This window comes from Melanostigma gelatinosum (genome assembly GCF_949748355.1).
Source record: "Melanostigma gelatinosum genome assembly, chromosome: 10".
In the NCBI taxonomy this organism is placed as follows: domain Eukaryota; kingdom Metazoa; phylum Chordata; class Actinopteri; order Perciformes; family Zoarcidae; genus Melanostigma; species Melanostigma gelatinosum.
This window is the reverse complement of record NC_136643.1, coordinates 24,133,200-24,204,899: the sequence shown is the minus strand read 5'-3', so window position 1 is coordinate 24,204,899 and position 71,700 is coordinate 24,133,200. Positions and strand designations below refer to the sequence as shown.

At 43.3% G+C, this 71,700-nt stretch overlaps 10 protein-coding genes across 10 annotated transcripts; all 10 read left to right on the top strand.

The window, feature by feature from the left end:
• Positions 1–2,173: 2,173 nt before the first annotated feature.
• Positions 2,174–3,491, top strand: LOC306783212 (trace amine-associated receptor 13c-like; the record flags this gene model as incomplete). Its single annotated transcript, XM_079276778.1, has 2 exons — positions 2,174–2,385; positions 2,675–3,491. 2 exons carry the CDS (start codon positions 2,174–2,176, stop codon positions 3,489–3,491), a joined length of 1,029 nt encoding a protein of 342 aa, XP_079132904.1.
• A 6,065-nt stretch (positions 3,492–9,556) lies between these two features.
• On the top strand, positions 9,557–19,254 carry LOC306783552 (trace amine-associated receptor 13c-like; the record flags this gene model as incomplete). Its single annotated transcript, XM_079277260.1, has 2 exons — positions 9,557–9,729; positions 18,438–19,254. The coding sequence occupies 2 exons, from the start codon at positions 9,557–9,559 to the stop codon at positions 19,252–19,254; spliced, it is 990 nt and encodes a 329-aa protein (XP_079133386.1).
• Positions 9,920–10,631, top strand: LOC306783044 (trace amine-associated receptor 3-like; the record flags this gene model as incomplete). The annotated part of the gene is made up of 2 exons (XM_079276577.1): positions 9,920–10,480; positions 10,590–10,631. The coding sequence occupies 2 exons, from the start codon at positions 9,920–9,922 to the stop codon at positions 10,629–10,631; spliced, it is 603 nt and encodes a 200-aa protein (XP_079132703.1).
• Positions 19,255–23,852: 4,598 nt separating the features above from the next.
• LOC306783643 (trace amine-associated receptor 13c-like) lies at positions 23,853–25,122 on the top strand (the record flags this gene model as incomplete). Its single annotated transcript, XM_079277357.1, has 2 exons — positions 23,853–24,064; positions 24,306–25,122. The coding sequence occupies 2 exons, from the start codon at positions 23,853–23,855 to the stop codon at positions 25,120–25,122; spliced, it is 1,029 nt and encodes a 342-aa protein (XP_079133483.1).
• A 6,063-nt stretch (positions 25,123–31,185) lies between these two features.
• Positions 31,186–32,444, top strand: LOC306783239 (trace amine-associated receptor 13c-like; the record flags this gene model as incomplete). Its single annotated transcript, XM_079276810.1, has 2 exons — positions 31,186–31,397; positions 31,628–32,444. 2 exons carry the CDS (start codon positions 31,186–31,188, stop codon positions 32,442–32,444), a joined length of 1,029 nt encoding a protein of 342 aa, XP_079132936.1.
• Positions 32,445–37,323: 4,879 nt separating this feature from the next.
• On the top strand, positions 37,324–38,593 carry LOC306783763 (trace amine-associated receptor 13c-like; the record flags this gene model as incomplete). The annotated part of the gene is made up of 2 exons (XM_079277562.1): positions 37,324–37,535; positions 37,777–38,593. 2 exons carry the CDS (start codon positions 37,324–37,326, stop codon positions 38,591–38,593), a joined length of 1,029 nt encoding a protein of 342 aa, XP_079133688.1.
• A 5,335-nt stretch (positions 38,594–43,928) lies between these two features.
• On the top strand, positions 43,929–45,178 carry LOC306783243 (trace amine-associated receptor 13c-like; the record flags this gene model as incomplete). Its single annotated transcript, XM_079276814.1, has 2 exons — positions 43,929–44,140; positions 44,362–45,178. The coding sequence occupies 2 exons, from the start codon at positions 43,929–43,931 to the stop codon at positions 45,176–45,178; spliced, it is 1,029 nt and encodes a 342-aa protein (XP_079132940.1).
• Positions 45,179–50,515: 5,337 nt separating this feature from the next.
• Positions 50,516–51,735, top strand: LOC306783283 (trace amine-associated receptor 13c-like; the record flags this gene model as incomplete). The annotated part of the gene is made up of 2 exons (XM_079276867.1): positions 50,516–50,727; positions 50,919–51,735. 2 exons carry the CDS (start codon positions 50,516–50,518, stop codon positions 51,733–51,735), a joined length of 1,029 nt encoding a protein of 342 aa, XP_079132993.1.
• Positions 51,736–56,929: 5,194 nt separating this feature from the next.
• LOC306783550 (trace amine-associated receptor 13c-like) lies at positions 56,930–57,614 on the top strand (the record flags this gene model as incomplete). The annotated part of the gene is made up of 2 exons (XM_079277258.1): positions 56,930–57,490; positions 57,600–57,614. 2 exons carry the CDS (start codon positions 56,930–56,932, stop codon positions 57,612–57,614), a joined length of 576 nt encoding a protein of 191 aa, XP_079133384.1.
• Positions 57,615–63,676: 6,062 nt separating this feature from the next.
• On the top strand, positions 63,677–64,902 carry LOC306782927 (trace amine-associated receptor 13c-like; the record flags this gene model as incomplete). The annotated part of the gene is made up of 2 exons (XM_079276423.1): positions 63,677–63,888; positions 64,086–64,902. 2 exons carry the CDS (start codon positions 63,677–63,679, stop codon positions 64,900–64,902), a joined length of 1,029 nt encoding a protein of 342 aa, XP_079132549.1.
• Between the last annotated feature and the right edge of the window lie 6,798 nt (positions 64,903–71,700).

Below are 71,700 nucleotides of genomic sequence, written 5' to 3'. Positions count from 1 at the left end.
CATCCCTCTTACTTCAACATCGTTATTAGCATGGTCTTTGTTCGTAAAATCTATTCTAAATAACTCTCTGTCCACTGGCTGTATTCCTTCCTGCTTCAAGCATGAAGAAGCGTTGACCCTCTGGATTTTAAATTTCTTATCAAAAGTCTTAGAAAAGGTTTTAAAATTGTAATAATGTTTCCCATCACATCACAGCACTAAAACTGCTCTCATTAAAGTAACAACTGATCTTTTACGCAAAGCTGATACTGGTGATTGTTCAATTTAATTCTGAATGTCAAATTTGATCTTTCTGTTAGAAAACAAATTAGAAAACTCATTCAATCATGTTTAAATCCGTTGAGGAGCACCTCTGACCTGTGGGTTTCCCAAAGGCTCCATCATTGACTCCTTGTTCTTACTTATCTATACATGCTGCCACTGAGACATAGCATACATGGATACAATATTCACTACCATTATTATGCAAATAACATGCAAATGTAGTCCCATATTAGGCAATGCTCCTAAGTTATTATCAGTGTTGTCAAGTGTTGCATGTCCAAAAAAAGTCCACTGCTGTTATAAAAAAAGAAAGAAAGAAATCTTGGTTCCTATCAACAAATGTTTAACCTGCAGCTTGAAACCTGAATGTCAAATTTGATCTTTCTGTTAGAAAACAAATTACAAAATTCATTCAATCATGTTTAAATCCATTGAGGAGCATTTCAAAAATCCGGTCTCTCCACTGTTGATCTGATCTTGAGAAGACTTGTATTTCATCCCGGTTAGATTATTAACATGCACTGTATTGAGGGTTAATCCTAAACTATCTCACGCCTTTAGCTACTCGACTGATAACTAACAGGTAAAAATATCACCCAAGCCCCGTTTTAGCCTCCCTGCACAGGTTACTAGCAGGATTTAAAATACATTTTAAATTTCACTTTTAAAGCAATTCCCGGTTCAGCTCCCAGTTAAATTGCTGAATTGCTACCACCCTATGAGCAGAGCACAGCCTAAGATCCACAGGCAAGGCTCTGCTGGCTGTACCTAAGTCCCTAAGTGAGCTTTTGCAATCATTGCCCCTCAACTATGGAAGTCCCTGCCTGAAGATCTGAGACTTTCAGAATCAGTGAGATGTTTTAAAAGAATTCCCAAAACGTATTCTTGAAACAATGTCAAACACGATTTCAGTGGGTGTTGGGCTTCACCCGGGTTGTGTCTTGTTAACCATTCTGTTCGTGATCTTCATGGATAGGATCTCAAGGTGCAGCCAGGGTTAAGAGAGTGTCCACTTTGTTGACCTTGCTTTTCTTCTCTTTGCAGATTATGTGGTTCTGTTGGCTCACATAGGTGTAGCATCTCGGGACACAGAACAAGAGGCCAGAATCACAGAAGGCACTACACAAGAAGACTGCCGGCAGGCTTTAAGGTTCAACAAAACCTCCAGACTCGGCTTGGAGAGGAGTCATTGGCAAAAACCAAGTTACACGAGAATCACACAAACTGGCAATGAGGGAGCAAACCCGTTCTCATTCCCAATTTCTCAAATATAGAAGCGTGGTCAGTATTCCTCAGCATCTGATACCAATGCACACTTTAGCATCATGTGACACCTGGTTTTCAACTACTACACACCACATCACTTCAGCCCTGATTTTCAACTTGTGCACAGTTTTTGGAGCTCCCCAACAAAAACCCAAGGTAAGAGGTAAATCTGTGTTGGCTCAGCACTTGCACACAGTGCTTCATTGCAAAGCGTGAACTGTTTAAAGATGTGAGCCGGGAGGCTCGCGAGGGCATTGCAGACTAATTTCACATATCTAGCATGCTAAGTGTTTAAAACAGGCTAATATTTGAACATGCGTTAAGCATGATTATGGCCATGTCACGTCGTTTTGGTGAGTCATGTAGTGTGAAAACCATAACGTCTAGACAACTGTCCTAAAAAGGAAACTTTGGCTGTGTTGTGATGTGCCTTGCTGTTCCCCGTTGCAGAGCATGATGGAACTTGTAATTGTTTCGAAAAAAAAGTTAAAAAGAGAAGGGGGAGGTGAAATACAGGGAAAAGCCCAATGAAGGTAGATGAAACAGTAATGGTGAAGTTTAGTCACTCCCACGAAGAGAAAGTTGTCACCAGAGTAAAAGAGCAAGGAGGGATCTGGAGGATGAAAAGAGATTATTCAGTTGTATGACGAGCACAGCAGCATCTTGTCTCCTCTTTCTGACAATGAACAGCTTTGAAGAAGCCGAACTTTGCTTTCCAGAACTCCTCAACTCCTCCTGCAGGAAGACCATGCGTCCTCACTCTGTATCTATGCTCACTTACATTTTACTCTCCTCCATCTCTCTGCTCACTGTGACTCTCAACCTGCTCGTCATCATCTCCATCTCCCACTTCAAGTATTCATGTTTTATCAATTTATAAAAGTGGTAACTGTACAGAAAGCAATGATTAATGGAACAAAACTAAATATCAGATCTCAGACTGTAAAGGAAATATGATTTTGTGTTTCAGTCAATGCTTTTATCTCTTAATATAATATATATATATATATATATATATATATATATATATATATATATATATATATATATATATATATATATATATATATATATATATATATATATATATAATTATAAATTTACTACCATTAATGATAAGCATGTTGTTCTCTTATTTCTTCAGGCAGCTCCACACACCTACAAACCTCCTCCTCCTCTCTCTGGCTGTCTCAGATTTCTTCGTGGGCTTCCTCGTGTTCTATCAAATTATGCTCATAGACGGCTGCTGGTCCTTCGGTGACCTCATGTGTATTCTGTATCAGTATCTAGAATACATCATTACTTCTGCATCAGTAGGAACCATGGTGCTCATATCAGTTGACCGATATGTGGCTATTTGTGATCCTCTACATTATCCCAACAAAGTCACACAAAACAGAGTTAAGATCTGTGTTTGTCTGTGTTGGATATGTTCTGTTTTGTTTGACAGTCTGCTGATGAAGGATAAACTGGAACAACCAGGCAGGTATAATTCCTGCTTTGGAGAGTGTGTCTATGTCATGAACTACATTGCTGGACTTGCAGATCTTTTTTTGACTTTTATTGGTCCTGTCACTGTCATCATAGTTCTGTATATGAGAGTATTTGTGGTGGCCGTGTCTCATGCTCGTGCCATGCGGTCTCATACTGCAGCTTTGACTCTCAAGTGTTCAGTCAGTGTAACTGCTAAAAAATCTGAATTGAAAGCAGCCAGGACTCTTGGTGTTGTTATTGTCGTCTTTCTAGTGTGCCTCTGCCCATATTATTGTGTTTCAATCACTGGCCAGGACACCTTAATCAATGCCTCATCTGCTACCTTTGTAACATGTATGTTCTACTTCAACTCCTGTCTTAACCCTGTGATCTATGCCTTTTTCTACCCCTGGTTTAGAAAATGCATCAGGCTCATTGTTACTCTTAAGATACTGCAGCCTGGCTCATGTGAGACCAACATGCTGTAGAGAAACACTGCATGGTGGCTGTAATAAGACAGAAAAATGTACTTGGTCATGGTGGTGAGCATTTAGTAACAGATGTAAAAGTCTTGGTACAGTGACCTCTGTATGAACACTATTACATGCAGATCATACATGTGTCTTTACATTGTGGACTGTTTCAATGCAACACTGAAATCTACTACTACTCTACTCCAGAAAATGTGTTTTCTGACTCCTGTAAGGCCAACATACAACAAATAAGTTAAAGAATCTTTGCACTGATATAGAAATACTGTTTTCTTGGATCCAACAGGTCTTTAGTTAAACTGCGTGACTTTAATGCATCTCTCTCTTTTCTCTTTGGAAAAAGGAGCCTGCAGCATCATGTCAAGGGGCCTTTTACAGATTTTACAAATGGTCTGCAAAAATGTTTTCATTGGTCGACCTTTTTATTGATTATCTCTTTCAGATAGTTGTGAAACTGTGTTCAGCACATGTACTTACTTTTCCTCAGTTTGGTTAGCCCATACAGTGTGTGAAGGAATAAAATCTGTTCTCTCGTATGCAAGTTTACAAAATCACTCCAATGTACCTTGACTCTGAAAATAACACTAAATATTTATCATTTTTGATCTGCCGCTGTTGGAGGACAACCAAAATGTGAGCCTGCCTCCCTCTCCCCCTTCCTCTGTCACAGAAACACACAGATACATTAACTCTGTCTCTCTTTCCCTGTCACACTCTAATCTGCACATCTTTTCATTACAAGTGGAGTTTTGGTCACCTTTGCTCTCCTTTGTCCTGCAGACCAGAAGGCTATCAACTTTGCCTTAGCTGACCTACCAAATTGTAACAGTCCTCGCTCTACACAAATATCAATCAGATTTCATATTATGTTTGTGTGGTTCTCAATAGAAGCTATTTCTGTATTTTATTTCATTGCTTACACAATAAACCCGAGCTCAAAGCTTTACACAGAAATACAGAGGTCCAAAAACTGAGCTTACAAGCGGGTTTGGGGGCATGCCCCGAGGAAAAAATGATTTCCCTAATCTAAATATGTGCATTTAAGATGTTTGAAAAGCATGAAGACATCTGAAAATAAATGTTGACAATGTTTTTAAACAATGTTGAAGTAAAAGCAAATGCACACGACTGTTTTCTCTCAATCTCTGTTTTCACTGCTGGTCCGTTCTCTGTCACTTTGCCAACATGTATACAAAGAATTTACGAAAATGACATACACCTTCTCTAGTTCATCTTTGTGCTTGAGTTTGCCTGAATTATAGAAATATGATAATAATAATATATTTTAATTGTATAGCGCTTTAAAAGGTACTCAAAGGCACTCTACATGGTAAAGACAGAAACAATAAAAGCAATAACAATATAAAAAGTCAGAGAGATTACATTATAACAGTAATAAACTGAACAAAAACAAACATAACTAGCATCACAGGTTAGAAGCAGATTTAAATAGATGCGTTTTAAGTGCAGTTTTGAAAGTGACGAGGGATGGATCATTTCTGAGGTGCTGGTGAAAAGAGTTCCAGAGGGAGGTGTATCAACGGAGGAGGCCCTGTCCCCCAAGGTCCGATACGTTGACAGAGTAGGGGGGGTAAGGAGATTGGCGTCAGTGGATCTGATGTTGCGGGTGGGAGTGCGTTGGTGCAGGAGGTCCGAAAGGTATGAAGGTGCTAGGTTGTGAAGGGCTGAGTCCTCTTTCTCCCTGTACCATGACATCATCTGCTCTGCCTTCCCAGACTACAGGCCCAAGTTGGACGACTACTTTTTGCTTATTCTTGACCTGGCCTTGTTGTTCTTTTTATACACATCATGTTATATTTGCATTCGAAGCTGCTGGTCACTTGCAGAAGTTCAATCAGGGAACATACTGGGGAACACCAGACCCTAAGTTAAATAGTTGGGTTTTCTCTTCCCCGAATTGTGAGCTTCGGGGCGCACCACCCCAGCTGGCCACCACATGCAACCTCACAGCCCCCTTGCCTTTTACCTCAGCTCCTAGTAAACAAAGCCCACCATTGACTGCAGCCTGACTCTAGTCCCCCCACCATGCATCAATCCTAAACCAGCCACCACCCAGCCAACCGAAGGCTGTTCCTCTACCAGGGCGGTAGGATGGTTTGTATAACTCAGACGACCTAGGATGCAACACCTCTAGCTGCTGATTCCTCCATATCCGCCACGGCACACCAACCTGTCCCCACAATCCAACCAAGAAAGTATCACAATACCCAATTAACGTTAATGCTCCTCAGACAAGGTTTCACCTCTGGCTTCCACCCAGGTTTGCAGGTTGATAGAATCCTTCTAGATATTTAAAAATTTGCAATCAGCCATCTCAGAGCCCAACACAGTCGATAAACCACCGGCCCAGGTAGTCCACGACACATTATTGATCGGTCAACTCACTCGCCCACCTTTCCCAATTTTCTTGATCAGTCCATTCGGCGTAGCTACTAGGAAATATTCAAGGAAGAGAGACTCATCATAGACCTCTCATTACCCCAGGGCTCCACCGTCCCAAGCATCAAAAGCCTAATTCCCAGCCCGGACCACTCCATGCACTACACAACAATCGATCACGCTACATCACTCATCTGCCTCACAGGTCAAAGAGCCTGGTAGCGTATGGTTGACATCACCAGCGCCTCCGTTGTCCTTCCCACCCGCCCTGACTACCGGTACCTAAAGTGACCAAATACATTGCATCGAGGTCTGTCGTGATTGCTTACATTGCATTAAGATGTAATGTGACCTCATACATTGCACAATGGTCTAACGTGACCTCATACAGTTCATCCGGAGGCTTTTCTCAAACCAACCCCTACACACTCTCCCTACCCACTGCCACTGCACTTGCGTGTTCGCATGGAGGGTGCGTCACATTAATTGCCATCCAAAACCAATTAGTGGGGAGAGAAATTGTGTTACATGACCCCCCACCAGCGATATATATATATATATATATATATCTAAATATATATAATGGGACTTTAGACCAAAGACTTGCTTTTCTTCTCCTTGCAGATGATGTGGTCCTGTTGGCTCAGATAGGAGGAACAGCTCAGGACAGAGAACAACAGGCCAGAAGCAAAGAAAGCACCTCACAAGAAGACTGCCGGCAGGCTTTAAGGACATACAGAACCTCCATACTCAGCTTGTTGGGCGTAGTCCTTGGTAAAACTGAGTTACAGGTGAGTCACAGAAGCAGGCAATGAGGGAGCAAACCTGTTCTCACTCCGAATTTGTCAAATACAGACGCTTTGTCAGTGTTCCTCAGCATCTGATACCAATGCACCCTTTAATAATAATAATAATAACTTTAATTTATATAGCGCCTTTCAGGGGACCCAAGGCCGCTTTACAAGAGTAACAGTTTAGACAAAAACAGTTTAGACAAACAGTCAGAAAAACAGAACAAGTAAACTAGGGGCCGAAAGCCTTGGCGAACAGATGGGACTTGAGGGCCCTTTTGAAGGCGTCCAGAGTGGAGATGTTGCGGATCACCGCAGGAAGAGAGTTCCAGAGGATGGGGGCTGCCACACTGAAAGCTCTGTCCCCGAAGGTTCGCAGTTTGGTGCGGGTGGTGGCAAGCAGGCCATAGTCTGAAGACCGCAGGTTCCGGGGAGGGGCATGTGGGCGGAGGAGGTCCGATAGGTACTGGGGGGCATGGGCATGGAGGGACTTGTAGGTGAGGAGGAGGATCTTGTATGAGATGCGGGACTTGACCGGGAGCCAGTGGAGGTTGATGAGGGTGGGGGTGATGTGCTGCCAGGGCTTTGTGTGCGTGAGAACCCTGGCGGCAGAGTTTTGTACATACTGGAGCCTGTCCAGGGTTTTGTTGGGTACCCCGAACAGGACACCATTGCAGTAGTCCAAGCGGGAGGTGACAAATGCATGGACCAGGGTTTCAGCAACAGACTCCGAGAGTGACGGTCGGAGTCTGGCAATGTTCCGGAGATGGAAAAAGGCAGTTTTGGTGACGGACTTGATGTGGGACTCGAAGGAAAGGGTGGAGTCCAGGATAACACCCAGGTTGCGGACTTCAGGAGATGGGGAGATGGAGCAGCCGTCAACCTCGAGGATGAAGTCACCAACCTTCTGGAGCAGCGCCTTGGGTGCCACAACCATGAGCTCTGTCTTCTTGGTGTTGAGTTTGAGGAGATTTGATGACATCCAGGTTTTTATTTCATGCAGGCAGTTGACAAGGGACTGAGGGGGGAACTGGGAGGATGGAGTAGTACTGAGATAGATTTGAGTGTCATCAGCATAGCAGTGGAAGTTCAGTCCGTGATGGCGGATGATCTTGCCGAGGGGGAGCATGTAGATGGTGAAGAGGAGGGGGCCAAGCACAGAGCCTTGGGGCACGCCATGATTGACTGGGGCTAGGGGGGAAATAGAGCCATTGATGGAAACAAACTGTTCCCTGTTATGGAGGTAGGATGAAAACCAGGAGAGGGCGGTGCCAGTGACCCCTAGAAGGTCAGATAGGCGGTTGAGGAGGATGGTATGGGAAACAGTGTCAAATGCTGCAGAGAGGTCCAGGAGGATGAGGATGCTGAGGCGGCCAGAGTCAGCAGCAATGAGGAGATCGTTGATGATCTTAATGAGGGCGGTCTCCGTGCTGTGTTGGAGTCTGAAGCCGGATTGGAGGGGCTCATAGAGCTCATGGTTGGACATGTGGAGATGGAGTTGGCCGGCGACTACTCTTTCCAGAGTCTTACTGAGGAAGGGGAGGTTGGAGGGGAGGTTTAGCTTCTGTATGAGAAGCACCAGGCTTTTAACTACGACCCAGTTCACACCACAAAGCTTCAGCCCTGATTTTCCACTCACGGACAGTTTTCGCAAATTCCCGACAAAAGACCGATGACTAGAAGGAATATCCATTTAAATGTCGGAGCAATTGGGGGCCTGTTGGTGCTGGCTGGAGACCACAGCATGTGGCCAACCGTAGATATGTAGGGGTTTCCTGACTAGTGATCAGAGACAACTATTGAGGTGGGCCAACAGGGAATCAGTGACAACTGGAGGGGCTTGAGTTCAAGTTAAACCTCTTTACTGGAAGAAGTTTCAAAAAATCCAAAGATCTATATTTTAGACAGATTCATGGGTTAATAGAAACCAGAAGCTGTACACTCCTTTCTTCTTGTCCTGGTCACAACTGTCCTAAAAAGGGAACTCTGGCTAGGTTGTGAAGTGAATTGCTGTCTCTCGATGCAGAGCATTATGAGAATTGTAATTGTTTTGAAGAAAGGAAAAAAGAGGAGGGGGAGATGAAATACATTGAAAAGGCCAATGAAGATAGATTAGTGAGTCAGGGAGAAGTTCTCCCAAGAGTAAAAGACCCTCGTTGAACACTTTATATGTATTTGACTTATTGCACATATCTAGCATGCTTAATATCTGGACCTGGCGGGGAGGCAGTTAGCTCAAACCAATGTGAGAGTGAGACGCGGGTTCATGAGAAACCTGACGGAGGGTCGCCTGTACCAAAAATAACTTTGTATTTGTTTGATTTGCAACAAAGACCAAAGTTGTTGTTGAACCTCAGGTGTTGGATGTCTACATGAACAAACATAACGCATAACACCGTGACTGATCACATGGTAAAGATGTGTTTAAAACAGGCTGATGTTTGAACATGTGTTCAAGCATGACGACGGCCATGTCATGTCATTCTCGTCAGTCATTTCGTGTGAAAACCACAACGACTTCTGTATCTCATCCAGCTTCATGGCATAAACTGTACACTCCCTTCTTCTTGTCCTGGTCACAACTGTCCTAAAAAGGCAACTTTGGCTGCGTTGTGATGTGCCTTGCTGTTCCCCGTTGCAAAGCATGATGGAACTTGTAATTATTTCGAAAAAACAGTAAAAAAGAGGAGGGGGAGGTGAAATACAGGGAAAAGCCCAATGAAGATAGATGAAACAGTGAGGGAGAAGTTTAGTCACTCCCACTCAGTAAGTTGTCACCAGAGTAAAAGAGCAAGGAGGGATGTGGAGGAAGAACAGAGATTATTCAGTTGTATGACGAGCAAAGCAGCATCTTGTCTCCTGTTTCTAACAATGAAAAGCCTTGAAGAAGTCGAACTTTGCTTTCCAGAACTCCTCAACTCCTCCTGCAGGAAGGCCGTGCGTCCTCACTCTGTATCTATACTGACTTACATTTTACTGTCCTCCATCTCTCTGCTCACTGTGACTCTCAACCTGCTCGTCATCATCTCCATCTCCCACTTCAAGTATTCATATGTTTTATCAATTTATAAAACTGGTAACTGTACAGAAAGCAATGATTAATGGAACAAAACTAAATATCAGATCTCAGACTGTAAAGGAAATATGTTTTTGTGTTTCAGTCAATGTTTTTATCTCTTAATATAATATATATATATATATATATATATATACATTATAAATTTACGACCATTAATGATAAGCATGTTGTTCTCTGATTTCTTCAGGCAGCTCCACACACCCACCAACCTCCTCCTCCTCTCTCTGGCTGTCTCAGATTTCTTTGTGGGCTTCCTCGTGTTCTATCAAATTGTGCTCATAGACGGCTGCTGGTCCTTCGGTGACTTCATGTGTATTCTGTATCAGTATCTAGGATACATCATTACTTCTGCCTCAATAGGAACCATGGTGCTCATATCAGTTGACCGATATGTGGCTATTTGTGATCCTCTACATTATCCCAACAAAGTCACACAAAACAGAGTTAAGATCTGTGTTGGTCTGTGTTGGATATGTTCTGTTTTGTTTGACAGTCTGCTGATGAAGGATAAACTGGAACAACCAGGCAGGTATAATTCCTGCTTTGGAGAGTGTGTCTATGTCATTAACTACATTGCTGGACTTGCAGATCTTTTTTTGACTTTTATTGGTCCTGTCACTGTCATCATAGTTCTGTATATGAGAGTATTTGTGGTGTCTGTGTCTCATGCTCGTGCCATGCGGTCTCATACTGCAGCTTTGACTCTCAAGCGTTCAGTCAGTGTAACTGCTAAAAAATCTGAATTGAAAGCAGCCAGGACTCTTGGTGTTGTTATTGTAGTGTTTCTAGTGTGCCTCTGCCCATATTTTTGTGTTTCACTCACAGGCCAGGACACCTTGCTCAATGGCTCAACTGCTGCCTTTGTAGCATGTCTGTTCTATTTCAACTCCTGTCTTAACCCTGTGATCTATGCCTTTTTCTACCCCTGGTTTAGAAAATGCATCAGGCTCATTGTTACTCTTAAGATACTGCAGCCTGGCTCATGTGAGACCAACATGCTGTAGAGAAACACTGCATGGTGGCTGTAATAAGACAGAAAAATGTACTTGGTCATGGTGGTGAGAATTTAGTAACAGATGTAAAAGTCCTGGTACAGTGACCTCTGTATGAACACTATTACATGCAGATCATACATGTGTCTTTACATTGTGGACTGTTTCAATGCAACACTGAAATCTACTACTACTCTACTCTAGAAAATGTGTTGCCTGACTCCTGTAAGGCCAACATACAACAAATAAGTTAAAGAATCTTTGCACGAATATAGAAATACTGTTTTCTTGGATCCAACAGGTCTTTAGTTAAACTGCGTGACTTTAATGCATCTCTCTCTTTTCTCTTTAGAAAAAGGAGCCTGCAGCATCATGTCAAGGGGCCTTTTACAGATTTTACAAATGGTCTGCAAAAATGTTTTAATTGGTCGACCTTTTTATTGATTATCTCTTTCAGATAGTTGTGAAACTGTGTTCAGCACATGTACTTACTTTTCCTCAGTTTGGTTAGCCCATACAGTGTGTGAAGGAATAAAATCTGTTCTCTCGTATGCAAGTTTACAAAATCACTCCAATGTACCTTGACTCTGAAAATAACACTAAATATTTATCATTTTTGATCTGCCGCTGTTGGAGGACAACCAAAATGTGAGCCTGCCTCCCTCTCCCCCTTCCTCTGTCACAGAAACACACAGATACATTAACTCTGTCTCTCTTTCCCTGTCACACTCTAATCTGCACATCTTTTCATTACAAGTGGAGTTTTGGTCACCTTTGCTCTCCTTTGTCCTGCAGACCAGAAGGCTATCAACTTTGCCTTAGCTGACCTACCAAATTGTAACAGTCCTCGCTCTACACAAATATCAATCAGATTTCATATTATGTTTGTGTGGTTCTCAATAGAAGCTATTTCTGTATTTTATTTCATTGGTTACACAATAAATCCGAGCTCAAAGCTTTACACAGCAATACAGAGGTCCAAAAACTGAGCTTACAAGCGGGTTTGGGGGCATGCCCCGAGGAAAAAAATGATTTCCCTGATCTAAATATGTGCATTTAAGATGTTTGAAAAACATGAAGAAATCTGAAAATAAATGTTGACAATGTTTTTAAAAAGTGTTGAAGTAAAAGAAAATGCACACGACTGTTTTCTCAATCTCTGTTTTCACTGCTGGTCTGTTTCTCTGTCACTTTGCCAACATGTATACAAAGAATTTACGAAAATGACATACACCTTCTCTAGTTCATCTTTGTGCTTGAGTTTGCCTGAATTATAGAAATATGATAATAATAATATATTTTAATTGTATAGCGCTTTAAAAGGTACTCAAAGGCACTCTACATGGTAAAGACAGAAACAATAAAAGCAATAACAATATAAAAAGTCAGAGAGATTACATTATAACAGTAATAAACTGAACAAAAACAAACATAACTAGCATCACAGGTTAGAAGCAGATTTAAATAGATGCGTTTTAAGTGCAGTTTTGAAAGTGACGAGGGATGGATCATTTCTGAGGTGCTGGTGAAAAGAGTTCCAGAGGGAGGTGTATCAACGGAGGAGGCCCTGTCCCCCAAGGTCCGATATGTTGACAGAGTAGGGGGGGTAAGGAGATTGGCGTCAGTGGATCTGATGTTGCGGGTGGGAGTGCGTTGGTGCAGGAGGTCCGAAAGGTATGAAGGTGCTAGGTTGTGAAGGGCTGAGTCCTCTTTCTCCCTGTACCATGACATCATCTGCTCTGCCTTCCCAGACTACAGGCCCAAGTTGGACGACTACTTTTTGCTGATTCTTGACCTGGCCTTGTTGTTCTTTTTAGACACATCATGTTAAATTTGCATTCTAAGCTGCTGGTCACTTGCAGCAGTTCAATCAGGGAACATACTGGGGAACACCAGACCCTAAGTTAAATAGTTGGGTTTTCTCTTCCCCGAATTGTGAGCTTCGGGGCGCACCACCCCATCTGGCCACCACATGCAACCTCACAGCCCCCTTGCCTTTTACCTCAGCTCCTAGTAAACAAAGCCCACCATTGACTACAGCCTGCCTCTAGTCCCCCCACCATGCATCAATCCTAAACCAGCCACCACCCAGCCAACCGAAGGCTGTTCCTCTACCAGGGCGGTAGGATGGTTTGTATAACTCAGACGACCTAGGATGCAACACCTCTAGCTGCTGATTCCTCCATATCTGCCACGGCACACCAACCTGTCCCCACAATCCAACCAAGAAAGTATCACAATACCCAATTAACGTTAATGCTCCTCAGACAAGGTTTCACCTCTGGCTTCCACCCAGGTTTGCAGGTTGATAGAATCCTTCTAGATATTTAAAAATTTGCAATCAGCCATCTCAGAGCCCAACACAGTTGATAAACCACCGGCCCAGGTAGTCCACGACGCATTATTGATCGGTCAACTCACTCGCCCACCTTTCCCAATTTTCTTAATCAGTCCATTCGGCGTAGCTACTAGGAAATATTCAAGGAAGAGAGACTCATCATAGACCTCTCATTACCCCAGGGCTCCACCGTCCCAAGCATCAAAAGCCTAATTCCCAGCCCGGACCACTCCATGCACTACACAACAATCGATCACGCTACATCACTCATCTGCTTCACAGGTCAAAGAGCCTGGTCGCCTATGATTGACATCACCAGCGCCTCCGTTGTCCTTCCCACCCGCCCTGACTACCGGTACCTCTCCGTTGTCCTTCCTCCGTTGAGTACTCTGCATAATCCGACCTTTCAAAGAGACGGCCCCCACTCAAGAGTCTCCACTCCTCCAGTTCCTACTAGTCATCGGACGTCAGCGGTCCATCATTTCTCTCCTCCATCCATCATTCCACGACCCTCTTTCCCCTCCTCCTTTGCCTACATCCCATCATCCCACAACACTACATCCCTTCATCCTACGACCCTCATCCTTTTTCATCCCTTACCCTTCATTCCACGACCCTCATCCCTTCATCCCCTACCCTACATCCCTTCATCCCATGACCCTCATCCTTTTTCATCCCTTACCCTTCCTCCCACAACCCTCATCCCTTCCTCCCTCAACCACCTTTCGCTCCGAAGTCCATCCCTCTTACTTCAACATCGTTATTAGCATGGTCTTTGTTTGTAAAATCTATTCTAAATAACTCTCTGTCCACTGGCTGTATTCCTTCCTGCTTCAAGCATGAAGAAGCGTTGACCCTCTGGATTTTAAATTTCTTATCAAAAGTCTTAGAAAAGGTTTTAAAATTGTAATAATGTTTCCCATCACGTCACAGCACTAAAACTGCTCTCATTAAAGTAACAACTGATCTTTTATGCAAAGCTGATACTGGTGATTGTTCAATTTAATTCTGAATGTCAAATTTGATCTTTCTGTTAGAAAACAAATTACAAAATTCATTCAATCATGTTTAAATCCGTTGAGGAGCATTTCAAAAATCTGGTCTCTCCACTGTTGACCTGAATTTGAGAAGACTTTTATTTCATCCCGGTTAGATTATTAACATGCACTGTATTGAGGGTTAATCCTAAACTATCTCACGCCTTTAGCTACTCGACTGATAACTAACAGGTAAAAATATCACCCAAGCCCCGTTTTAGCCTCCCTGCACAGGTTACTAGCAGGATTTAAAATACATTTTAAATTTCACTTTTAAAGCAATTCCCGGTTCAGCTCCCAGTTAAATTGCTGAATTGCTACCACCCTATGAGCAGAGCACAGCCTAAGATCCACAGGCAAGGCTCTGCTGGCTGTACCTAAGTCCCTAAGTGAGCTTTTGCAATCATTGCCCCTCAACTATGGAAGTCCCTGCCTGAAGATCTGAGACTTTCAGAATCAGTGAGATGTTTTAAAAGAATTCCCAAAACGTATTCTTGAAACAATGTCAAACACGATTTCAGTGGGTGTTGGGCTTCACCCGGGTTGTGTCTTGTTAACCATTCTGTTCGTGATCTTCATGGATAGGATCTCAAGGTGCAGCCAGGGTTAAGAGAGTGTCCACTTTGTTGACCTTGCTTTTCTTCTCTTTGCAGATTATGTGGTTCTGTTGGCTCACATAGGTGTAGCATCTCGGGACACAGAACAAGAGGCCAGAATCACAGAAGGCACTACACAAGAAGACTGCCGGCAGGCTTTAAGGTTCAACAAAACCTCCAGACTCGGCTTGGAGAGGAGAGTCATTGGCAAAACCAAGTTACACGAGAATCACACAAACTGGCAATGAGGGAGCAAACCCGTTCTCACTCCCAATTTCTCAAATATAGACGCTTGGTCAGTATTCCTCAGCATCTGATACCAATGCACACTTTAGCATCATGTGACACCTGGTTTTCAACTACTACACACCACATCACTTCAGCCCTGATTTTCAACTTGTGCACAGTTTTTGGAGCTCCCCAACAAAAACCCAAGGTAAGAGGTAAATCTGTGTTGGCTCAGCACTTGCACACAGTGCTTCATTGCAAAGCGTGAACTGTTTAAAGATGTGAGCCGGGAGGCTCGCGAGGGCATTGCAGACTAATTTCGCATATCTAGCATGCTAAGTGTTTAAAACAGGCTAATATTTGAACATGCGTTAAGCATGATTATGGCCATGTCACGTCGTTTTGGTGAGTCATGTAGTGTGAAAACCATAACGTCTAGACCAGTGATTTTCAACCGGTGTGCCGCGGCACACTAGTGTGCCGCGAGAGATCGTCAGGTGTGCCGTGGGAAATTTTCTAATATCACCTAATTAACCATTGTCGGGTGTCTGTGCTGTAATAAAGTGTCGCAGAAAATGTAATACTCTTCTATGGCAGTGGGTGGCAGCAGAGGGATTTAAATACCTGTAAAGACAATAGAGTTAGTGCTGCGCGACACGTGACAGTGACAGTTTGGGATCAAAGCAAGACGAGCAAGTGACAGTGATGAAAAAAAAAAAAAAAAAAAGGTGACAGTGATGGAGAAGTTTTTGAGAAGGGAAAATGCAAATGCCGAACAGGGCCCTGGACATAATTCTGACCCAGATGAAGGCCCAAGTATGAGTGGTCGACAAAAGAAAAAAGACAAGACGGTGAGCTCGAGGCAATACAGCGAAAGCTATCTTTCATTTGGATTTACGTTCACCGGGGATGCTACGGCACCGAGTCCGCTGTGCTTGGTGTGTGGTGAGAAGCTATCCAATAGCGCCATGGTGCCAAGCAAGCTTAAACGCCATCTCCAAACGAAACACCCTTCCGTTCAAAACAAGTCGATGGACTATTTTGTACGCTTACGTACAAACAATGAGAAACAGGCAACTGTTTTGAGAAAAACCACAAAGGTAAACGAGAGAGCCCTCAAAGCTAGCTACCTTGTTGCTGAACTCGTAGCTAAAACAAAAAAGTCCCACACCGTGGCAGAAACATTAATACTGCCAGCTTGTAAAGCCATTGTGAATGAGATGCTCGGCCCTGACGCGGCCAAAGAGATCGCTAAAGTGCCTCTCTCAGATAACACAATTGCCAGACGTATTGATGACATGTCTGCGGACATAGAAACTGTTGTTTTGGAAAAGATGCGCATCAGTAAGAAATTTGCCTTGCAACTTGATGAGTCGACGGATATTAGTGGACATTGTCAGCTCTTGGCCAACGTGCGTTTTGTGGATGGAGAAGCCATTAGAGAAAACTTCCTATTTTGCAAGGCACTGCCAGAAAAATCAACAGGAGATGAAATATTTCGGGTCACGTCGGAATATCTTGACAAAAGCGGGCTTACGTGGGAAAACTGCACAGGTGTCTGCACTGATGGAGCCGCAGCGATGGTCGGGCGCATCAAAGGCTTCGTAAGTAGGGTCAAAGAAAGAAACCCAGCTGTTACTGTTACGCACTGTTTTTTGCACCGTGAGGCCCTCGTTGCAAAGACCTTACCAGCAGATCTAGGTCCTGTGTTGGATGATGTTGTGCGCTTAGTGAACTTTGTGAAGACGCGACCTTTGAAATCTCGCTTATTTGCGTCTCTGTGTGAGGAAATGGGAGCGGAACATAAAGTGTTATTGCTCCACACGGAGGTCCGGTGGCTGTCGCGCGGCAAAGTGCTGGCCCGTGTGTATGAGCTCCGAGAGGAACTTAAAGTGTTTCTGACAGACGAGAGGCCCGATTTCTCAAAGCTGCTTGCAAGTGATCAGTGGTGTGCAAAGCTGGCATACCTGGCTGATATATTTCATCATCTGAATGAACTGAACACACGGATGCAAGGCCGAAATGAAAACCTGCTTACAAGCACTGACAAAATGAACGGATTCCGTTTAAAGGTGCAGCTCTGGCAACAACATGTGCAGCGTGGCAACCTTGAGATGTTCCCACTCACCGAGAAACTGCAGGATGGCAACACTGCTGCAATGTGCGAGGTGATTGGCAAACATTTGAAAACTCTGGAGGAGAAGTTGTCATTTTATTTCTCTTCAGCCTTCACAGAATGCCTTGACTGGGTTAGGGACCCATACAGCTCAGCATCCGTTGCTGGAAAGGACATGACTTTAAAGGAGCAAGAGGAACTCATTGAACTGAAACAAGATCGTGGTTTAAAGCTAAACTTTGCTGATCTTCCTTTGGACAGTTTTTGGTTAGCTGTTGCCAAGGAGTTCCCCATTCTGGCCAACAAAGCTATTTTGACATTGCTCCCGTTTTCAACCACATATCTGTGTGAGCTGAGCTTCTCAAGCTTGACAGCGATAAAAACTAAAAACAGAGAGAGACTGAGAGCTGTTGAGGAAGAGCTTCGTGTGTGTCTTTCTACCATTCCTGCCAGGATATCCATGTTGTGTTCATCGAAACAGGCCCAGGTTTCACACTAAGTGAGTACAAATACATTTAGAAACTATATTATTAACTATATGTATTATATGTACTGTGTTAGTGTCTTTTTGTGTCATTTTGGTTGGTGGTGTGCCCCAGGATTTTGTAAATGTAAAAAGTGTGCCGCGGCTCAAAAAAGGTTGAAAATCACTGGTCTAGACAACTGTCCTAAAAAGGAAACTTTGGCTGTGTTGTGATGTGCCTTGCTGTTCCCCGTTGCAAAGCATGATGGAACTTGTAATTGTTTCGAAAAAAAGTTAAAAAGAGAAGGGGGAGGTGAAATACAGGGAAAAGCCCAATGATGGTAGATGAAACAGTAATGGTGAAGTTTAGTCACTCCCACTCAGAAAGTTGTCACCAGAGTAAAAGAGCAAGGAGGGATGTGGAGGAAGAACAGAGATTATTCAGTTGTATGACGAGCAAAGCAGCATCTTGTCTCCTCTTTCTGACAATGAACAGCCTTGAAGAAGCCGAACTTTGCTTTCCAGAACTCCTCAACTCCTCCTGCAGGAAGACCATGCGTCCTCACTCTGTATCTATGTTCACTTACATTTTACTCTCCTCCATCTCTCTGCTCACTGTGACTCTCAACCTGCTCGTCATCATCTCCATCTCCCACTTCAAGTATTCATGTTTTATCAATTTATAAAAGTGGTAACTGTACAGAAAGCAATGATTAATGGAACAAAACTAAATATCAGATCTCAGACTGTAAAAGGAAATATGTTTTTGTGTTTCAGTCAATGCTTTTATCTCTTAATATAATATATATATATATATATATATATATATATATATAATTATATATATATAATTATACATTTACTACCATTAATGATAAGCATGTTGTTCTCTTATTTCTTCAGGCAGCTCCACACACCTACAAACCTCCTCCTCCTCTCTCTGGCTGTCTCAGATTTCTTTGTGGGCTTCCTCGTGTTCTATCAAATTATGCTCATAGACGGCTGCTGGTTGCTCGGTGACTTCATGTGTATTCTGTATCAGTATCTAGCATTCCTCATTACCTCTGCCTCAGTAGGAACCATGGTGCTCATATCAGTTGACCGATATGTGGCTATTTGTGAGCCTCTACATTATCCCAACAAAGTCACACAAAACAGAGTTAAGATCTGTGTTTGTCTGTGTTGGATATGTTCTGTTTTGTTTGACAGTCTGCTGCTGAAGGATAACCTGGAACAACCAGGCAGGTATAATTCCTGTTTTGGAGAGTGTGTCTATGTCATTAACTACATTGCTGGACTTGCAGATATTTTTGTGTCCTTTATCGGTCCTGTCACTGTCATCATAGTTCTGTATATGAGAGTATTTGTGGTGGCCGTGTCTCAGGCTCGTGCCATGCGGTCTCATACTGCAGCTTTGACTCTCAAGCGTTCAGTCAGTGTAACTGCTAAAAAATCTGAATTGAAAGCAGCCAGGACTCTTGGTGTTGTTATTTTCTTCTTTCTAGTCTGCCTCTGCCCATATTATTGTGTTTCACTCACAGGCCAGGACACCTTGCACAATGCCTCAACTGTTGCCTTTGTAATATGTCTGTTCTATTTCAACTCCTGTCTTAACCCTGTGATCTATGCCTTTTTCTACCCCTGGTTTAGAAAATGCATCAGGCTCATTGTTACTCTTAAGATACTGCAGCCTGGCTCATGTGAGACCAACATGCTGTAGAGAAACACTGCATGGTGGCTGTAATAAGACAGAAAAATGTACTTGGTCATGGTGGTGAGAATTTAGTAACAGATGTAAAAGTCTTGGTACAGTGACCTCTGTATGAACACTATTACATGCAGATCATACATGTGTCTTTACATTGTGTACTGTTTCAATGCAACACTGAAATCTACTACTACTCTACTCTAGAAAATGTGTTGCCTGACTCCTGTAAGGCCAACATACAACAAATAAGTTGAAGAATCTTTGCACTGATATAGAAATACTGTTTTCTTGGATCCAACAGGTCTTTAGTTATGCTGCGTGACTTTAATGCATCTCTCTCTTTTCTCTTTAGAAAAAGGAGCCTGCAGCATCATGTCAAGGGGCCTTTTACAGATTTTACAAATGGTCTGCAAAAATGTTTTAATTGGTCGACCTTTTTATTGATTATCTCTTTCAGATAGTTGTGAAACTGTGTTCAGCACATGTACTTACTTTTCCTCAGTTTGGTTAGCCCATACAGTGAGTGAAGGAATAAAATCTGTTCTCTCGTATGCAAGTTTACAAAATCACTCCAATGTACCTTGACTCTGAAAATAACACTAAATATTTATCATTTTTGATCTGCCGCTGTTGGAGGACAACCAAAATGTGAGCCTGGCTCCCTCTCCCCCTTCCTCTGTCACAGAAACACACAGATACATTAACTCTGTCTCTCTTTCCCTGTCACACTCTAATCTGCACATCTTTTCATTACAAGTGGAGTTTTGGTCACCTTTGCTCTCCTTTGTCCTGAAGACCAGAAGGCTATCAACTTTGCCTTAGCTGACCTACCAAATTGTAACAGTCCTCGCTCTACACAAATATCAATCAGATTTCATATTATGTTTGTGTGGTTCTCAATAGAAGCTATTTCTGTATTTTATTTCATTGGTTACACAATAAATCCGAGCTCAAAGCTTTACACAGAAATACAGAGGTCCAAAAACTGAGCTTACAAGCGGGTTTGGGGGCATGTCCCGAGGAAAAAAATGATTTCCCTGATCTAAATATGTGCATTTAAGATGTTTGAAAAGCATGAAGAAATCTGAAAATAAATGTTGACAATGTTTTTAAAAAGTGTTGAAGTAAAAGCAAATGCACACGACTGTTTTCTCTCAATCTCTGTTTTCACTGCTGGTCTGTTTCTCTGTCACTTTGCCAACATGTATACAAAGAATTTACGAAAATGACATACACCTTCTCTAGTTCATCTTTGTGCTTGAGTTTGCCTGAATTATAGAAATATGATAATAATAATATATTTTAATTGTATAGCGCTTTAAAAGGTACTCAAAGGCACTCTACATGGCAAAGACAGAAACAATAAAAGCAATAACAATATAAAATGTCAGAGAGATTACATTATAACAGTAATAAACTGAACAAAAACATACATAACTAGCATCACAGGTTAGAAGCAGATTTAAATAGATGAGTTTTAAGTGCAGTTTTGAAAGTGACGAGGGATGGATCATTTCTGAGGTGCTGGTGAAAAGAGTTCCAGAGGGAGGTGTATCAACGGAGGAGGCCCTGTCCCCCAAGGTCCGATACGTTGACAGAGTAGGGGGGGTAAGGAGATTAGCGTCAGTGGATCTGATGTTGTGGGTGGGAGTGCGTTGGTGCAGGAGGTCCGAAAGGTATGAAGGTGCTAGGTTGTGAAGGGCTGAGTCCTCTTTCTCCCTGTACCATGACATCATCTGTTCTGCCTTCCCAGACTACAGGCCCAAGTTGGACGACTACTTTTTGCTTATTCTTGACCTGGCCTTGTTGTTCTTTTTATACACATCATGTTATATTTGCATTCGAAGCTGCTGGTCACTTGCAGAAGTTCAATCAGGGAACATACTGGGGAACACCAGACCCTAAGTTAAATAGTTGGGTTTTCTCTTCCCCGAATTGTGAGCTTCGGGGCGCACCACCCCATCTGGCCACCACATGCAACCTCACAGCCCCCTTGCCTTTTACCTCATCTCCTAGTAAACAAAGCCCACCATTGACTGCAGCCTGCCTCTAGTCCCCCCACCATGCATCAATCCTAAACCAGCCACCACCCAGCCAACCGAAGACTGTTCCTCTACCAGGGCGGTAGGATGGTTTGTATAACTCAGACGACCTAGGATGCAACACCTCTAGCTGCTGATTCCTCCATATCCGCCACGGCACACCAACCTGTCCCCACAATCCAACCAAGAAAGTATCACAATACCCAATTAACGTTAATGCTCCTCAGACAAGGTTTCACCTCTGGCTTCCACCCAGGTTTGCAGGTTGATAGAATCCTTCTAGATATTTAAAAATTTGCAATCAGCCATCTCAGAGCCCAACACAGTCGATAAACCACCGGCCCAGGTAGTCCACGACACATTATTGATCGGTCAACTCACTCGCCCACCTTTCCCAATTTTCTTAATCAGTCCATTCGGCGTAGCTACTAGGAAATATTCAAGGAAGAGAGACTCATCATAGACCTCTCATTACCCCAGGGCTCCACCGTCCCAAGCATCAAAAGCCTAATTCCCAGCCCGGACCACTCCATGCACTACACAACAATCGATCACGCTACATCACTCATCTGCCTCACAGGTCAAAGAGCCTGGTAGCGTATGGTTGACATCACCAGCGCCTCCGTTGTCCTTCCCACCCGCCCTGACTACCGGTACCTAAAGTGACCAAATACATTGCATCGAGGTCTGTCGTGATTGCTTACATTGCATTAAGATGTAATGTGACCTCATACATTGCACAATGGTCTAACGTGACCTCATACAGTTCATCCGGAGGCTTTTCTCAAACCAACCCCTACACACTCTCCCTACCCACTGCCACTGCACTTGCGTGTTCGCATGGAGGGTGCGTCACATTAATTGCCATCCAAAACCAATTAGTGGGCAGAGAAATTGTGTTACATGACCCCCCACCAGCGATATATATATATATATATATATATATATATATATATATATATATATATATATATATAATGGGACTTTAGACCAAAGACTTGCTTTTCTTCTCCTTGCAGATGATGTGGTCCTGTTGGCTCAGATAGGAGGAACAGCTCAGGACAGAGAACAACAGGGCAGAAGCAAAGAAAGCACCTCACAAGAAGACTGCCGGCAGGCTTTAAGGACATACAGAACCTCCATACTCAGCTTGTTGGGCGTAGTCCTTGGCAAAACTGAGTTACAGGTGAGTCACAGAAGCAGGCAATGAGGGAGCAAACCTGTTCTCACTCCCAATTTGTCAAATACAGACGCTTTGTCAGTGTTCCTCAGCATCTGATACCAATGCACCCTTTAGCTTCTGTATGAGCAGCACCAGGCTTTTAACTACGACCCAGTTCACACCACAAAGCTTCAGCCCTGATTTTCCACTCACGGACAGTTTTCGCAAATTCCCGACAAAAGACAGATGACTGGAAGGAATATCCACTTAAATGTCGGCGCAATTGGGGGCCTGTTGGTGCTGGCTGGAGACCACAGCATGTGGCCAACCGTAGATATGTAGGGGTTTCCTGACCAGTGATTAGAGACAACTATTGAGGTGGGCCAACAGGGAATCAGTGACAACTGGAGGGGCTTGAGTTCAAGTTAAACCTCTTTACTGGAAGAAGTTTGAAAAAATCCAAAGATCTATATTTTAGACAGATTCATGGGTTAATAGAAACCAGAAGCTGTACACTCCTTTCTTCTTGTCCTGGTCACAACTGTCCTAAAAAGGGAACTCTGGCTAGGTTGTGAAGTGAATTGCTGTCTCTCGATGCAGAGCATTATGAGAATTGTAATTGTTTTGAAGAAAGGAAAAAAGAGGAGGGGGAGATGAAATACATTGAAAAGGCCAATGAAGATAGATTAGTGAGTAAGGGAGAAGTTCTCCCAAGAGTAAAAGACCCTCGTTGAACACTTTATATGTATTTGACTTATTGCACACATCTAGCATGCTTAATATCTGGACCTGGCGGGGAGGCAGTTAGCTCAAACCAATGTGAGAGTGAGACACGGGTTCATGAGAAACCTGACGGAGGGTCGCCTGTACCAAAAATAACTTTGTATTTGTTTGATTTGCAACAAAGACCAAAGTTGTTGTTGAACCTCAGGTGTTGGATGTCTACATGAACAAACATAACGCATAACACCGTGACTGATCACATGGTAAAGATGTGTTTAAAACAGGCTGATGTTTGAACATGTGTTCAAGCATGACGACGGCCATGTCATGTCATTCTCGTCAGTCATTTCGTGTGAAAACCACAACGACTTCTGTATCTCATCCAGCTTCATGGCATAAACTGTACACTCCCTTCCTATTGTCCTGGTCACAACTGTCCTAAAAAGGCAACTTTGGCTGCGTTGTGATGTGCCTTGCTGTTCCCCGTTGCAGAGCATGATGGAACTTGTAATTATTTCGAAAAAACAGTAAAAAAGAAGAGGGGGAGGTGAAATACAGGGAAAAGCCCAATGAAGATAGATGAAACAGTGAGGGAGAAGTTTAGTCACTCCCACTCAGAAAGTTGTCACCAGAGTAAAAGAGCAAGGAGGGATGTGGAGGAAGAACAGAGATTATTCAGTTGTATGACGAGCACAGCAGCATCTTGTCTCCTGTTTCTAACAATGAAAAGCCTTGAAGAAGCCGAACTTTGCTTTCCAGAACTCCTCAACTCCTCCTGCAGGAAGACCATGCGTCCTCACTCTGTATCTATACTCACTTACATTTTACTGTCCTCCATCTCTCTGCTCACTGTGACTCTCAACCTGCTCGTCATCATCTCCATCTCACACTTCAAGTATTCATGTTTAATCAATTTATAAAACTGGTAACTGTACAGAAAGCAATGATTAATGATACAAAACAAATATCAGATCTCAGACTGTACAGGAAATATGTTTTTGTGTTTCAGTCAATGCTTTTATCTCTTAATATAACATATATATATATATATATATATATATATATATATATATATATATATATAATGTAAATTGACTACCATTAATGATAAGCATGTTGTTCTCTTATTTCTTCAGGCAGCTCCACACACCCACCAACCTCCTCCTCCTCTCTCTGGCTGTCTCAGATTTCTTCGTGGGCTTCCTCGTGTTCTATCAAATTATGCTCATAGAAGGCTGCTGGTTGCTCGGTGACTTCATGTGTATTCTGTATCAGTATCTAGGATACATCATTCCCTCTGCCTCAATAGGAACCATGGTGCTCATATCAGTTGACCGATATGTGGCTATTTGTGATCCTCTACATTATCCCAACAAAGTCACACAAAACAGAGTTAAGATCTGTGTTTGTCTGTGTTGGATATGTTCTGTTTTCTTTGACAGTCTGCTGCTGAAGGATAACCTGGAACAACCAGGCAGGTATAATTCCTGCTTTGGAGAGTGCCTCGTTGTCATTAACTACATTGCTGGACTTGCAGATTTTTTTTTTACTTTTATTGGTCCTGTCACTGTCATCATAGTTCTGTATATGAGAGTATTTGTGGTGTCTGTGTCTCAGGCTCGTGCCATGCGGTCTCATACTGCAGCTTTCACTATCAAGTTATCAGTCAGTGTAACTGCTAACAAATCTGAATTGAAAGCAGCCAGGACTCTTGGTGTTGTTATTGTCGTCTTTCTAGTGTGCCTCTGCCCATATTTTTGTGTTTCACTCACAGGCCAGGACACCTTGCTCAATACCTCATCTGCTACCTTTGTAATATGTCTGTTCTACTTCAACTCCTGTCTTAACCCTGTGATCTATGCCTTTTTCTACCCCTGGTTTAGAAAATGCATCAGGCTCATTGTTACTCTTAAGATACTGCAGCCTGGCTCATGTGAGACCAACATGCTGTAGAGAAACACTGCATGGTGGCTGTAATAAGACAGAAAAATGTACTTGGTCATGGTGGTGAGCATTTAGTAACAGATGTAAAAGTCTTGGTACAGTGACCTCTGTATGAACACTATTACATGCAGATCATACATGTGTCTTTACATTGTGTACTGTTTCAATGCAACACTGAAATCTACGACTACTCTACTCTAGAAAATGTGTTGCCTGACTCCTGTAAGGCCAACATACAACAAATAAGTTGAAGAATCTTTGCACGAATATAGAAATACTGTTTTCTTGGATCCAACAGGTCTTTAGTTAAACTGCGTGACTTTAATGCATCTCTCTCTTTTCTCTTTAGAAAAAGGAGCCTGCAGCATCATGTCAAGGGCCCTTTCACAGATTTTACAAATGGTCTGCAAAAATGTTTTAATTGGTCGACCTTTTTATTGATTATCTCTTTCAGATAGTTGTGAAACTGTGTTCAGCACATGTACTTACTTTCCCTCAGTTTGGTCAGCCCATACAGTGAGTGAAGGAATAAAATCTGTTCTCTCGTATGCAAGTTTACAAAATCACTCCAATGTACCTTGACTCTGAAAATAACACTAAATATTTATCATTTTTGATCTGCCGCCGTTGGAGGACAACCAAAATGTGAGCCTGCCTCCCTCTCCCCCTTCCTCTGTCACAGAAACACACAGATACATTAACTCTGTCTCTCTTTCCCTGTCACACTCTAATCTGCACATCTTTTCATTACAAGTGGAGTTTTGGTCACCTTTGCTCTCCTTTGTCCTGCAGACCAGAAGGCTATCAACTTTGCCTTAGCTGACCTACCAAATTGTAACAGTCCTCGCTCTACACAAATATCAATCAGATTTCATATTATGTTTGTGTGGTTCTCAATAGAAGCTATTTCTGTATTTTATTTCATTGGTTACACAATAAACCCGAGCTCAAAGCTTTACACAGAAATACAGAGGTCCAAAAACTGAGCTTACAAGCGGGTTTGGGGGCATGTCCCGAGGAAAATAATTATTTCCCTGATCTAAATATGTGCATTTAAGATGTTTGAAAAGCATGGAGAAATCTGAAAATAAATGTTGACAATGTTTTTAAAAAGTGTTGAAGTAAAAGCAAATGCACACGACTGTTTTCTCTCAATCTCTGTTTTCACTGCTGGTCCGTTTCTCTGTCACTTTGCCAACATGTATACAAAGAATTTACGAAAATGACATACACCTTCTCTAGTTCATCTTTGTGCTTGAGTTTGCCTGAATTATAGAAATATGATAACAATGATATATTTTAATTGTATAGCGCTTTAAAAGGTACTCAAAGGTACTCAAAGGTACTCAAAGGTACTCAAACTACATGGTAAAGACAGAAACAATAAAAGCAATAACAATATAAAAAGTCAGAGAGATTACATTATAACAGTAATAAACTGAACAAAAACAAACATAACTAGCATCACAGGTTAGAAGCAGATTTAAATAGATGAGTTTTAAGTGCAGTTTTGAAAGTGACGAGGGATGGATCATTTCTGAGGTGCTGGTGAAAAGAGTTCCAGAGGGAGGTGTATCAACGGAGGAGGCCCTGTCCCCCAAGGTCCGATACGTTGACAGAGTAGGGGGGGTAAGGAGATTGGCGTCAGTGGATCTGATGTTGTGGGTGGGAGTGCGTTGGTGCAGGAGGTCCGAAAGGTATGAAGGTGCTAGGTTGTGAAGGGCTGAGTCCTCTTTCTCCCTGTACCATGACATCATCTGTTCTGCCTTCCCAGACTACAGGCCCAAGTTGGACGACTACTTTTTGCTTATTCTTGACCTGGCCTTGTTGTTCTTTTTATACACATCATGTTATATTTGCATTCGAAGCTGCTGGTCACTTGCAGAAGTTCAATCAGGGAACATACTGGGGAACACCAGACCCTAAGTTAAATAGTTGGGTTTTCTCTTCCCCGAATTGTGAGCTTCGGGGCGCGCCACCCCAGCTGGCCACCACATGCAACCTCACAGCCCCCTTGCCTTTTACCTCAGCTCCTAGTAAACAAAGCCCACCATTGACTGCAGCCTGCCTCTAGTCCCCCCACCATGCATCAATCCTAAACCAGCCACCACCCAGCCAACCGAAGGCTGTTCCTCTACCAGGGCGGTAGGATGGTTTGTATAACTCAGACGACCTAGGATGCAACACCTCTAGCTGCTGATTCCTCCATATCCGCCACGGCACACCAACCTGTCCCCACAATCCAACCAAGCACAACCTGTGAAAGTATCACAATACCCAATTAACGTTAATGCTCCTCAGACAAGGTTTCACCTTTGGCTTCCACCCAGGTTTGCAAGTTGATAGAATCCTCCTAGACATTTAAAAATTTGCAATCAGCCATCTCAGAGCCCAATACAGTCGATAAACCACCGGCCAAGTTAATCCACGACGCATTATTGATCGGTCAACTCACTCGCCCACCTTTCCCAATTTTCTTAATCAGTCCATTCGGTGTAGCTACTAGGAAATATTCAAGGAAGAGAGACTCATCATAGACCTCTCATTACCCCAGGGCTCCACCGTCCCAAGCATCAAAAGCCTAATTCCCAGCCCGGACCACTCCATGCACTACACAACAATCGATCACGCTACATCACTCATCTGCCTCACAGGTCAAAGAGCCTGGTAGCGTATGGTTGACATCACCAGCGCCTCCGTTGTCCTTCCCACCCGCCCTGACTACCGGTACCTAAAGTGACCAAATACATTGCATCGAGGTCTGTCGTTATTGCTTACATTGCATTAAGATGTAATGTGACCTCATACATTGCACAATGGTCTAACGTGACCTCATACAGTTCATCCGGAGGCTTTTCTCAAACCAACCCCTACACACTCTCCCTACCCACTGCCACTGCACTTGCGTGTTCGCATGGAGGGTGCGTCACATTAATTGCCATCCAAAACCAATTAGTGGGGAGAGAAATTGTGTTACATGACCCCCCACCAGCGATATATATATATATATATATATATCTAAATATATATAATGGGACTTTAGACCAAAGACTTGCTTTTCTTCTCCTTGCAGATGATGTGGTCCTGTTGGCTCAGATAGGAGGAACAGCTCAGGACAGAGAACAACAGGCCAGAAGCAAAGAAAGCACCTCACAAGAAGACTGCCGGCAGGCTTTAAGGACATACAGAACCTCCATACTCAGCTTGTTGGGCGTAGTCCTTGGCAAAACTGAGTTACAGGTGAGTCACAGAAGCAGGCAATGAGGGAGCAAACCTGTTCTCACTCCGAATTTGTCAAATACAGACGCTTTGTCAGTGTTCCTCAGCATCTGATACCAATGCACCCTTTAATAATAATAATAATAACTTTAATTTATATAGCGCCTTTCAGGGGACCCAAGGCCACTTTACAAGAGTAACAGTTTAGACAAAAACAGTTTAGACAAACAGTCAGAAAAACAGAACAAGTAAACTAGGGGCCGAAAGCCTTGGCGAACAGATGGGACTTGAGGGCCCTTTTGAAGGCGTCCAGAGTGGAGATGTTGCGGATCACCGCAGGAAGAGAGTTCCAGAGGATGGGGGCTGCCACACTGAAAGCTCTGTCCCCGAAGGTTCGCAGTTTGGTGCGGGTGGTGGCAAGCAGGCCATAGTCTGAAGACCGCAGGTTCCGGGGAGGGGCATGTGGGCGGAGGAGGTCCGATAGGTACTGGGGGGCATGGGCATGGAGGGACTTGTAGGTGAGGAGGAGGATCTTGTATGAGATGCGGGACTTGACCGGGAGCCAGTGGAGGTTGATGAGGGTGGGGGTGATGTGCTGCCAGGGCTTTGTGTGCGTGAGAACCCTGGCGGCAGAGTTTTGTACATACTGGAGCCTGTCCAGGGTTTTGTTGGGTACCCCGAACAGGACACCATTGCAGTAGTCCAAGCGGGAGGTGACAAATGCATGGACCAGGGTTTCAGCAACAGACTCCGAGAGTGACGGTCGGAGTCTGGCAATGTTCCGGAGATGGAAAAAGGCAGTTTTGGTGACGGACTTGATGTGGGACTCGAAGGAAAGGGTGGAGTCCAGGATAACACCCAGGTTGCGGACTTCAGGAGATGGGGAGATGGAGCAGCCGTCAACCTCGAGGATGAAGTCACCAACCTTCTGGAGCAGCGCCTTGGGTGCCACAACCATGAGCTCTGTCTTCTTGGTGTTGAGTTTGAGGAGATTTGATGACATCCAGGTTTTTATTTCATGCAGGCAGTTGACAAGGGACTGAGGGGGGAACTGGGAGGATGGAGTAGTACTGAGATAGATTTGAGTGTCATCAGCATAGCAGTGGAAGTTCAGTCCGTGATGGCGGATGATCTTGCCGAGGGGGAGCATGTAGATGGTGAAGAGGAGGGGGCCAAGCACAGAGCCTTGGGGCACGCCATGATTGACTGGGGCTAGGGGGGAAATAGAGCCATTGATGGAAACAAACTGTTCCCTGTTATGGAGGTAGGATGAAAACCAGGAGAGGGCGGTGCCAGTGACCCCTAGAAGGTCAGATAGGCGGTTGAGGAGGATGGTATGGGAAACAGTGTCAAATGCTGCAGAGAGGTCCAGGAGGATGAGGATGCTGAGGCGGCCAGAGTCAGCAGCAATGAGGAGATCGTTGATGATCTTAATGAGGGCGGTCTCCGTGCTGTGTTGGAGTCTGAAGCCGGATTGGAGGGGCTCATAGAGCTCATGGTTGGACATGTGGAGATGGAGTTGGCCGGCGACTACTCTTTCCAGAGTCTTACTGAGGAAGGGGAGGTTGGAGGGGAGGTTTAGCTTCTGTATGAGAAGCACCAGGCTTTTAACTACGACCCAGTTCACACCACAAAGCTTCAGCCCTGATTTTCCACTCACGGACAGTTTTCGCAAATTCCCGACAAAAGACCGATGACTAGAAGGAATATCCATTTAAATGTCGGAGCAATTGGGGGCCTGTTGGTGCTGGCTGGAGACCACAGCATGTGGCCAACCGTAGATATGTAGGGGTTTCCTGACTAGTGATCAGAGACAACTATTGAGGTGGGCCAACAGGGAATCAGTGACAACTGGAGGGGCTTGAGTTCAAGTTAAACCTCTTTACTGGAAGAAGTTTCAAAAAATCCAAAGATCTATATTTTAGACAGATTCATGGGTTAATAGAAACCAGAAGCTGTACACTCCTTTCTTCTTGTCCTGGTCACAACTGTCCTAAAAAGGGAACTCTGGCTAGGTTGTGAAGTGAATTGCTGTCTCTCGATGCAGAGCATTATGAGAATTGTAATTGTTTTGAAGAAAGGAAAAAAGAGGAGGGGGAGATGAAATACATTGAAAAGGCCAATGACGATAGATTAGTGAGTAAGGGAGAAGTTCTCCCAAGAGTAAAAGACCCTCGTTGAACACTTTATATGTATTTGACTTATTGCACATATCTAGCATGCTTAATATCTGGACCTGGCGGGGAGGCAGTTAGCTCAAACCAATGTGAGAGTGAGACGCGGGTTCATGAGAAACCTGACGGAGGGTCGCCTGTACCAAAAATAACTTTGTATTTGTTTGATTTGCAACAAAGACCAAAGTTGTTGTTGAACCTCAGGTGTTGGATGTCTACATGAACAAACATAACGCATAACACCGTGACTGATCACATGGTAAAGATGTGTTTAAAACAGGCTGATGTTTGAACATGTGTTCAAGCATGACGACGGCCATGTCATGTCATTCTCGTCAGTCATTTCGTGTGAAAACCACAACGACTTCTGTATCTCATCCAGCTTCATGGCATAAACTGTACACTCCCTTCTTCTTGTCCTGGTCACAACTGTCCTAAAAAGGCAACTTTGGCTGCGTTGTGATGTGCCTTGCTGTTCCCCGTTGCAAAGCATGATGGAACTTGTAATTATTTAGAAAAAACAGTAAAAAAGAGGAGGGGGAGGTGAAATACAGGGAAAAGCCCAATGAAGATAGATGAAACAGTGAGGGAGAAGTTTAGTCACTCCCACTCAGAAAGTTGTCACCAGAGTAAAAGAGCAAGGAGGGATGTGGAGGAAGAACAGAGATTATTCAGTTGTATGACGAGCAAAGCAGCATCTTGTCTCCTGTTTCTAACAATGAAAAGCCTTGAAGAAGTCGAACTTTGCTTTCCAGAACTCCTCAACTCCTCCTGCAGGAAGGCCGTGCGTCCTCACTCTGTATCTATACTGACTTACATTTTACTGTCCTCCATCTCTCTGCTCACTGTGACTCTCAACCTGCTCGTCATCATCTCCATCTCCCACTTCAAGTATTCATATGTTTTATCAATTTATAAAACTGGTAACTGTACAGAAAGCAATGATTAATGGAACAAAACTAAATATCAGATCTCAGACTGTAAAGGAAATATGTTTTTGTGTTTCAGTCAATGTTTTTATCTCTTAATATAATATATATATATATATATATATATATATATATATACATTATAAATTTACGACCATTAATGATAAGCATGTTGTTCTCTGATTTCTTCAGGCAGCTCCACACACCCACCAACCTCCTCCTCCTCTCTCTGGCTGTCTCAGATTTCTTTGTGGGCTTCCTCGTGTTCTATCAAATTGTGCTCATAGACGGCTGCTGGTCCTTCGGTGACTTCATGTGTATTCTGTATCAGTATCTAGGATACATCATTACTTCTGCCTCAATAGGAACCATGGTGCTCATATCAGTTGACCGATATGTGGCTATTTGTGATCCTCTACATTATCCCAACAAAGTCACACAAAACAGAGTTAAGATCTGTGTTTGTCTGTGTTGGATATGTTCTGTTTTCTTTGACAGTCTGCTGCTGAAGGATAACCTGGAACAACCAGGCAGGTATAATTCCTGCTTTGGAGAGTGCCTCGTTGTCATTAACTACATTGCTGGACTTGCAGATTTTTTTTTTACTTTTATTGGTCCTGTCACTGTCATCATAGTTCTGTATATGAGAGTATTTGTGGTGTCTGTGTCTCAGGCTCGTGCCATGCGGTCTCATACTGCAGCTTTCACTATCAAGTTATCAGTCAGTGTAACTGCTAACAAATCTGAATTGAAAGCAGCCAGGACTCTTGGTGTTGTTATTGTCGTCTTTCTAGTGTGCCTCTGCCCATATTATTGTGTTTCACTCACAGGCCAGGACACCTTGCTCAATACCTCATCTGCTACCTTTGTAATATGTCTGTTCTACTTCAACTCCTGTCTTAACCCTGTGATCTATGCCTTTTTCTACCCCTGGTTTAGAAAATGCATCAGGCTCATTGTTACTCTTAAGATACTGCAGCCTGGCTCATGTGAGACCAACATGCTGTAGAGAAACACTGCATGGTGGCTGTAATAAGACAGAAAAATGTACTTGGTCATGGTGGTGAGAATTTAGTAACAGATGTAAAAGTCTTGGTACAGTGACCTCTGTATGAACACTATTACATGCAGATCATACATGTGTCTTTACATTGTGTACTGTTTCAATGCAACACTGAAATCTACGACTACTCTACTCTAGAAAATGTGTTGCCTGACTCCTGTAAGGCCAACATACAACAAATAAGTTGAAGAATCTTTGCACGAATATAGAAATACTGTTTTCTTGGATCCAACAGGTCTTTAGTTAAACTGCGTGACTTTAATGCATCTCTCTCTTTTCTCTTTAGAAAAAGGAGCCTGCAGCATCATGTCAAGGGCCCTTTCACAGATTTTACAAATGGTCTGCAAAAATGTTTTAATTGGTCGACCTTTTTATTGATTATCTCTTTCAGATAGTTGTGAAACTGTGTTCAGCACATGTACTTACTTTCCCTCAGTTTGGTCAGCCCATACAGTGAGTGAAGGAATAAAATCTGTTCTCTCGTATGCAAGTTTACAAAATCACTCCAATGTACCTTGACTCTGAAAATAACACTAAATATTTATCATTTTTGATCTGCCGCCGTTGGACAACCAAAATGTGAGCCTGCCTCCCTCTCCCCCTTCCTCTGTCACAGAAACACACAGATACATTAACTCTGTCTCTCTTTCCCTGTCACACTCTAATCTGCACATCTTTTCATTACAAGTGGAGTTTTGGTCACCTTTGCTCTCCTTTGTCCTGCAGACCAGAAGGCTATCAACTTTGCCTTAGCTGACCTACCAAATTGTAACAGTCCTCGCTCTACACAAATCTCAATCAGATTTCATATTATGTTTGTGTGGTTCTCAATAGAAGCTATTTCTGTATTTTATTTCATTGGTTACACAATAAACCCGAGCTCAAAGCTTTACACAGAAATACAGAGGTCCAAAAACTGAGCTTACAAGCGGGTTTGGGGGCATGCCCCGAGGAAAAAAATGATTTCCCTGATCTAAATATGTGTATTTAAGATGTTTGAAAAGCATGGAGAAATCTGAAAATAAATGTTGACAATGTTTTTAAACAGTGTTGAAGTAAAAGCAAATGCACACGACTGTTTTCTCTCAATCTCTGTTTTCACTGCTGGTCCGTTCTCTGTCACTTTGCCAACATGTATACAAAGAATTTACGAAAATGACATACACCTTCTCTAGTTCATCTTTGTGCTTGAGTTTGCCTGAATTATAGAAATATGATAATAATAATATATTTTAATTGTATAGCGCTTTAAAAGGTACTCAAAGGCACTCTACATGGTAAAGACAGAAACAATAAAAGCAATAACAATATAAAAAGTCAGAGAGATTACATTATAACAGTAATAAACTGAACAAAAACATACATAACTAGCATCACAGGTTAGAAGCAGATTTAAATAGATGAGTTTTAAGTGCAGTTTTGAAAGTGATGAGGGATGGATCATTTCTGAGGTGCTGGTGAAAAGAGTTCCAGAGGGAGGTGTATCAACGGAGGAGGCCCTGTCCCCCAAGGTCCGATACGTTGACAGAGTAGGGGGGGTAAGGAGATTGGCGTCAGTGGATCTGATGTTGCGGGTGGGAGTGCGTTGGTGCAGGAGGTCCGAAAGGTATGAAGGTGCTAGGTTGTGAAGGGCTGAGTCCTCTTTCTCCCTGTACCATGACATCATCTGCTCTGCCTTCCCAGACTACAGGCCCAAGTTGGACGACTACTTTTTGCTTATTCTTGACCTGGCCTTGTTGTTCTTTTTATACACATCATGTTATATTTGCATTCGAAGCTGCTGGTCACTTGCAGAAGTTCAATCAGGGAACATACTGGGGAACACCAGACCCTAAGTTAAATAGTTGGGTTTTCTCTTCCCCGAATTGTGAGCTTCGGGGCGCGCCACCCCAGCTGGCCACCACATGCAACCTCACAGCCCCCTTGCCTTTTACCTCAGCTCCTAGTAAACAAAGCCCACCATTGACTGCAGCCTGCCTCTAGTCCCCCCACCATGCATCAATCCTAAACCAGCCACCACCCAGCCAACCGAAGGCTGTTCCTCTACCAGGGCGGTAGGATGGTTTGTATAACTCAGACGACCTAGGATGCAACACCTCTAGCTGCTGATTCCTCCATATCCGCCACGGCACACCAACCTGTCCCCACAATCCAACCAAGAAAGTATCACAATACCCAATTAACGTTAATGCTCCTCAGACAAGGTTTCACCTCTGGCTTCCACCCAGGTTTGCAGGTTGATAGAATCCTTCTAGATATTTAAAAATTTGCAATCAGCCATCTCAGAGCCCAACACAGTCGATAAACCACCGGCCCAGGTAATCCACGACACATTATTGATCAGTCAACTCACTCGCCCACCTTTCCCAATTTTCTTAATCAGTCCATTCGGCGTAGCTACTAGGAAATATTCAAGGAAGAGAGACTCATCATAGACCTCTCATTACCCCAGGGCTCCACCGTCCCAAGCATCAAAAGCCTAATTCCCAGCCCGGACCACTCCATGCACTACACAACAATCGATCACGCTACATCACTCATCTGCCTCACAGGTCAAAGAGCCTGGTCGCCTATGATTGACATCACCAGCGCCTCCGTTGTCCTTCCCACCCGCCCTGACTACCGGTACCTCTCCGTTGTCCTTCCTCCGTTGAGTACTCTGCATAATCCGACCTTTCAAAGAGACGGCCCCCACTCCAGAGTCTCCACTCCCCCAGTTCCCACTGGTCATCGGACAGTCAGCGGTCCATCATTTCTCTCCTCCATCCATCATTCCACGACCCTCTTCCCCTCCTCCTTTGCCTACATCCCATCATCCCACGACACTACATCCCTTCATCCTACGACCCTCATCCTTTTTCATCCCTTACCCTTCATTCCACGACCCTCATCCCTTCATCCCCTACCCTACATCCCTTCATCCCATGACCCTCATCCTTTTTCATCCCTTACCCTTCCTCCCACAACCCTCATCCCTTCCTCCCTCAACCACCTTTCACTCCGAAGTCCATCCCTCTTACTTCAACATCGTTATTAGCATGGTCTTTGTTTGTAAAATCTATTCTAAATAACTCTCTGTCCACTGGCTGTATTCCTTCCTGCTTCAAGCATGAAGAAGCGTTGACCCTCTGGATTTTAAATTTCTTATCAAAAGTCTTAGAAAAGGTTTTAAAATTGTAATAATGATTCCCATCACGTCACAGCACTAAAACTGCTCTCATTAAAGTAACAACTGATCTTTTACGCAAAGCTGATACTAGTAATTGTTCAATTTAATTCTGAATGTCAAATTTGATCTTTCTGTTAGAAAACAAATTACAAAATTCATTCAATCATGTTTAAATCCGTTGAGGAGCATTTCAAAAATCTGGTCTCTCCACTGTTGACCTGAATTTGAGAAGACTTTTATTTCATCCCGGTTAGATTATTAACATGCACTGTATTGAGGGTTAATCCTAAACTATCTCACCCCTTTAGCTACTCGACTGATAACTAACAGGTAAAAATATCACCCAAGCCCCGTTTTAGCCTCCCTGCACAGGTTACTAGCAGGATTTAAAATACATTTTAAGATTTCACTTTTAAAGCAATTCCCGGTTCAGCTCCCAGTTAAATTGTTGAATTGGTACCACCCTATGAGCAGAGCACAGCCTAAGATCCACAGGCAAGGCTCTGCTGGCTGTACCTAAGTCCCTAAGTGAGCTTTTGCAATCATTGCCCCTCAACTATGGAAGTCCCTGCCTGAAGATCTGAGACTTTCAGAATCAGTGAGATGTTTTAAAAGAATTCCCAAAACGTATTCTTGAAACAATGTCAAACACGATTTCAGTGGGTGTTGGGCTTCACCCGGGTTGTGTCTTGTTAACCATTCTGTTCGTGATCTTCATGGATAGGATCTCAAGGTGCAGCCAGGGTTAAGAGAGTGTCCACTTTGTTGACCTTGCTTTTCTTCTCTTTGCAGATTATGTGGTGCTGTTGGCTCACATAGGTGTAGCATCTCGGGACACAGAACAAGAGGCCAGAATCACAGAAGGCACTACACAAGAAGACTACCGGCAGGCTTTAAGGTTCAACAAAACCTCCAGACTCGGCTTGGAGAGGAGAGTCATTGGCAAAACCAAGTTACACGAGAATCACACAAACGGGCAATGAGGGAGCAAACCCGTTCTCACTCCCAATTTCTCAAATATAGACGCTTGGTCAGTATTCCTCAGCATCTGATACCAATGCAGACTTCAGCATCATGTGACACCTGGTTTTCAACTACTACACACCACATCACTTCAGCCCTGATTTTCAACTTGTGAACAGTTTTTGGAGCTCCCCAACAAAAACCCAAGGTAAGAGGTAAATCTGTGTTGGCTCAGCACTTGCACACAGTGCTTCATTGCAAAGCGTGAACTGTTTAAAGATGAGAGCCGGGAGGCTCGCCAGGGCATTGCAGACTAATTTCGCATATCTAGCATGCTAAGTGTTTAAAACAGGCTAATATTTGAACATGCGTTAAGCATGATTATGGCCATGTCACATCGTTTTGGTGAGTCATGTAGTGTGAAAACCATAACGTCTAGACAACTGTCCTAAAAAGGAAACTTTGGCTGTGTTGTGATGTGCCTTGCTGTTCCCCGTTGCAAAGCATGATGGAACTTGTAATTGTTTCGAAAAAAAAGTTAAAAAGAGAAGGGGGAGGTGAAATACAGGTAAATGCCCAATGAAGGTAGATGAAACAGTAATGGTGAAGTTTAGTCACTCCCACTCAGAAAGTTGTCACCAGAGTAAAAGAGCAAGGAGGGATGTGGAGGAAGAACAGAGATTATTCAGTTGTATGACGAGCACAGCAGCATCTTGTCTCCTGTTTCTGACAATGAACAGCTTTGATGAAGCTGAACTTTGCTTTCCAGAACTCCTCAACTCCTCCTGCAGGAAGACCATGCGTCCTCACTCTGTATCTATACTCACTTACATTTTACTGTCCTCCATCTCTCTGCTCACTGTGACTCTCAACCTGCTCGTCATCATCTCCATCTCCCATTTCAAGTATTCATGTTTTATCAATTTATAAAAGTGGTAACTGTACAGAAAGCAATGATTAATGGAACAAAACTAAATATCAGATCTCAGACTGTAAAGGAAATATGTTTTTCTGTTTCAGTCAATGCTTTTATCTCTTAATATAATATATATATATATATATATATATATATATATATATATATATATATATAATTATAAATGTACTACCATTAATGATAAGCATGTTGTTCTCTGATTTCTTCAGGCAGCTCCACACACCTACAAACCTCCTCCTCCTCTCTCTGGCTGTCTCCGATTTCTTCGTGGGCTTCCTCGTGTTCTATCAAATTATGCTCATAGACGGCTGCTGGTCCTTCGGTGACTTCATGTGTATTCTGTATCAGTATCTAGGATACATCATTACCTCTGCATCAGTAGGAACCATGGTGCTCATATCAGTTGACCGATATGTGGCTATTTGTGATCCTCTACATTATCCCAACAAAGTCACACAAAACAGAGTTAAGATCTGTGTTTGTCTGTGTTGGATATGTTCTGTTTTGTTTGACAGTCTGCTGATGAAGGATAAACTGGAACAACCAGGCAGGTATAATTCCTGCTTTGGAGAGTGTGTCTATGTCATTAACTACATTGCTGGACTTGCAGATTTTTTTTTGACCTTTATTGGTCCTGTCACTGTCATCATAGTTCTGTATATGAGAGTATTTGTGGTGTCTGTGTCTCAGGCTCGTGCCATGCGGTCTCATACTGCAGCTTTCACTCTCAAGTGTTCAGTCAGTGTAACTGCTAAAAAATCTGAATTGAAAGCAGCCAGGACTCTTGGTGTTGTTATTGTCGTCTTTCTAGTGTGCCTCTGCCCATATTTTTGTGTTTCACTCACAGGCCAGGACACCTTGCTCAATACCTCATCTGCTACCTTTGTAATCTGTCTGTTCTACTTCAACTCCTGTCTTAACCCTGTGATCTATGCCTTTTTCTACCCCTGGTTTAGAAAATGCATCAGGCTCATTGTTACTCTTAAGATACTGCAGCCTGGCTCATGTGAGACCAACATGCTGTAGAGAAACACTGCATGGTGGCTGTAATAAGACAGAAAAATGTACTTGGTCATGGTGGTGAGAATTTAGTAACAGATGTAAAAGTCTTGGTACAGTGACCTCTGTATGAACACTATTACATGCAGATCATACATGTGTCTTTACATTGTGGACTGTTTCAATGCAACACTGAAATCTACGACTACTCTACTCTAGAAAATGTGTTTTCTGACTCCTGTAAGGCCAACATACAACAAATAAGTTAAAGAATCTTTGCACGAATATAGAAATACTGTTTTCTTGGATCCAACAGGTCTTTAGTTAAACTGCGTGACTTTGATGCATCTCTCTCTTTTCTCTTTAGAAAAAGGAGCCTGCAGCATCATGTCAAGGGCCCTTTCACAGATTTTACAAATGGTCTGCAAAAATGTTTTAATTGGTCGACCTTTTTATTGATTATCTCTTTCAGATAGTTGTGAAACTGTGTTCAGCACATGTCCTTACTTTTATTCAGTTTGGTTAGCCCATACAGTGTGTGAAGGAATAAAATCTGTTCTCTCGTATGCAAGTTTACAAAATCACTCCAATGTACCTTGACTCTGAAAATAACACTAAATATTTATCATTTTTGATCTGCCGCTGTTGGAGGACAACCAAAATGTGAGCCTGCCTCCCTCTCCCCCTTCCTCTGTCACAGAAACACACAGATACATTAACTCTGTCTCTCTTTCCCTGTCACACTCTAATCTGCACATCTTTTCATTACAAGTGGAGTTTTGGTCACCTTTGCTCTCCTTTGTCCTGCAGACCAGAAGGCTATCAACTTTGCCTTAGCTGACCTACCAAATTGTAACAGTCCTCGCTCTACACAAATATCAATCAGATTTCATATTATGTTTGTGTGGTTCTCAATAGAAGCTATTTCTGTATTTTATTTCATTGCTTACACAATAAACCCGAGCTCAAAGCTTTACACAGAAATACAGAGGTCCAAAAACTGAGCTTACAAGCGGGTTTGGGGGCATGTCCCGAGGGAAAAAATGATTTCCCTGATCTAAATATGTGCATTTAAGATGTTTGAAAAGCATGAAGAAATCTGAAAATAAATGTTGACAATGTTTTTAAAAAGTGTTGAAGTAAAAGAAAATGCACACGACTGTTTTCTCTCAATCTCTGTTTTCACTGCTGGTCTGTTTCTCTGTCACTTTGCCAACATGTATACAAAGAATTTACGAAAATGACATACACCTTCTCTAGTTCATCTTTGTGCTTGAGTTTGCCTGAATTATAGAAATATGATAATAATAATATATTTTAATTGTATAGCGCTTTAAAAGGTACTCAAAGGTACTCAAAGGTACTCAAACTACATGGTAAAGACAGAAACAATAAAAGCAATAACAATATAAAAAGTCAGAGAGATTACATTATAACAGTAATAAACTGAACAAAAACATACATAACTAGCATCACAGGTTAGAAGCAGATTTAAATCGATGAGTTTTAAGTGCAGTTTTGAAAGTGACGAGGGATGGATCATTTCTGAGGTGCTGGTGAAAAGAGTTCCAGAGGGAGGTGTATCAACGGAGGAGGCCCTGTCCCCCAAGGTCCGATACGTTGACAGAGTAGGGGGGGTAAGGAGATTGGCGTCAGTGGATCTGATGTTGCGGGTGGGAGTGCGTTGGTGCAGGAGGTCCGAAAGGTATAAAGGTGCTAGGTTGTGAAGGGCTGAGTCCTCTTTCTCCCTGTACCATGACATCATCTGTTCTGCCTTCCCAGACTACAGGCCCAAGTTGGACGACTACTTTTTGCTGATTCTTGACCTGGCCTTGTTGTTCTTTTTATACACATCATGTTAAATTTGCATTCGCAGCTGCTGGTCACTTGCAGCAGTTCAATCAGGGAACATACTGGGGAACACCAGACCCTAAGTTAAATAGTTGGGTTTTCTCTTCCCCGAATTGTGAGCTTCGGGGCGCACCACCCCATCTGGCCACCACATGCAACCTCACAGCCCCCTTGCCTTTTACCTCAGTTCCTAGTAAACAAAGCCCACCATTGACTGCAGCCTGCCTCTAGTCCCCCCACCATGCATCAATCCTAAACCAGCCACCACCCAGCCAACCGAAGGCTGTTCCTCTACCAGGGCGGTAGGATGGTTTGTATAACTCAGACGACCTAGGATGCAACACCTCTAGCTGCTGATTCCTCCATATCCGCCACGGCACACCAACCTGTCCCCACAATCCAACCAAGCACAACCCGTGAAAGTATCACAATACCCAATTAACGTTAATGCTCCTCAGACAAGGTTTCACCTTTGGCTTCCACCGAGGTTTGCAAGTTGATAGAATCCTTCTAGACATTTAAAAATTTGCAATCAGCCATCTCAGAGCCCAACACAGTCGATAAACCACCGGCCCAGGTAATCCACGACGCATTATTGATCGGTCAACTCACTCGCCCACCTTTCCCAATTTTCTTGATCAGTCCATTCGGCGTAGCTACTAGGAAATATTCAAGGAAGAGAGACTCATCATAGACCTCTCATTACCCCAGGGCTCCACCGTCCCAAGCATCAAAAGCCTAATTCCCAGCCCGGACCACTCCATGCACTACACAACAATCGATCACGCTACATCACTCATCTGCCTCACAGGTCAAAGAGCCTGGTAGCCTATGATTGACATCACCAGCGCCTCCGTTGTCCTTCCCACCCGCCCTGACTACCGGTACCTCTCCGTTGTCCTTCCTCCGTTGAGTACTCTGCATAATCCGAGCTTTCAAAGAGACGGCCCCCACTCAAGAGTCTCCACTCCTCCAGTTCCCACTAGTCATCGGACGTCAGCGGTCCATCATTTCTCTTCTCCATCCATCATTCCACGACCCTCTTTCCCCTCCTCCTTTGCCTACATCCCATCATCCCACGACACTACATCCCTTCATCCTACGACCCTCATCCTTTTTCATCCCTTACCCTTCATTCCACGACCCTCATCCCTTCATCCCCTACCCTACATCCCTTCATCCCACGACCCCTATCGCTTCATCCCACAACCCTCATCCCTTCCTCCCTCAACCACCTTTCGCTCCGAAGTCCATCCCTCTTACTTCAACATCGTTATTAGCATGGTCTTTGTTCGTAAAATCTATTCTAAATAACTCTCTGTCCACTGGCTGTATTCCTTCCTGCTTCAAGCATGAAGAAGCGTTGACCCTCTGGATTTTAAATTTCTTATCAAAAATCTTAGAAAAGGTTTTAAAATTGTAATAATGTTTCCCATCACGTCACAGCACTAAAACTGCTCTCATTAAAGTAACAACTGATCTTTTACCCAAAGTTGATACTGGTGATTGTTCAATTTAATTCTTCTAGATTTGATCTCTGCATTTAGCACTATTGATCACTCTATTCTATTACATCACCTTGAAAACTGGGTTGGCATCAGGGTCACTGCTTTTGACTCTTTTAAGTCTTATTTATCAAGGAGAAGTTTCTCACTTGTCATGGATGATACCTCCTCTTCTGTCGCACCTCTGACCTGTGGGCTTCCCAAAGGCTCCATCATTGACTCCTTGTTCTTACTGATCTATACATGCTGCCACTGAGACATAGCATACATGGATACAATATTCACTACCATTATTATGCAAATAACATGCAAATGTATGTCCCATATTAGGCAATGCTCCTAAGTTATTATCAGTGTTGTCAAGTGTTGCATGTCCAAAAAAAGTCCACTGCTGTTATAAAAAAAGAAAGAAAGAAATCTTGGTTCCTATCAACAAATGTTTAACCTGCAGCTTGAAACCTGAATGTCAAATTTGATCTTTCTGTTAGAAAACAAATTACAAAATTCATTCAATCATGTTTAAATCCGTTGAGGAGCATTTCAAAAATCCGGTCTCTCCACTGTTGACCTGATCTTGAGAAGACTTGTATTTCATCGCGGTTAGATTATTAACATGCACTGTATTGAGGGTTAATCCTAAACTATCTCACGCCTTTAGCTACTCGACTTATAACTAACAGGTAAAAATATCACCCAAGCCCCGTTTTAGCCTCCCTGCACAGGTTACTAGCAGGATTTAAAATACATTTTAAGATTTCACTTTTAAAGCAATTCCCGGTTCAGCTCCCAGTTAAATTGCTGAATTGCTACCACCCTATGAGCAGAGCACAGCCTAAGATCCACAGGCAAGGCTCTGCTGGCTGTACCTAAGTCCCTAAGTGAGCTTTTGCAATCATTGCCCCTCAACTATGGAAGTCCCTGCCTGAAGATCTGAGACTTTCAGAATCAGTGAGATGTTTTAAAAGAATTCCCAAAACGTATTCTTGAAACAATGTCAAACACGATTTCAGTGGGTGTTGGGCTTCACCCGGGTTGTGTCTTGTTAACCATTCTGTTCGTGATCTTCATGGATAGGATCTCAAGGTGCAGCCAGGGTTAAGAGAGTGTCCACTTTGTTGACCTTGCTTTTCTTCTCTTTGCAGATTATGTGGTTCTGTTGGCTCACATAGGTGTAGCATCTCAGGACACAGAACAAGAGGCCAGAATCACAGAAGGCACTACACAAGAAGACTGCCGGCAGGCTTTAAGGTTCAACAAAACCTCCAGACTCGGCTTGGAGAGGAGTCATTGGCAAAACCAAGTTACACGAGAATCACACAAACGGGCAATGAGGGAGCAAACCCGTTCTCACTCCCAATTTCTCAAATATAGACGCTTGGTCAGTATTCCTCAGCATCTGATACCAATGCAGACTTCAGCATCATGTGACACCTGGTTTTCAACTACTACACACCACATCACTTCAGCCCTGATTTTCAACATGTGCACAGTTTTTGGAGCCCCCCAACAAAAACCCAAGGTAAGAGGTAAATCTGTGTTGGCTCAGCACTTGCACACAGTGCTTCATTGCAAAGCGTGAACTGTTTAAAGATGTGAGCCGGGAGGCTCGCGAGGGCATTGCAGACTAATTTCACATATCTAGCATGCTAAGTGTTTAAAACAGGCTAATATTTGAACATGCGTTAAGCATGATTATGGCCATGTCACATCGTTTTGGTGAGTCATGTAGTGTGAAAACCATAACGTCTAGACAACTGTCCTAAAAAGGAAACTTTGGCTGTGTTGTGATGTGCCTTGCTGTTCCCCGTTGCAGAGCATGATGGAACTTGTAATTGTTTCGAAAAAAAAGTAATAAAGAGAAGGGGGAGGTGAAATACAGGGAATAGACCAATGAAGGTAGATGAAACAGTAATGGTGAAGTTTAGTCACTCCCACTAAGAGAAAGTTGTCACCAGAGTAAAAGAGCAAGGAGGGATCTGGAGGAAGAACAGAGAAGAATCAGTTGTATGACGAGCAAAGCAGCATCTTGTCTCCTGTTTCTGACAATGAACAGCTTTGATGAAGCTGAACTTTGCTTTCCAGAACTCCTCAACTCCTCCTGCAGGAAGACCATGCGTCCTCACTCTGTATCTATACTCACTTACATTTTACTGTCCTCCATCTCTCTGCTCACTGTGACTCTCAACCTGCTCGTCATCATCTCCATCTCACACTTCAAGTATTCATATGTTTTATCAATTAATAAAACTGGTAAATGTACAGAAAGAAATTATTAATGATATAGAACAAAACTAAATATCAGATCTCAGACTGTACAGGAAATATGTTTTTGTGTTTCAGACAATGCTTTTATCTCTTAATATAATATATATATATATACATATATAATGTAAATTGACTACCATTAATGATAAGCATGTTGTTCTCTTATTTCTTCAGGCAGCTCCACACACCCACCAACCTCCTCCTCCTCTCTCTAGCTGTCTCAGATTTCTTCGTGGGCTTCCTCATGTTCTATGAAATTATGCTCATAGACGGCTGCTGGTTGCTCGGTGACTTCATGTGTATTCTGTATCAGTATCTAGCATTCCTCATTACCTCTGCCTCAATAGGAACCATGGTGCTCATATCAGTTGACCGATATGTGGCTATTTGTGATCCTCTACATTATCCCAACAAAGTCACACAAAACAGAGTTAAGATCTGTGTTTGTCTGTGTTGGATATGTTCTGTTTTCCTTCACAGTCTGCTGCAGAAGGATAATCTGGAACAACCAGGCAGGTATAATTCCTGCTTTGGAGAGTGTGTCATTGTCATTAACTACATTGCTGGACTTGCAGATATTTTTTTGTCCTTTATTGGTCCTGTCACTGTCATCATAGTTCTGTATATGAGAGTATTTGTGGTGTCTGTGTCTCATGCTCGTGCCATGCGGTCTCATACTGCAGCTTTCACTATCAAGTTATCAGTCAGTGTAACTGCTAAAAAATCTGAATTGAAAGCAGCCAGGACTCTTGGTGTTGTTATTGTCGTCTTTCTAGTGTGCCTCTGCCCATCTTTTTGTCTTTCACTCACAGGCCAGGACACCTTAATCAATGCCTCATCTGCTACCTTTGTAACATGTCTGTTCTATTTCAACTCCTGTCTTAACCCTGTGATCTATGCCTTTTTCTACCCCTGGTTTAGAAAATGCATCAGGCTCATTGTTACTCTTAAGATACTGCAGCCTGGCTCATGTGAGACCAACATGCTGTAGAGAAACACTGCATGGTGGCTGAAATAAGACAGAAAAATGTACTTGGTCATGGTGGTGAAAATTTAGTAACAGATGTAAAAGTCTTGGTACAGTGACCTCTGTATAAACACTATTACATGCAGATCATACATGTGTCTTTACATTGTGGACTGTTTCAATGCAACACTGAAATCTACGACTACTCTACTCTAGAAAATGTGTTTTCTGACTCCTGTAAGGCCAACATACAACAAATAAGTTGAAGAATCTTTGCACGAATATAGAAATACTGTTTTCTTGGATCCAACAGGTCTTTAGTTAAACTGCGTGACTTTAATGCATCTCTCTCTTTTCTCTTTAGAAAAAGGAGCCTGCAGCATCATGTCAAGGGGCCTTTTACAGATTTTACAAATGGTCTGCAAAAATGTTTTCATTGGTCGACCTTTTTATTGATTATCTCTTTCAGATAGTTGTGAAACTGTGTTCAGCACATGTACTTACTTTTATTCAGTTTGGTTAGCCCATACAGTGTGTGAAGGAATAAAATCTGTTCTCTCGTATGCAAGTTTACAAAATCACTCCAATGTACCGTGACTCTGAAAATAACACTAAATATTTATCATTTTTCATCTGCCGCTGTTGGAGGACAACCAAAATGTGAGCCTGCCTCCCTCTCCCCCTTCCTCTGTCACAGAAACACACAGATACATTAACTCTGTCTCTCTTTCCCTGTCACACTCTAATCTGCACATCTTTTCATTACAAGTGGAGTTTTGGTCACCTTTGCTCTCCTTTGTCCTGCAGACCAGAAGGCTATCAACTTTGCCTTAGCTGACCTACCAAATTGTAACAGTCCTCGCTCTACACAAATATCAATCAGATTTCATATTATGTTTGTGTGGTTCTCAATAGAAGCTATTTCTGTATTTTATTTCATTGCTTACACAATAAACCCGAGCTCAAAGCTTTACACAGAAATACAGAGGTCCAAAAACTGAGCTTACAAGCGGGTTTGGGGGCATGTCCCGAGGGAAAAAATGATTTCCCTGATCTAAATATGTGCATTTAAGATGTTTGAAAAGCATGAAGAAATCTGAAAATAAATGTTGACAATGTTTTTAAAAAGTGTTGAAGTAAAAGAAAATGCACACGACTGTTTTCTCTCAATCTCTGTTTTCACTGCTGGTCTGTTTCTCTGTCACTTTGCCAACATGTATACAAAGAATTTACGAAAATGACATACACCTTCTCTAGTTCATCTTTGTGCTTGAGTTTGCCTGAATTATAGAAATATGATAATAATAATATATTTTAATTGTATAGCGCTTTAAAAGGTACTCAAAGGTACTCAAAGGTACTCAAACTACATGGTAAAGACAGAAACAATAAAAGCAATAACAATATAAAAAGTCAGAGAGATTACATTATAACAGTAATAAACTGAACAAAAACATACATAACTAGCATCACAGGTTAGAAGCAGATTTAAATCGATGAGTTTTAAGTGCAGTTTTGAAAGTGACGAGGGATGGATCATTTCTGAGGTGCTGGTGAAAAGAGTTCCAGAGGGAGGTGTATCAACGGAGGAGGCCCTGTCCCCCAAGGTCCGATACGTTGACAGAGTAGGGGGGGTAAGGAGATTGGCGTCAGTGGATCTGATGTTGCGGGTGGGAGTGCGTTGGTGCAGGAGGTCCGAAAGGTATAAAGGTGCTAGGTTGTGAAGGGCTGAGTCCTCTTTCTCCCTGTACCATGACATCATCTGTTCTGCCTTCCCAGACTACAGGCCCAAGTTGGACGACTACTTTTTGCTGATTCTTGACCTGGCCTTGTTGTTCTTTTTATACACATCATGTTAAATTTGCATTCGCAGCTGCTGGTCACTTGCAGCAGTTCAATCAGGGAACATACTGGGGAACACCAGACCCTAAGTTAAATAGTTGGGTTTTCTCTTCCCCGAATTGTGAGCTTCGGGGCGCACCACCCCATCTGGCCACCACATGCAACCTCACAGCCCCCTTGCCTTTTACCTCAGTTCCTAGTAAACAAAGCCCACCATTGACTGCAGCCTGCCTCTAGTCCCCCCACCATGCATCAATCCTAAACCAGCCACCACCCAGCCAACCGAAGGCTGTTCCTCTACCAGGGCGGTAGGATGGTTTGTATAACTCAGACGACCTAGGATGCAACACCTCTAGCTGCTGATTCCTCCATATCCGCCACGGCACACCAACCTGTCCCCACAATCCAACCAAGCACAACCCGTGAAAGTATCACAATACCCAATTAACGTTAATGCTCCTCAGACAAGGTTTCACCTTTGGCTTCCACCGAGGTTTGCAAGTTGATAGAATCCTTCTAGACATTTAAAAATTTGCAATCAGCCATCTCAGAGCCCAACACAGTCGATAAACCACCGGCCCAGGTAATCCACGACGCATTATTGATCGGTCAACTCACTCGCCCACCTTTCCCAATTTTCTTGATCAGTCCATTCGGCGTAGCTACTAGGAAATATTCAAGGAAGAGAGACTCATCATAGACCTCTCATTACCCCAGGGCTCCACCGTCCCAAGCATCAAAAGCCTAATTCCCAGCCCGGACCACTCCATGCACTACACAACAATCGATCACGCTACATCACTCATCTGCCTCACAGGTCAAAGAGCCTGGTAGCCTATGATTGACATCACCAGCGCCTCCGTTGTCCTTCCCACCCGCCCTGACTACCGGTACCTCTCCGTTGTCCTTCCTCCGTTGAGTACTCTGCATAATCCGAGCTTTCAAAGAGACGGCCCCCACTCAAGAGTCTCCACTCCTCCAGTTCCCACTAGTCATCGGACGTCAGCGGTCCATCATTTCTCTTCTCCATCCATCATTCCACGACCCTCTTTCCCCTCCTCCTTTGCCTACATCCCATCATCCCACGACACTACATCCCTTCATCCTACGACCCTCATCCTTTTTCATCCCTTACCCTTCATTCCACGACCCTCATCCCTTCATCCCCTACCCTACATCCCTTCATCCCACGACCCCTATCGCTTCATCCCACAACCCTCATCCCTTCCTCCCTCAACCACCTTTCGCTCCGAAGTCCATCCCTCTTACTTCAACATCGTTATTAGCATGGTCTTTGTTCGTAAAATCTATTCTAAATAACTCTCTGTCCACTGGCTGTATTCCTTCCTGCTTCAAGCATGAAGAAGCGTTGACCCTCTGGATTTTAAATTTCTTATCAAAAATCTTAGAAAAGGTTTTAAAATTGTAATAATGTTTCCCATCACGTCACAGCACTAAAACTGCTCTCATTAAAGTAACAACTGATCTTTTACCCAAAGTTGATACTGGTGATTGTTCAATTTAATTCTTCTAGATTTGATCTCTGCATTTAGCACTATTGATCACTCTATTCTATTACATCACCTTGAAAACTGGGTTGGCATCAGGGTCACTGCTTTTGACTCTTTTAAGTCTTATTTATCAAGGAGAAGTTTCTCACTTGTCATGGATGATACCTCCTCTTCTGTCGCACCTCTGACCTGTGGGCTTCCCAAAGGCTCCATCATTGACTCCTTGTTCTTACTGATCTATACATGCTGCCACTGAGACATAGCATACATGGATACAATATTCACTACCATTATTATGCAAATAACATGCAAATGTATGTCCCATATTAGGCAATGCTCCTAAGTTATTATCAGTGTTGTCAAGTGTTGCATGTCCAAAAAAAGTCCACTGCTGTTATAAAAAAAGAAAGAAAGAAATCTTGGTTCCTATCAACAAATGTTTAACCTGCAGCTTGAAACCTGAATGTCAAATTTGATCTTTCTGTTAGAAAACAAATTACAAAATTCATTCAATCATGTTTAAATCCGTTGAGGAGCATTTCAAAAATCCGGTCTCTCCACTGTTGACCTGATCTTGAGAAGACTTGTATTTCATCGCGGTTAGATTATTAACATGCACTGTATTGAGGGTTAATCCTAAACTATCTCACGCCTTTAGCTACTCGACTTATAACTAACAGGTAAAAATATCACCCAAGCCCCGTTTTAGCCTCCCTGCACAGGTTACTAGCAGGATTTAAAATACATTTTAAGATTTCACTTTTAAAGCAATTCCCGGTTCAGCTCCCAGTTAAATTGCTGAATTGCTACCACCCTATGAGCAGAGCACAGCCTAAGATCCACAGGCAAGGCTCTGCTGGCTGTACCTAAGTCCCTAAGTGAGCTTTTGCAATCATTGCCCCTCAACTATGGAAGTCCCTGCCTGAAGATCTGAGACTTTCAGAATCAGTGAGATGTTTTAAAAGAATTCCCAAAACGTATTCTTGAAACAATGTCAAACACGATTTCAGTGGGTGTTGGGCTTCACCCGGGTTGTGTCTTGTTAACCATTCTGTTCGTGATCTTCATGGATAGGATCTCAAGGTGCAGCCAGGGTTAAGAGAGTGTCCACTTTGTTGACCTTGCTTTTCTTCTCTTTGCAGATTATGTGGTTCTGTTGGCTCACATAGGTGTAGCATCTCGGGACACAGAACAAGAGGCCAGAATCACAGAAGGCACTACACAAGAAGACTGCCGGCAGGCTTTAAGGTTCAACAAAACCTCCAGACTCGGCTTGGAGAGGAGAGTCATTGGCAAAACCAAGTTACACGAGAATCACACAAACTGGCAATGAGGGAGCAAACCCGTTCTCACTCCCAATTTCTCAAATATAGAAGCGTTGTCAGTAGTCCTCAGCATCTGATACCAATGCACACTTTAGCATCATGTGACACCTGGTTTTCAACTACTACACACCACATCACTTCAGCCCTGATTTTCAACTTGTGCACAGTTTTTGGAGCTCCCCAACAAAAACCCAAGGTAAGAGGTAAATATGTGTTGGCTCAGCACTTGCACACAATGCTTCATTGCAAAGCATGAACTGTTTAAAGATGTGAGCCGGGAGGCTCGCGAGGGCATTGCAGACTAATTTCACATATCTAGCATGCTAAGTGTTTAAAACAGGCTAATATTTGAACATGCGTTAAGCATGATTATGGCCATGTCACGTCGTTTTGGTGAGTCATGTAGTGTGAAAACCATAACGTCTAGACAACTGTCCTAAAAAGGAAACTTTGGCTGTGTTGTGATGTGCCTTGCTGTTCCCCGTTGCAGAGCATGATGGAACTTGTAATTGTTTCGAAAAAAAAGTTAAAAAGAGAAGGGGGAGGTGAAATACAGGGGAAAGCCCAATGAAGGTAGATGAAACAGTAAGGGAGAAGTTTAGTCACTCCCACAAAGAGAAAGTTGTCACCAGAGTAAAAGAGCAAGGAGGGATGTGGAGGAAGAACAGAGATGAATCAGTTGTATGACGAGCAAAGCAGCATCTTGTCTCCTCTTTCTGACAATGAACAGCCTTGAAGAAGCCGAACTTTGCTTTCCAGAACTCCTCAACTCCTCCTGCAGGAAGACCATGCGTCCTCACTCTGTATCTATACTCACTTACATTTTACTCTCCTCCATCTCTCTGCTCACTGTGACTCTCAACCTGCTCGTCATCATCTCCATCTCCCACTTCAAGTATTCATGTTTTATCAGTTTATAAAAGTGGTAACTGTACAAGAAATGGTTAATGGTAGAGAACAAAACAAAATATCAGATCTCAGACTCTAAAGGAAATGTTTTTCTGATTCAGTCAATGATTTTATGTCTTAATATAACATAGATTGACTACCAATAATGATAAGCATGTTGTTCTCTTATTTCTTCAGGCAGCTCCACACACCCACCAACCTCCTCCTCCTCTCTCTGGCTGTGTCAGATTTCTTCGTGGGCTTCCTCATGTTCTTTCAAATTGTGCTCATAGACGGCTGCTGGTTGCTCGGTGACCTCATGTGTATTCTGTATTGTGTTCTGGACCATATTATTACCTCTGCCTCAATAGGAACCATGGTGCTCATATCAGGTGACCGATATGTGGCTGTTTGTGATCCTCTACATTATCCCAACAAAGTCACACAAAAAAGAGTTAAGATCTGTGTTGGTCTGTGTTGGATATGTTCTGCTTTCATTCAGACTCTGCTGCTGAAGGATAATGTGGAACAACCAGGCAGGTATAATTCCTGCTTTGGAGAGTGTGTCGTTGTCATTAACTACATTGCTGGACTTGCAGATATTTTTTTGTCCTTTATCGGTCCTGTCACTGTCATCATAGTTCTGTATATGAGAGTATTTGTGGTGGCCGTGTCTCAGGCTCGTGCCATGCGGTCTCATACTGCAGCTTTCACTCTCAAGTTATCAGTCAGTGTAACTGCTAAAAAATCTGAATTGAAAGCAGCCAGGACTCTTGGTGTTGTTATTGTCGTCTTTCTAGTGTGCCTCTGCCCATATTTTTGTGTTTCACTCACAGGCCAGGACACCTTAATCAATGCCTCATCTGCTACCTTTGTAATATGTCTGTTCTACTTCAACTCCTGTCTTAACCCTGTGATCTATGCCTTTTTCTACCCCTGGTTTAGAAAATGCATCAGGCTCATTGTTACTCTTAAGATACTGCAGCCTGGCTCATGTGAGACCAACATGCTGTAGAGAAACACTGCATGGTGGCTGTAATAAGACAGAAAAATGTACTTGGTCATGGTGGTGAGAATTTAGTAACAGATGTAAAAGTCTTGGTACAGTGACCTCTGTATGAACACTATTACATGCAGATCATACATGTGTCTTTACATTGTGTACTGTTTCAATGCAACACTGAAATCTACGACTCCTCTACTCTAGAAAATGTGTTGCCTGACTCCTGTAAGGCCAACATACAACAAATAAGTTGAAGAATCTTTGCACGAATATAGAAATACTGTTTTCTTGGATCCAACAGGTCTTTAGTTAAACTGCGTGACTTTAATGCATCTCTCTCTTTTCTCTTTAGAAAAAGGAGCCTGCAGCATCATGTCAAGGGCCCTTTCACAGATTTTACAAATGGTCTGCAAAAATGTTTTAATTGGTCGACCTTTTTATTGATTATCTCTTTCAGATAGTTGTGAAACTGTGTTCAGCACATGTACTTACTTTTCCTCAGTTTGGTTAGCCCATACAGTGAGTGAAGGAATAAAATCTGTTCTCTCGTATGCAAGTTTACAAAATCACTCCAATGTACCTTGACTCTGAAAATAACACTAAATATTTATCATTTTTGATCTGCCTCCGTTGGACAACCAAAATGTGAGCCTGCCTCCCTCTCCCCCTTCCTCTGTCACAGAAACACACAGATACATTAACTCTGTCTCTCTTTCCCTGTCACACTCTAATCTGCACATCTTTTCATTACAAGTGGAGTTTTGGTCACCTTTGCTCTCCTTTGTCCTGCAGACCAGAAGGCTATCAACTTTGCCTTAGCTGACCTACCAAATTGTAACAGTCCTCGCTCTACACAAATATCAATCAGATTTCATATTATGTTTGTGTGGTTCTCAATAGAAGCTATTTCTGTATTTTATTTCATTGCTTACACAATAAACCCGAGCTCAAAGCTTTACACAGAAATACAGAGGTCCAAAAACTGAGCTTACAAGCGGGTTTGGGGGCATGCCCCGAGGAAAAAAATGATTTCCCTGATCTAAATATGTGCATTTAAGATGTTTGAAAAGCATGAAGAAATCTGAAAATAAATGTTGACAATGTTTTTAAAAAGTGTTGAAGTAAAAGCAAATGTACACGACTGTTTTCTCTCAATCTCTGTTTTCACTGCTGGTCCGTTTCTCTGTCACTTTGCCAACATGTATACAAAGAATTTACGAAAATGATATACGCCTTCTCTATTTCATCTTTGTGCTTGAGTTTGCCTGAATTATAGAAATATGATAATAATAATATATTTTAATTGTATAGCGCTTTAAAAGGTACTCAAAGGCACTCTACATGGTAAAGACAGAAACAATAAAAGCAATAACAATATAAAATGTCAGTGAGATTACATTATAACAGTAATAAACTGAACAAAAACATACATAACTAGCATCACAGGTTAGAAGCAGATTTAAATAGATGAGTTTTAAGTGCAGTTTTGAAAGTGACGAGGGATGGATCATTTCTGAGGTGCTGGTGAAAAGAGTTCCAGAGGGAGGTGTATCAACGGAGGAGGCCCTGTCCCCCAAGGTCCGATACGTTGACAGAGTAGGGGGGGTAAGGAGATTGGCGTCAGTGGATCTGATGTTGCGGGTGGGAGTGCGTTGGTGCAGGAGGTCCGAAAGGTATGAAGGTGCTAGGTTGTGAAGGGCTGAGTCCTCTTTCTCCCTGTACCATGACATCATCTGCTCTGCCTTCCCAGACTACAGGCCCAAGTTGGACGACTACTTTTTGCTGATTCTTGACCTGGCCTTGTTGTTCTTTTTATACACATCATGTTAAATTTGCATTCGAAGCTGCTGGTCACTTTCAGAAGTTCAATCAGGGAACATACTGGGGAACACCAGACCCTAAGTTAAATAGTTGGGTTTTCTCTTCCCCGAATTGTGAGCTTCGGGGCGCACCACCCCATCTGGCCACCACATGCAACCTCACAGCCCCCTTGCCTTTTACCTCAGCTCCTAGTAAACAAAGCCCACCATTGACTGCAGCCTGCCTCTAGTCCCCCCACCATGCATCAATCCTAAACCAGCCACCACCCAGCCAACCGAAGGCTGTTCCTCTACCAGGGCGGTAGGATGGTTTGTATAACTCAGACGACCTAGGATGCAACACCTCTAGCTGCTGATTCCTCCATATCCGCCACGGCACACCAACCTGTCCCCACAATCCAACCAAGCACAACCCGTGAAAGTATCACAATACCCAATTAACGTTAATGCTCCTCAGACAAGGTTTCACCTTTGGCTTCCACCCAGGTTTGCAAGTTGATAGAATCCTCCTAGACATTTAAAAATTTGCAATCAGCCACCTCAGAGCCCAATACAGTCGATAAACCACCGGCCCAGGTAATCCACGACGCATTATTGATCGGTCAACTCACTCGCCCACCTTTCCCACCTTTCTTAATCAGTCCATTCGGCGTAGCTACTAGGAAATATTCAAGGAAGAGAGACTCATCATAGACCTCTCATTACCCCAGGGCTCCACCGTCCTAAGCATCAAAAGCCTAATTCCCAGCCCGGACCACTCCATGCACTACACAACAATCGATCACGCTACATCACTCATCTGCCTCACAGGTCAAAGAGCCTGGTCGCCTATGATTGACATCACCAGCGCCTCCGTTGTCCTTCCCACCCGCCCTGACTACCGGTACCTCTCCGTTGTTCTTCCTCCGTTGAGTACTCTGCATAATCCGAGCTTTCAAAGAGACGGCCCCCAAAGAGTCTCCACTCCTCCAGTTCCCACTAGTCATCGGACGTCAGCGGTCCATCATTTCTCTCCTCCATCCATCATTCCACGACCCTCTTTCCCCTCCTCCTTTGCCTACATCCCATCATCCCACGACACTACATCCCTTCAACCTACGACCCTCATCCTTTTTCATCCCTTACCCTTCATTCCACGACCCTCATCCCTTCATCCCACGACCCTCATCCCTTCCTCCCTCAACCACCTTTCGCTCCGAAGTCCATCCCTCTTACTTCAACATCGTTATTAGCATGGTCTTTGTTCGTAAAATCTATTCTAAATAACTCTCTGTCCACTGGCTGTATTCCTTCCTGCTTCAAGCATGAAGAAGCGTTGACCCTCTGGATTTTAAATTTCTTATCAAAAGTCTTAGAAAAGGTTTTAAAATTGTAATAATGTTTCCCATCACGTCACAGCACTAAAACTGCTCTCATTAAAGTAACAACTGATCTTTTACGCAAAGCTGATACTAGTAATTGTTCAATTTAATTCTGAATGTCAAATTTGATCTTTCTGTTAGAAAACAAATTACAAAATTCATTCAATCATGTTTAAATCCGTTGAGGAGCATTTCAAAAATCTGGTCTCTCCACTGTTGACCTGAATTTGAGAAGACTTGTATTTCATCCCGGTTAGATTATTAACATGCACTGTATTGAGGGTTAATCCTAAACTATCTCACGCCTTTAGCTACTCGACTTATAACTAACAGGTAAAAATATCACCCAAGCCCCGTTTTAGCCTCCCTGCACATGTTACTAGCAGGATTTAAAATACATTTTAAGATTTCACTTTTAAAGCAATTCCCGGTCCAGCTCCCAGTTAAATTGTTGAATTGCTACCACCCTATGAGCAGAGCACAGCCTAAGATCCACAGGCAAGGCTCTGCTGGCTGTACCTAAGTCCCTAAGTGAGCTTTTGCAATCATTGCCCCTCAACTATGGAAGTCCCTGCCTGAAGATCTGAGACTTTCAGAATCAGTGAGATGTTTTAAAAGAATTCCCAAAACTTATTCTTGAAACAATGTCAAACACGATTTCAGTGGGTGTTGGGCTTCACCCGGGTTGTGTCTTGTTAACCATTCTGTTCGTGATCTTCATGGATAGGATCTCAAGGTGCAGCCAGGGTTAAGAGAGTGTCCACTTTGTTGACCTTGCTTTTCTTCTCTTTGCAGATTATGTGGTTCTGTTGGCTCACATAGGTGTAGCATCTCGGGACACAGAACAAGAGGCCAGAATCACAGAAGGCACTACACAAGAAGACTGCCGGCAGGCTTTAAGGTTCAACAAAACCTCCAGACTCGGCTTGGAGAGGAGTCATTGGCAAAACCAAGTTACACGAGAATCACACAAACGGGCAATGAGGGAGCAAACCCGTTCTCACTCCCAATTTCTCAAATATAGACGCTTGGTCAGTATTCCTCAGCATCTGATACCAATGCACACTTTAGCATCATGTGACACCTGGTTTTCAACTACTACACACCACATCACTTCAGCCCTGATTTTCAACTTGTGCACAGTTTTTGGAGCTCCCCAACAAAAACCCAAGGTAAGAGGTAAATCTGTGTTGGCTCAGCACTTGCACACAATGCTTCATTGCAAAGCGTGAACTGTTTAAAGATGTGAGCCGGGAGGCTCGCCAGGGCATTGCAGACTAATTTCGCATATCTAGCATGCTAAGTGTTTCAAACAGGCTAATATTTGAACATGCGTTAAGCATGATTACGGCCATGTCACGTCATTTTGGTGAGTCATGTAGTGTGAAAACCATAACGTCTAGACAACTGTCCTAAAAAGGAAACTTTGGCTGTGTTGTGATGTGCCTTGCTGTTCCCCGTTGCAAAGCATGATGGAACTTGTAATTGTTTCGAAAAAAAAGTTAAAAAGAGAAGGGGGAGGTGAAATACAGGTAAATGCCCAATGAAGGTAGATGAAACAGTAAGGGGAAGTTTAGTCACTCCCACAAAGAGAAAGTTGTCACCAGAGTAAAAGAGCAAGGAGGGATGTGGAGGAAGAACAGAGAAGAATCAGTTGTATGACGAGCACAGCAGCATCTTGTCTCCTGTTTCTGACAATGAACAGCTTTGATGAAGCTGAACTTTGCTTTCCAGAACTCCTCAACTCCTCCTGCAGGAAGACCATGCGTCCTCACTCTGTATCTATACTCACTTACATTTTACTGTCCTCCATCTCTCTGCTCACTGTGACTCTCAACCTGCTCGTCATCATCTCCATCTCCCACTTCAAGTATTCATGTTTTATCAATTTATAAAAGTGGTAACTGTACAAGAAATGGTTAATGGTAGAGAACAAAACAAAATATCAGATCTCAGACTCTAAAGGAAATGTTTTTCTGATTCAGTCAATGATTTTATCTCTTAATATAAGATTGACTACCAATAATGATAAGCATGTTGTTCTCTTATCTCTTCAGGCAGCTCCACACACCGACCAACCTCCTCCTCCTCTCTCTAGCTGTGTCAGATTTCTTCGTGGGCTTCCTCATGTTCTTTCAAATTGTGCTCATAGACGGCTGCTGGTTGCTCGGTGACTTCATGTGTATTTTGTATTATGTTCTGGACTATATTATTACCTCTGCCTCAATAGGAACCATGGTGCTAATATCAGTTGACCGATATGTGGCTATTTGTGATCCTCTACATTATCCCAACAAAGTCACACAAAAAAGAGTTAAGATCTGTGTTTGTCTGTGTTGGATATGTTCTGCTTTCTTTCAGATTCTGCTGCTGAAGGATAATCTGGAACAACCAGGCAGGTATAATTCCTGTTTTGGAGAGTGTGTCATTGTCATTAACTACATTGCTGGACTTGCAGATATTTTTGTGTCCTTTATTGGTCCTGTCACTGTCATCATAGTTCTGTACATGAAAGTATTTGTGGTGGCCGTGTCTCATGCTCGTGCCATGCGGTCTCATATTGCAGCTTTTCCTCTCGAGTGTTCAGTCAGTGTAACTGCTAACAAATCTGAATTGAAAGCAGCCAGGGCTCTTGGTGTTGTTATTTTCTTCTTTCTAGTGTGCCTCTGCCCATATTTTTGTGTTTCAATCACAGGCCAGGACTCCTTAATCAATGCCTCAACTGCTGCCTTTGTAATGTGTCTTTTCTATTTCAACTCCTGTCTTAACCCTGTGATCTATGCCTTTTTCTACCCCTGGTTTAGAAAATATATTAAGGTCATTGTTACTCTTAAGATACTGCAGCCTGGCTCATGTGAGACCAACATGCTGTAGAGCAGGGGTCTCAAACTCCCGGCCCGCCACGTCATTTTATGTGGCCCGCGAATCCGCCAGCACAAAGAAAGAAAATAAAAATAAATTTTTTTTTTTTTTTTTTAAGTTAGACTTGATCATAAAAATATCCCCATCGTCGAAATTATGAGATAGAAAGTCGAAGTTATGAGATAGAAAGTCATAACTATGATAGAAAGTCATAATTCCGAGATAGAAAGTCAAAACTATGATAGAAAGACATAATGATGAGATACTTAAACACAGAAGCAGCTCTTTGGCTGGTTACTGTACATTTGAAATGGAAATGTATTGTGAGAACATTGAAGACTACTTCAAACGTGGCTTTAAAAACACATGAAATACTTCATGTCGGATTGTGCAAACGCACCCTTGAAAGGATTTTAAGCTTTGAACAAAGTTATTGTAATAACTTGTGTTTGATATTTGTCTTTGCTATTTTCTTTAATAGTTTGATCTTTGATAGAGTAATGTGGGTTTCTTAACCCTAAATTAAAAGGATTTAAGTTATAATGACAGAAATGTGCTTAAATATGTGTTTACATTTATATAACTGCATGTACAATATTTTTACACTTGAATAAACAATAATCAAATGCAGAGACAGTTATTTACCAATATGTTAGGAGTAGTTACATTTACACAGTCTACATTTACAACCGGCCCTTTGAGGCCGACCGTGATGCTGATGTGGCCCGGAGTGAAAATGAGTTTGAGACCCCTGCTGTAGAGAATCACTGCATGGTGGCTGTAATAAGACAGAAAAATGTACTTGGTCATGGTGGTGATAAATTGAATAACATGTAAAAGTTTTGGTCCACTTGGTGTCACTCCTGAATCACGTTTCAACCAAGTGACGAGTTTCGCTAATTCACGTTGTAAATATAAAACGCTCACAACGACTCGCGCAACAACTCGGCAAAAAGGTGCACGTGAGAAAAAGGCCGCGAGTCTGAGACAACACTGAAGTTAAATTTAACACTAACTACCTTTTGTCAAACACACAATAAAAACGACTGAATGTAATTAGACCGCAATAACGCTCACGTTACTTCCAAAAGTGCTTATTCAGTTTAACAGACAGAAAAGAAATTAATTTAAACTAATTGGCTTTAAAGTGAATCCTTGTAGGAGGGCCCATGCACTCAAAGGGAAGGTTTGTCCCAGATAATATTACAACTCCCCACACACGCAGTATTTGCTATTTTACTGTCATCTATGGGCATTGAAAACAATACAACACTGTCAATCATCCACATTGACCTCTCATGCTCACATTGTGGAGTTTGATGTTAGCTAGTTAGCCTAGCTAACTTAATGTGCGAGCACATTTGAGCTAACGTTAGCTTTCAACTCCGTCAGGTTAGCCCTCTGCTATTCGGTATTTCAAGACACAAAAACAACTGGAGTGTATGTTGAACAACAATATTAAGTTATTCCAATTGTTCTTTTCTGCTGAAATGCCAAAATGTGGTTTCATAAGTGATTTAGAGAAACTTACCACAGTCTGTCGAGAACTGCAAAATGGCGCGGTGAAACTCCTGATCCGTTTGAAAGGAGAAGGAGGTGGGCGGAGCTTTCCAGAGTACAGAGTTCTTTCCAGAGTACACTACGTCTTGTAACAGTGAACAATGACATCAACACTGGGGGGCGTTTTACTCTTGCTGTTGTTGTAATAACTCTGAAATAGTCAATGTACTTTGACACTGTAAATTTTACACTGAAAAGTTTAACTCTGATTATTTTCACCAACACTGGGCGATAAATTGGTAGCAATTACTCTTGCTGTTGTTGTAAGAACTCTGAAAGAGTCCATATACTTTGACACTGAATATTTGACAGTGGGGAATTTACTGTGCATGGTTTCCATTTCATCCTTGCTGGTAAAGTGGATTAGCTGTATACACTCTAAAAACTGTTTTCAAGGCCAAATTAAAGGCATCATATTGCAATCATTTATTTAGTTTTGAGTCTGTTTCAACTGAGTGCAAGTCCCCCACAAAAAGCCCATATAGGCCCACTAGGTTAGGCCATATGAGTCAATGTGAGTTCTCATCGTGGCCCACAGTAATTTCAAATTGGGTCGATTTAAGCCCTTTTTGGGCCCAAGGCACTATATTCCGCTTTAAGCTGATTGATAGACACCAACCAAACTGACTGGATAAAGGTTAATTGCTGCAGCCCACCTACTTCTTCAGAACAAATGTGGCCACAGCGAAGCCAGGTAGTACGCAACTGGGTTCATCAAAGAGCATGGGAAACGTTGGAGTTTGATTCATCACAATAAGCCAGCACTATCAAATGTATTAAATGTTTTATGCACACTTCTATGAAATCAGCATATTAGAATAAGTGTTAATGTTGTATGATTTAACTGATCCAAGTAACTTGTTTGACTCGATGCATAATTTGAAGAGAACTAAACATTTTTAAAAGTACACTTTGACCCCTGGGAAGATTGGTATCAGGAGAACATGCCTGAACATGTCCAAACATGCCTGGCCAAGCCTGAGCAGGAACGCTTGGGACTTCCCGAAACACCATTAGAAAAATGAAACCTGGGTGGGCCAGGTAAAATATTTCAAGATAATTATCGTAATTCCGCGAGCAGGACCACTCCTTAACCCTACCACTTCCTGCATCCATAAATACCCGCCTAACCCGCTCCTCTTGTTCCGCTCTCGTATTCGGTATCCCTCCCTCCCTCCCTGTTTTTTCTCCTTCTCTCTCTTCCTTCCTCTCCTTTAGGTAGGGTCCTGAGGGGATTCCCTATCCAAGCTTCCCCACAACTCATTCGGCTAACCGGACGAGCTACATGTAGCCCAAGCCTCACATCTCAATGACGTTTACCTTCAATAAATCTGTTAAACGCTTATATTTGATGGTGTGGTCCTTGCTTGTGACTACACTTTTGTTTCCAGATCAACAGAAGAAAAGTTTAAAAAGAGAGGAGGAGCTCCAGCCTCAGATGGAGACATAAACTATATAAGACAGTGTTCAGAGCAGAATATTTAGTTGGTCTCTGGAGGCTTGCTCGGGTGAATTCTTTGCTTAAAAATATAAACTCCATTGCATTGAATTCTGATCATTTCCAGTGATGTCTTCAAACACCTTTAAGACACCAATAGCTGTAAACTACAGAATAGACAAAGTGTTGGAGCAGCAGTTTAGACTTCATCAACTGGTCCAGCTTAAACTTCTGCTTTCCAACAGAAGATGTAGTAGTTGTATCCACCACAGAGGGAGGGGTCAGGTGCCTCACATCCACCCCTACCCCCCGCGTCCTGTGTGGTTCCAGCAAAGACAGACCCTGAAAAGAAGTCAAATATGTCCAAGAGATATCTGTATGACCATACAAGATGTCTACCGTACAGCCATACATATGTCCTCAGTCACCCCACCGAACAAGGCCGCCAACACTCCCAAGCTGATTTGTGCGCAGAACACAGTGGGAGAGTCTCTTCATGCCTGCCTATAGGCTTGTGAGATGCACTCACAAACCCATCCCGTCAGGTGTTCTTAGATAAGGCTTCACCGGCCACACCATCCTCAAAGCACAAACAGTGCGTCTAATGGGGGCCGTGCATTCATCATAACATTCCAACTCGTAAATTATGGAAAGTAAATACAGCTTAGCCTCCTGTCCCTAACGTAACCTCATACACCGCATCAAGGTCTAACATTACCTCATACGTTGCAACATGGTCTAATGTGATTGCTTACCTTGCATCATGGTCTCACGTGACCTCATACAGTACATCGCGGGAACTTTTTCAAACCACCCTCTACACACCCTTTCCCTACCCACTGCCTTTCCGCTTGTGCACTCACAAACACATCCCGCCAGGTGTTTCTTTGAAAGGGATTAAATAGGGATTGAATTGGGCAACGACAGGGCGGTTAGTTCACAGACTATCTTAGCTGAGGCAGCAACACTTTTCTTCCACCCCATGCAGGGGGACAGGGCAAACATGCAAACTCTACAAAGAAGGGCCGGCCATATTTTGCTATTGGGCGTAGTCCTTGGCAAAACTGAGTTACAGGTGAGTCACAGAATCAGGCAATGAGGGAGCAAACCTGTTCTCACTCCCAATTTGTCAAATACAAACGCTTTGTCAGTGTTCCTCAGCATCTGATACCAATGCACCATTAGCTTCTGTATGAGAAGCACCAGATTCCCGACAAAAGACCGATGACTAGAAGGAATATCCACTTAAATGTCGGAGCAATTGGGGGCCTGTTGGTGCTGGCTGGAGACCACAGCATGTGGCCAACCGTAGATATGTAGGGGTTTCCGGACTAGTGATCAGAGACATCTATTGAGGTGGGCCAACAGGGAATCAGTGACAACTGGAGGGGCTTGAGTTCAACGACACATGAAGGAACTCAGAACCTATCGAGTTAAACCTCTTTGCTGGAAGAAGTTTGAAAAAATCCAAAGATCTATGTTTTAGACAGATTCATGGGATAATAGAAACCAGAAGCTGTACACTCCTTTCTTCTTGTCCTGGTCACAACTGTCCTGAAAAGGGAACTCTGGCTAGGTTGTGATGTGACTTGCTGTCCCTCGATGCAGAGCATTATGAGAATTGTAATTGTTTTGAAGAAAGGAAAAAAGAGGAGGGGGAGATGAAATACATTGAAAAGGATAATGAAGATAGATTAGTTTGTAAGGGAGAAGTTCAGTCACTGAGAAAGTTCTCCCAAGAGTAAAAGACCCTCGTTCAACACCTTATATGTATTTCAATCAGGAGAGACTTGTTTTATAATTTAACAATGATTTAATATACAAGCTTCAAATATGCAAAGTGCAAAGTCTTTGGCGATTGGACTCCATCCGGAAGTACTGTCACCGAGGGTAGGGATACAGAGGTCCAATAGGCCTAATCCCCCCCTGGAGTCCAGACACTGGCGGTGGTGGTGAAAGGAGTTGTTGCGATCTGATGATGAATCAGGAGCCTGACTATGCTGCTGACTGGAGGCGACTGGGGTGGAGGCGGGTCGCATCTGCTTAACGCTGAAATGACAACTGACAGCAGCAGAGAAGAGAACGCTTTAAAGTTTGACAGCCACGAGCTGATTGGCTTAAGGAAACTGTGTGCCGAATCTGGTTGGTTGCTTAACCGTGCACGCCCCCAATCAGCTGATAGAGTAATTACAAGGAGAGGAGAGACAGCGATCACAAGCGAATGTCTTCCTGACTGAACTTGCGCATGAGCTACATTTGACTTATTGCACATATCTAGCATGCTTAATATATGGACCTGTCGGGGAGGCAGTTAGCTAAAACCAATGTGAGAGTGAGACGCGGGTTCATGAGAAACCTGACGGAGGGTCGCCTGTGACAAAAATAACTTTGTATTTGTTTGATTTGCAACACAGACCAAAGTTGTTGTTGAACCTCAGGTGTTGGATGTATACATGAATAAACACAACACATAACACCGTGACTGACCACATGGTAAAGATGTGTTTAAAACAGACTAATACTAAACATGTGTTCAAGCATGACTACGGCCATGTCATGTCATTCTCGTCAGTCATTTCGTGTGAAAACCACAACGACTTTCTCTTATCCAGCTTCATGGCATAAACTGTACACTCCCTTCTTCTTGTCCTGGTCACAACTGTCCTAAAAAGGCAACTTTGGCTGCGTTGTGATGTGCCTTGCTGTTCCCCATTGCAAAGCATGATGGAACTCGTAATTTTTTAGAAAGAAAAAGTAAAATAGAGAAGGGGGAGGTGAAATACAGGGGAAAGCCCAATGAAGGTAGATGAAACAGTGAGGGAGAAGTTTAGTCACTCCCACTAATAGAAAGTTGTCACCAGAGTAAAAGAGCAAGGAGGGATGTGGAGTAAGAACAGAGATTATTCAGTTGTATGACGAGCACAGCAGCATCTTGTCTCATCTTTCTGACAATGAACAGCTTTGATGAAGCCGAACTTTGCTTTCCAGAACTCCTCAACTCCTCCTGCAGGAAGGCCATGCGTCCTCACTCTGTATCTATACTCACTTACATTTTACTGTCCTCCATCTCTCTGCTCACTGTGACTCTCAACCTGCTCGTCATCATCTCCATCTCACACTTCAAGTATTCATGTTTAATCAATTTACAAAACTGGTAACTGTACAAGAAAGAAATGATTAATGGTATAGAACAAAACAAAATATCAGATCTCAGACTGTTAAGGGAATTATGTGTTTGTGTTTCATACATTGCTTTTGTCACTTGACCTGACAATTGCTGCTACCATTAATGATAAGCATGTTGTTCTCTGATTTCTTCAGGCAGCTCCACACACCCACCAACCTCCTCCTCCTCTCTCTGGCTGTCTCAGATTTCTTCGTGGGCTTCCTCATGTTCTTTCAAATTGTGCTCATAGACGGCTGCTGGTTGCTCGGTGACTTCATGTGTATTCTGTATCAGTATCTAGCATACATCATTACCTCTGCATCAGTAGGAACCATGGTGCTCATATCAGTTGACCGATATGTGGCTATTTGTGAGCCTCTACATTATCCCAACAAAGTCACACAAAAAAGAGTTAAGATCTGTGTTTGTCTGTGTTGGATATGTTCTGTTTTCCTTCACAGTCTGCTGATGAAGGATAACCTGGAACAACCAGGCAGGTATAATTCCTGCTTTGGAGAGTGTGTCGTTGTCATTAACTACATCGCTGGACTTGCAGATCTTTTTTTGACTTTTATCGGTCCTGTCACTGTCATCATAGTTCTGTATATGAGAGTATTTGTGGTGGCCGTGTCTCATGCTCGTGCCATGCGGTCTCATACTGCAGCTTTCTCTCTCAAGTGTTCAGTCAGTGTAACTGCTAAAAAATCTGAATTGAAAGCAGCCAGGACTCTTGGTGTTGTTATTGTTGTGTTTCTAGTGTGCCTCTGCCCATATTATTGTGTTGCACTCACAGGCCAGGACACCTTAATCAATGCCTCAACTGTTGCCTTTGTAATATGTCTGTTCTATTTCAACTCCTGTCTTAACCCTGTGATCTATGCCTTTTTCTACCCCTGGTTTAGAAAATGCATCAGGCTCATTGTTACTCTTAAGATACTGCAGCCTGGCTCATGTGAGACCAACATGCTGTAGAGAAACACTGCATGGTGGCTGTAATAAGACAGAAAAATCACTTTGTCATGGTGGTGAGAAATTGAAAAACAGATGTAAAAGTCTTGGTACATTGACTTTTTATGTAAACACTGTTACATGGATATCATAGATGTGTCTTTACATTGTGTACTGTTTTAATGCAACACTGAAGCAACTTAGAAAACTACAACTACTTTAGCTACTCCTGGAAATCTGTTGCCTTACTCTGTGAGGCCAACACATAACAAATCAATTGAAGGATCATTGACAGATATAAAAATGCTTTTGACATATAGGCTGCACGGTGGTGTGGTGGCTAAAATATCTCCTCACAGCAAGAGGGTACCAGGTCTGAGTCTCGGGCTGGCCAGAATTTCTCTTTGGAAGACAAATCTAAAGTGTATATAAAATTATCTCAAGTGCTGCCACCACCAGAGATTACTTGTCAACGCTGTGCAGAAGGATGATATTATCACATGGAATGACCTAAAAAAACATATTATATGGTCTGCAGACAGGTTTTAATTAGTCAAGCTCATTATTGATTACCTTTATCAGGATGACTTCCAGGTATGTTATGTAAAAGGATGAGTATAATACTATGTTTGGTTCATCTTTTAATTGGAATGACAGGTATGACAAGTCTTAATGTTAGCGTACAATTGGCAGGTAAAGGAATCTGCTTTACTTCTTGACAGACAAATTTTTCCAAAGAGGGACATCAATTAATCCAGATGAAAATAACTTATCAACTTTTAGCCACCAGAAGATACAGTCAAATGGTGGCCTGCAATGTTTTCTTGTGAGCAAACAACAGTTACATTTACTTTCAATGCAAGTTTGTAAATCCTGACAACTCTTGAAAAACTGATTGCTTTGAAGTCTTATGCAATCTATGACTAAAGACTAACATCCTGATGATGTGATTTAAATGTCCATTGGAGATAATGTTATACAACACTGTCTCACACAGCCTCCCTTTCCCCCTCCCTCTGTCACAGAAACACACAGATACATGAACTCTGTCTCTCTTTCCCTGTCTTACTCTAATCTGCACATCTCTTTATTTTAAGTGCAGTTTTGTCACCTTTGCTCTCCTTTGTCCTGCAGACCAGAAGGCTACCTACTTTACCTTAGCTGACCTAACACACTTTAACAGTCCTCGCTCTACACAAATATCAGTCAGATTTGCAATTAGGTTTGCGTTGTTTTAACCAAAAATATACTTATGTATTTATAATGAATTAGCTACACAATGAACCCTAGATCAAAGCTATTTAACGCTATGTTTACACACAAAAATATACACAGGTCCAAAAACTCAGCTTACAAGGGCGCTTTGGGGGCATGCCTCCAAAACAAATGATTTCCCTGTTCTAAATATGTACATTTAAAATGTTTGAAGAGCAAAACATTGGATGACAAGAGGATTTAAAACCATGTTAGTAGGTATAACTATGAATGATTTGTCAAGCTGTAATATATGAGAAGCAAGTTAAAAGTTTCAATGAATGATACAAACTTTAATATCAGAATATTCAATGTTATAATACAAGTTCCATCATGCTCTGCAACGGGGAAACTGCAAGGTACATCACAACGCAGCCAAAGTTGCCTTTTTAGGACAATTGTGACCAGGACAGGAAGAAAGGAGTGTACAGTTTATGCCATGAACCTGGATGAGATAAAGAAGTTGTTGTGGTTTTCACACGAAATGACTGACCAGAACAACATGACATGGCCGTAGTCATGCTTGAACACATGTTCAAATATAGTCTGTTTTAAACACATCTTTACTATGTGGTCAGTCACGGTGTTATGTGTCATGTTTATTCATGTAGACATCCAACACCTGAGGTTCAACAACAACGTTGTTCTGTGTTGCAAATCAAACAAATACAAAGTTATTTTTGTCGCAGGTGTAGCCCTGGCATGAGTATAGATATGGGTGGATACAAATTATATCAATAAGAGACTCGTCATCTTTACAGTTCAAAGGTTACAGTTCATGCAAATGAGCATAGTTTGATTGATATGTACATGATTCTGTTGTGATGTGGGGTGCCTTGCTGCCATTCAAAACATTTTCAATAAAGACCCAGATCCAGCCAGACCCGACAAAGAAATCATACAGTTATTACAAATCACCCTCACCAGAAATGACTTCAAATTCAACAATAAGCACTATCTCCAGCTGCGTGGCTGTGCAATGGGCCGGAAATACTCACCATCGTATGCCGACATCTACCTGGCCCATTGGGAGGACGCCTTCACCAAAATCCAACATAAACCCCTCCTGTACTTCCGGTACCTGGACGACATCTTCGGCCTCTGGAATCACACAGAACAGGACTTTCATACATTTCTGGACACCCTCAACTCACATCATCCCAGGATCAAACTTAAACACAATATCCAGGCAGACACGGTCGAGTTCCTTGACACACGGGTCTTCTTCCGTGACTCCGGCGACCAGCAGAAAACACTAGCCACCAGGGTATATTTTAAGGACACTGACCGCCACGCACTCCTTCACAAGTCGAGCTATCACCCCAAGCACACGTACAGAGGTCTCATCAAATCCCAGCTGATCCGCTTCCACAGAATATGCACCTTCCCGGAGCATGTGGAGGAGGCTACCAGCACCCTCTTTGGTGCATTGAGGCTCAGGGGTTACTCGAAGCGCTTCCTCAGAAGTACTAAGGCGGAGGTCGCCGGCACCTTTAACAACAACAACACCCAGGTGAGGCCGTCCGACCTATCCCTTGTCCCCTTAATTACAACCTTCTCAGATGGGACACACAACTTTCTAAAGACACTGAGAAGCAACTTCCAGGGGACGAGGGAGGACTGTGACGCCCTGGTTGGGTGCCGGATGATCTCCGCCTTTCGTAGGAATAAAAATTGAAAGGATATCCTGGTCCACACTGACCTGAACAAAAAAGAGACCAGGAGGGAGGCGCTTCGAGGTTCGGAGATCGGTTTTATGCGTCTCCCCCACGTTTTTAACCCCCAGAGCAGACTCGGTTTTAACTTGGGGCAGGCCCTGCCACCCACAGCTTCGAATGTGGTTTATGCTCTTAGATGCAGGGCCTGCCACAAACTATACGTGGGGGAGACAAAGAATGAGCTACACCTGAGAATTAAGCAGCATTTTTATATGATCAATAGTGGGAATGGCACGAGCGTCCTATATGCACATTTTAAACTCCATGGCTCACATGGTCTCCAAAGTGTGGGCCTGGAGAGCAGCGGGCAGTGGAGCAGGGCGCAGCGGCAATCAGCAGAGAGGAAATGGATCCACAGACTGAGTACTATAGACCAGCGGTTCCCAAACCTTTTAGGCCACGCACCCCCTTCTACATCCCGACCGGGTTCACGCACCCCCAACCCCCCCCCCCCCCCCACACACACACACACACACCTTAAAAAAAAAAAAGCAACAGAGCCGCATAAAAATCGGACGAATGAGAGAACAGTTTGGTCGCGCGTGGCGTTTGTTTACAAGATAAAAAACACAAAAACTCTTCCTGCACCGTGCCTTCGAAAAGGTAACGGACGTAACGTTACGAAGGTAACGGACGATTGGCCAGATTGGCCACATCTGTAGACTCGTCTACTTGCAGAGAGTGAAACTCACTCTTCTTCACGCGACCGACCAATGTAGCCAGGATGTCTTCGGACAAAGCATCGATGCGCACGACAGTGTTGTTGGACACCGGGATCACGTCCAACTTTTTCGCTTCTCTCTCTCCAATCATACATTCCATCTCTTTAACATTTTTCCCTTCTCCACCACCACCTCTCCTTCTCCCTATTACGCGGTCAGAATACTACCACAACACGCCGCCTGTCTCCGGCAGATATGCGCTCATCCACGCACGGGAACAACACCGAGTTGTAATATATACCTCCATAACACCCCGCCACTCTCGGCTCATACCTCCCCAGCAACGAGGCACATCACCCGGTCACAATACCTCCAGAATGTCCCCCGGGTGAAATCCGGGACTTGGTTTTATGGTTCCGAGTGGCGGAGCTCACTCGTTGGCGCTGGGACGCGAGGTCTCCAGCCGTCCCCGCCGTGAGGCACCCGATCGTCAGGTCTTCAGCCCTCGGAACAGGCCGCGGGTCAATAACTTGTGGGTGGCGGGGTAGAGGCAAGGCAGATCACAGACAAATAATAAAGACTGGAGTATGGCAAAGATATGTTGATGAGAAGCGTATTTGTACGTCAAACACAAACGTAATCAGGGAGAAAATACGTTCGTGGTAAAACGTAATTGAGAATGCATTTTAGTTTTGGGGGAACGTAATTTTTAGGAGACAGGACTGCACCGCCATTACATTTTTCCTCTCGCGCACCCCCTAGAGGCAGCTCGCGCACCCCCAGGGGTGCGCGCACCCCACTTTGGTAATCCCTGCTATAGACCCTCACGGGCTGAATGAAAAATATTAACTCCCAGTCTGTTTTTATTGGAGCCTTGCCTGCCATCCCTTTGTCCCTTCTCTCACCCCCATTACATCTCCACCATGGTATTTCCCTTATATTATATACATGTTTATTTATTTATTTATATTTTATATATTCATATATTTATACTTGTCTTTCACGTGTGGTTTTAATATATTATGCATGTTTTTATTCACCCATTTAACTATTTTAATTGTGTATTATTGTTTAATTATTTATTTATATTTTTAATTATCTGATATTTTAATTAATTCATTTATTTTAATCTTTTATTATTATCTTTTTATGTAACTTATTTATATCACGACTACAGTCAGACGGCGGCACCCCTAACCAGACTCACCTCCTCTAAGGTGGATTTTTCCTGGTCCCCCGACGCCAACCGAGCGTTTAACATCCTCAAGGAACGATTCACCTCAGCCCCCATCCTAGTGCAGCCAGATGAGAGCCGCTAGTTCGTGGTCGAGGTGGACGCCTCCGACACCGGAGTCTCAGCGCTCAACCACTGACTCTAAGCTCCGCCCGTGTGCTTTTTTCTCTCGCCGCCTTTCCCCGGCCGAGCGGAACTATGATGTGGGCAACCGGGAGTTACTGGCCGTCAAGCTGGCTCTGGAGGAATGGAGACATTGGTTGGAAGGGTCAGTCCACCCGTTCATTGTATGGACCGACCACCAAAATCTGGAATACATCCATTCTGCCCGGTGACTGAACTCCCGCCAAACCCACTGGGCTCTGTTCTTTACCCGTTTCCACTTCACCATCACCTACCGCCCAGGGAGTAAGAACATCAAGCCCGACGCCCTCTCTCGTCAGTTTTCCCCAGACGAGGCTGACCCAGCGCTAGACACGATTGTTCCACCCGCCTGTGTCCTAGGGGTCCTCACCTGGGCGATAGAGTCTGCAGTGCGGGAGGCTCAGCAGACCCAGCCAGACCCAGGAGTTGGTCCTCCAGGGCGCCTGTTCGTTCCCCTTTCCGTCCGTTCCCGGGTCCTACAATGGGCTCATGACTCCCGTCTCTCCGGCCACCCTGGGATAAGACGTACAATCAACTGGCTCCGGCGCTCCTTCTGGTGGCCATCTTTGGACAATGACACCCGAGCGTACGTCTTAGCCTGTACCACCTGTGCGCGCAACAAGGCCTTGCACAGACCCCCTGTCAGACTATTACGACCTCTGCCGGTTCCCCACAGGCCTTGGTCGCATATGGCATTGGACTTTGTCACCGGATTTCCCCCCTCCGAGAACAACACGGTCATCCTGACCATCGTGGACCGGTTTTCCAAGGCGGCTCACTTTATTCCCCTTCCCAAGCTCCCGTCGACCCGCGAGACCGCAGACTTGTTGGTTCAACATGTCTTTAGACTCCACGGCATCCCTATGGATATTGTTTCTGATCGGGGCCCTCAGTTCTCCTCCCAAGTTTGGAAGGCGTTCTGCCGCAGCCTCTGTGCCACTGCTAGCCTCTCCTCCGGCTTTCACCCCCAGACCAATGGGCAGACCGAGAGGCTTAACCAGGAGCTAGAAGCCATGCTCTGATGTGTAGCGACGGCAAATCCATCTTCCTGGAGTCGTCACTTGGCCTGGATAGAGTACGCACACAACAGCCATACCTCCACGGCAACAGGTCTCTCCCCCTTCGAGGCCTCCATTGGCTACCAACCTCCCCTTCTACCCAGCCAAGAGGTTGAGATTTCCGTCCCGTCTGTCCAAATCAACCAGTGCCGATGCAGAAGAGTCTGGAGAGAGACTCGTGCCGCCCTACTCCGTTCTTCCGAACAAAACAAGCGTCTGGCTGATCGCCGCCGCACACCTGCCCCCACCTATCTTCCCGGCCAACAGGTCTGGCTTTCCACCAAGGACATACCCCTACGCACTGAATCCAAGAAGCTCTCTCCCAGATTCATTGGCCCGTTCCCCATTGTCTCCGTTATCAACCCGGTCACGGTCAAGCTCCCGCAATCCATGAGGATCCACCCTGTTTCCATGTGTCTCTGCTCAAGCCCGTTCACTCCAGTCCTCTGAACCCTCCGGCCGAACCCCCTCTACCCCCCCGACGCATCGAAGGCGGTCCGGTTTACATGGTCAACCGTCTCCTGGATGTCCGCCGACGAGGTAGGGGTTAGCAATACCTCGTGGATTGGGTGGGGTATGGTGTGGAGGAACGATGCTGGGTTCCTTGCTCCCGGATTATGGATCCAGAGCTACTCCGCACATACCATTGCCTGCACCCCGATAAGCCTGGCGGTTCGCCGGGAGGCTCCCGTTGAGGGGGGGGGGGGGGGTACTGTGAGGATTTATGTCTAACTCGGCTGTATTTCCCTCAG